Source organism: Corvus hawaiiensis, chromosome 1 (genome assembly GCF_020740725.1).
Source record: "Corvus hawaiiensis isolate bCorHaw1 chromosome 1, bCorHaw1.pri.cur, whole genome shotgun sequence".
Taxonomy (NCBI): Eukaryota; Metazoa; Chordata; class Aves; order Passeriformes; family Corvidae; genus Corvus; species Corvus hawaiiensis.
The window spans coordinates 72,209,835-72,281,316 of NC_063213.1; the positions used below are offsets into that span (position 1 = coordinate 72,209,835).

Consider the following 71,482-nt stretch of genomic DNA (forward strand, 5'->3'; position numbering starts at 1 on the left):
GCCCATCTTTCCCTAGGAAACCAGTTCTTAATGGGGAGAGCCATTTATGGTGCTGGCAAATGACTCAAATGAAGGATCATGGGCAGAGATGTCTCCAAAGGCCAGCTTCTGGCACCCTACCACTTGGGCAACAGGATGAACAGGAATCTGTATTTAAAGGCTTGGTCTGTGAATAAGAGACCCGGTTGCTCACATCACTGTTTTGTCTCATGACATCTCTGGGCACAGAAGAAGCAGTGTTTCTGTGACCCATGATCATGCCATAATTATCCCAGGTGTAAATGAAGAGCTGGAGCCACAGTCATTGAAATTGAGTCAGTGACAGCGAATTTCACCTGATGTTTCTGGCAATATTTTAGAACAGTGACCCAAATTGAAGCACACAAACTGCTATGTATTTATTGCATAAACATATATAAATTTTGGACAGCTGCAATACAGTGTGTACTCCTGCTGTTGTTTTGACAGTCTTAGCTCAGTGAAACTACTAATTGAACTTGCAGTGCTGAAAATAATACAGCCATATGTGTAACTGCAGTGTGTACTTCATAAATGAGATGGTGCCACCATAAACTGTGAAAATAATGCAGCTGTATAAAATTAGAGTGATGAATGTGCATTGGCCTGCTATTCTACTGTGCAAGCCAAAGCTGCTTCCAAACTGCTCCCTCAAAACCGCGGGCGTTTAAACAAGCTTTATAGGGCAGCAATTGCTTACTCTGCACTTTTATGTGTGGGATACAATGCTGGTATTTTTTTTTTCCCTTTCATCCAAATTTTTCTACTTTGGTGACATTTCTGTTATGGTGGTCGCCCACCAATGTAGGTGGGCTTTGCTTCAGTTTTGGAGAAAACCGCCCATTCCAGTGGGTGACCAGCTGCTGTGGGCCGGGAGCTCCCAGATGGAGGGAAGGTGAGAAATGGGACAAAGCAAATTATGGCAATGGGGGATTTTGTTTTTGCTGCATTGTCCTTCTAAGGACGGAGAAAATCCTCAGCTTAGCGGGTTGTTACCATCACAGGGCCCCCCTCCCACACGCAGCTCCTCTAAGAAAGGACAAGCTAGAACAGGGGACAAACAAAGACCTAAGCCATTAAGGGTTGAGAGCAGAAAGACAAAGAACATAAATACAGTCAAATGACACCCATGTAAAGAGACAAAGGCCCGGGAGTGAATCTTGATGACTTACAGAGGAGGGAGAGGATGAGGAGGCAAAGACCATGATTGCTATCAGCTCCTAGAGGGAACATCCCAGCCACATCCCAGGCTATCACACGGTGCCTGGAGGGAAGAAGCCAGGAGAGATGTTGAGGACTGAGTGAGTGAAACACCTCTTTGTGGTCACAGGCAAGCCTGGCTGAGACTGCTGGGACATTATCTGGAGAAGACAATGGTGACGAAACAGGGTAGGGGTTGTTGTGGTGTTTGGTTTGTTTTTTTTTTTAATAAAACAATCTGCAGCTGCTACAGTATTGCAACATGAAAGATGAAGGTTTAGCGCCAATTATATCTCTGGCCAGTGTGAGTACTCTGCTGGATGTTTCCTGAAAGAGGTACACTCGGGATAAGAGTAGTTAAGCCATCGGCAGATAAACAGAGATTTGTCAGCTTCCACATCCAGAGCAATCGCTGCAGGCGAGGGTGCGTCACTGGGGGGGTGACAGCCGCTGTTCATCCATCTTGATAAGTATGCAGAAACCTCTGTGGACAAGTAACAGCCATGGCTCTTATCACTAGGGCCGTAAACTGAGACTCTCTGATACTACTCCACAAAAAACCTCCAAACCCCTACATCCCAGAAGTGATTAGCAGCGTGTGAGAGATCTGTAGAAAATACCATATGCAGAGCCCAATGCCATAGCACACTTTTCTTGCCTAAGCTTACAGGTGGCAGAACGAAATGAGATTGTGCACTACATGTACTCAGCAGAAAAAGATCACACCTCACAGACAGTCAGAATAACTCTGCTCTGTAAATATTCACTATTTTAAATTTAACTTTTCAGGCTGTGGCAACACCATTGCACCCCCTCTGCCTTAAAACATCGCATTCACAAGAACCAACCCGCTGGTGAGGCTGTGACGGGGCTTCAGCTGCAGGCATGACTACATAGCATCAGCTCCAAAGAGAGGTTTGTCATGCTGCCATCAGCACTTTCTTGTTATACGGGATGTCTGGACAGGTAGGACTCTGGCATCAGGCTCTGGCAAGCAGCAACCTGCAACTGCAGCTTTTTCCAGAGCTCAAAAGTAATTCAATGCAAGGCAAAGATTGGCTGCACCGAGAGAAAGCAGGACCAAGGCACCAGAGGTGGGCTCCTCCTCACCTCAGATTTGTAGCTTGGTCCTCCTTGTCCAGTTGAGCACTACCCCCAAAAGCTACCTGGCAGTCTCCTGGAGCCACCATTGCACATCAGAGAAGTTTTCCTCATAAATTAGAGGATAGAGCAAGCTAGCTGGGGCTGGATCTGGATGGAGCAGGATGCTGTTATTTATAACACGGCAAGGATGAAGAAGGTGGTTAAGGAGTTCAGGCCGAAGAATACACTTCAGCGCAGCAGGGAAGGAATTAATGGGCCATGAGGTGGAAAGAATAAAATAAAATCCTAGCACTGAGAACTGTGCTTCTGATCTAACTTTGATAAGGCCACAGTGAACAAGATTGAAACTATCTGGGCCAATGAGGATCCTGTGGAGAGCAGCCCAATTTGCCTAAGGCAGCTATGATGGGTAGGCAAGGTGACATCCCAAGCTAGAGAAGAGTTTGCTGAAGCTGGTCTCTCTCACGATTCCTTTTAGGCATTGCCTAAAAGATGCTGATCCTGAGTTCAGAGCCTGCAGACCACTTGATTTTTCCACTTCTGATATAGTGCAGTAGATAATCTGTGTTCTGTCACCTGTCACTAGCACTGCTGGTATAAAACCACATTTTTATAAATGTGAAATAAGAAAGCAAAACACCTCTGACTTTAAGATGGAATTGGGCTCTGTCACACATAGGTGAATCTTTGTTAAAAGTTGGGAAGATGATGATGAAAGGAAGTATTAGCAGATAAAACAAATAAGACAGAAGAGGCTTGGAAGTCTGCAAATTATTGTGGAGTTATATCAGAATGGTTTTAAAAGAAGACTAAAAGAGAGAAATTAGTAGGAAATTAAGAAATGGAGGGGGAGAACTTGCAGGTAAGGAGAAAACAGCAGTTTAGGGTTTAAAGGAAGAGACAGGAAGAGAACAACCCATGAGAAAAACTAAAACCAGAAATGGTTGGAAGGGAATTACAATGTTAGAGGGAGAGCATGAAGAAAGCCATGTAATATTAGGACTAGCAAAGTGTATTTTATTTATTCATGGTTCTTCTGGATTATTTTTTGCTGGCAGCTGCTGAGGGTCCCATTGCTGCACATTCCCCTCCCTCCATGGAGGGCAGCCAAACACTTCTCTTTGAGGATGATGAATGTGCAAAACAGTTTTGAACACTTCAACTTAAAACAAAGCACTCTCCCAAGCTCCCTTCTGCCTTGGGCAGCCTCAAGCCCAAGCCTCCCTGGTGGAAACGTGGCAGCTTTGTTGGCTTCCATGAGCTCCTTTTGCAGGTTGGTCCACTATTAATGCTGAAATATAGACACTAGGATTGAAATAAGTGAGAGTCAGGCAAACTTTCCTTGCAAAAAGGAGAGATGTATCCCTCCTTGCATGTGCTGTGCTCACTCCTTGCAGACAGGTGGGCGGGGACATCAGCTCTCACAGATCTACAGCAGCTTCTGTATGGGACCCTCCAAAACCTGCTGTAGCCAATGGAAACTTCACCACTCACTTTAATGTGACTCGGTGTGGCCCTGCAAGACTCACAGCCCTGAAAATCACATCCACCTGCACACAGTGGCCTCTTCAGAGAATCTGAAAGGATTGGGAAAGTTGTGAAGTTGAAAAACAACCTAATCATTTTAATTCTTTTCCTGAGTAAGGGGAGGCCTTTTCCAAGCCTAAAAAAAGTATTGGAAAGAAAAGCCTTTCTCACAGGCAATTTTTATTCAGCCCAAACAGTGACACAGTAAATTCTTCAAAAGCTTTAAGGTTGTAAGTTCCATCTGATTTCAGAAATGAGACTTAGGCAGTTTTTTGCCCTTCAGCCACATCTCTAAGGAGGTCTGTAGTCCTTTAAGGAAGGTGTGAAAATAGGGTTCTGAACACCTCTTTTAAAATCAGAGTTATGTGTAAGAGCTGCCATGTCACAGGACTGACATTAGACATGGATTTAAGCAAGCCTTACAGCCCACAGGTCTGAACTGGGAACTCTGCACTCTGGCACCAATCTGACATGAGATACAAGCAGTCCTGTGCTAGAAAACATGAACACGCTTGACTGGAGCTCTAGAAGAGTGAGGACTAATGAGACTGGTCTGTGAACTTAATAAGAAGCTTATTCTCCCAGACCATAAGCAGGTTGTTTGGAAAAACACCTACTAACTGAGTGAGGCTGGGAAAAGACTGTTTCGAAGCTCTGCCACTGCAGAAATTCCCTCAGAATCATCTTGTATCCTGCAGGGCAGGAGGTGGAGAGCCCATGTGAACATTCAGCAGCAACTGTAGTCCCCCAGACTCTGGACGTGCTGACACGGGTTTGAATGTCCCTGCCTTGGCTGGTATGTCCTGAAGACATTTGCTTGCATAAATAAATTTCAAATTAGACACCACTGAAATTCCCCAAGCTTCTTCCAGGGCTGCAAGGACTGCAGAATGAAGCCCTGAATGAAAGACTGCTGTGCAAGGATATCATCAACCAGTGAAGTTTGACCAGGCACCTGTGGGTAGGGACAGCATTGTTTTTGATGTATTTCTTGGCTACCAGCAATGCCATCTCCTCTGTGAGGCATAGACAGGATGCTTTCATTTTCAGAAGTCCCAATTAAAAAAAAAAAAAAAATTACTTCATATATTCATGTACTTAACTAGCCATACTGTCTATCCCAGGAAATCCGTGGGACTTCCTAAAGAGCTCTGCTACTTAATCCATTGTAAATGGTGGGCAATCTGCAGCTGTAGTGTTAATTATAAATGATGTCATTTCAGGAAGTGTCAGGATGAAGCGCAGTCACTGCCATGCTAGCACCCAGCACATGTTTTTCCATGTGTGCTTCAGATCGGACTCTGGAATTCCAGGCCTTGGTTCTCATTCTGTTAACACTGTGTGAGTGAAGTTACCCTTCTCTGAAGCTGAGGATGCTTCAGAGTAGCTTGTCCTGCAGGTAAGAGCTAGGAAGATCAGCCAGTGGCTTGGAAATGTGTAGTGTAAACAAGCCATGAAAACAAGTTTGCATAAACATAGAGACTTGAAGAACTCACTTTATTTTCTCTGCTAAAGTACACGATGACAGACACGATGTCTTGATGATTGCTGGACTTTGTTGGATGTAACCATAGGGTTTATAACACCAATCACAGGGTGTAAAGCACCCTGACCCTGGTGACTATTTGGTCCTAATGAACTATACTGAGAGTGTTTACACAGTGATATTTCATCTTCTCAAGGCCTGTAATGTGAACTGTGGACTCTTGCTACCCTAAGGATAATATATCTGGTACTTCTGCTAGGCTAGAGAAAATAATCTTTCTTCTACTCAGTTTGCTTTAATTAATGTCAGAGTTGAGTTGCATCACTTCTTTTTTACATATTCTGTAACTTGTTGAAACCTTAATCTTTTGGGTGAACATTTTTCTGTGCCAGATGAATACCTCAGTCTGATTCTGGAGGGATGTTTCTGACTGTTCAGCTCTTTCTCTACATTCTTTCCTGGGAAAGACGTGACACCACTGAATGCATGAAACTAGATTTTCTACATAACATTAATTACTGCCTGGTTGTGGTTCTTCCAAAATGCAAGAGCAAAAAAAAAGTGGTGCAACTCAACTCTGGCTCCTGTGAAAAATACCCAGATTCAGCTAAATTATAAATCCTTGAAAAATCTCAGTTTGCACACACCTGGCAGAGGCTTCTAAGAGTGGCTGCTGATCTCTTTGATATTTCAGTCTGTGGAGACTTGTGCCCTGGTCTATCCATGGCTGCAGGGACGGAGTGGGAGGTTTCTGGCAATGCTCTTCTTGGTGTCTCCTGGTACAGCCATGCAGACTTGTGCTCTGTTTCAATGACCTCCTGGATCCCAAGTGATGAGGAGGAAGGAACCTGGCCTTTATTTGTGGAGCTGGCATAAACAGGTGGACTAAAGCAGCCTGCAGTGAAACACTGGAACTGGGGACTTGGAGTGGAGAAGATACTTGGGCCTCACTGTAAGAAACCTGGTCTGGGAGCTGGCATTGGAAACTGAGGCTGGGAACTGCTGGGACGAAATGTGGGCGACAGCTAGACAAGGAAAATGGGGGAGATGGTGCTGAAGAGTGAAAAGTGGCCTGTCAGGGCTGGAGACCAGGAACGAGGGAACAGGGAGCCTGGGACATGGAACTTGGGTGTGGCACAGGGGAAGATGACAGAAGAGGTTGGCAGTGGGGAGCAGAATGCTGGGGTTGTGCTTCTGAGATCCCACACAACCAAAGGGAAGCCCAGGATGCTGTGAAAAGCAGTATGCACTCATGTAATGGAAGCATGTGATTATGTCAGGAGGGACTTGCACAGTCAGGCTTAATTTGGGTGCTTTCTAATTTTCAATGCTTATGTTTGCAACCTCAATTTTCTTTTTAATGGAGCTTTTTGTCAGCGATAGGATTACCTGTATTTACTCTGTAGAGAGCTGGTGCCAAAGGGCTATCGTGGTGCTTTAGTATGCAGGTCCTGAACAGTGAAGTAGCTGTTGCACTTAGTAAATTATGATGAAATATATTCATGCCATTTATTTGTGGTGCCGTTTGTATTTGAGGACTGAAATTCTCTTAAAACTCATCTACTTCTAAGGAGAATGAATTAACATGGATGATTGAGGGGCTGTCTAGCTAATGGACTTTCGGTATAGTTAGTGCCCAACAATAAATTCAGTGGTGCTTTGGATTAACAGAAGAGTTTGGGTTTTTAAAATAATCTGGCTTTGGTAATTGAAATTCACTGATGTGAAAATATATTGCACATATATGTTTTCTCTTTTGTTTAATATACAGTGAACTATTAATTATTAAGAAGATAAAGGCATGACTCAGTACAATAAAAACCAAAGATTTGATTCATATAAGTGTATTTTTCCAAATATCACCTTGTGATGGGATAAGGGGACAGAAAAGTGCAGCTCTGGAGATAATTGCCAGAGCTTATAAACAATCCCTGCCTTTCATTTCATGACAGCTGCAGCAGCAGAGACAATATCCAGGACTGTACAGAGAGCAACTGCTGCGGTAGCACCCCTGGTGTGTTTATCCAGCTCTCTGTACTGGCAGTAAATGTTCAAAATGCAGCAGGAGACAGCCCTGAGTGCCTGGCTGATGCTGCCCCTGCTTTGAGCAGGGGGATGGACAGGAGGATCTGCAGAGGGCCCCTTCCACTGCAGCCGTGCTGTGCTGACACGGGTAACACATCTCAGGCACATCCGAACGTGCTGCCCAGAGGCAGGCGGTGACACAGTGCCACAGGTGGGACCCTGGCTGGTGGGATACAGGGTTTGTGGCTCTTCCAAGGTGACTCACTGAGACTAGTCTGGGCCACCACTTTGAAGGAAGCAAAGGGATGTGTCGGCAGATCCAGGTGGTTTCCAAGATTGGGAGCCTCAGGGGGCTCCCCCTATCTTATCTGGGGAGGGAGATTAGCCCAGGCAGAAAGAAGGTGACTCAGAGTATGGATTTCTGCTCCGAATCACCTCCAGGGACATCTCCCCTTTGAGTGTAAAGGCAGTCAGCTGGTACTGAACGAGCAACTTCCCTACATTTTGTACTTAAAGGTGTCAAATCACCTGACATGTCAATGCAGGATGAGAGAGTTGGGATTGTTCAGTCCGGAATAGAGAAGACTTTAGGATGACCTAGCCTTCCAGTACATGAAAGGAGCCTACAAGACAGAAGGAGAAGGGTTTTTACAAGATCATGTAGTGACAGGACAAGGGGGAGTTGATTCAAAGGAAAAAATAGTAGGTTTAGATTGGAAATTAGGAGAAAGTTCTTTGCTGTGAGGATGTTGAGGCACTGTGACAGGTTGCCCAGAGATCCTGTGGATACCCCGTCCCTGGAAGCATTCAAGGCCAGGCTGGATGGGGCTCTGAGAACCTGGTCTAGTGAAAGGTGTCCCAGCCCATGGCAGGTGGGGTTTGGACAAGATGAACTTTAAGGTCCCTCCAACCCAAACCATTCTATGGTTCTGTGATCCTATGATTCTATGGTTCATTATTAAGGCCATAATTAATAGATAAGCATTTACAAACTATTGCTATGAGGAGAAAATTATTGATCAAATTTCTGTACCCAACCCAGGGACAAAAAGTGGGCTGAATGGCACACAGTTGAACAGAGAATTTGTTGTTCTCCTAAGGTAGGCACATTGACCATCTTCTGCTTGAAGCCTTTAATGTTAACAAAGGGGTGAAGGCTCTCCTCTTAACTTTAGGGTGGAGTTTTTTTCTTTTTTGAGGGAGACTGGAGTTTCACAGCAATTTATTAAACGGAGTTACTGCAAATATGCATCCTTTTTACGTGCCTGTTTTCAGGTTAGTGACCTGTAAAAATACTCACTCTGCTGAATCTTTTAAAGCATGCAATAAAACAGAGTTTTATGAAAGAGAACAAGGGAATGTGTATGAGCCTGTCAGATTTCAATGAGCCAAAATGTTCATCGTAATTTTATCACAGGGTATCAATATGAGAAGTCACAATTACCTGTGATCAGCAGGGCTTGAAGCTGTTTCCACCAACAGATGCTTTTTTAATCACTATGGGCTGTACTTTTGTCTCACAGTTTCAGGCAACAGCCTTCTGCGAAGCTTTTGTGCAAGGCGTGAGATTTGACAGGCCGATTCAGTAGTGGTTTCAATGGCCAATGTAATTTTTCCTCCTTAGTCCCAGAGCTCTGAGACCATAGAAGTCTTCATTTTTTCCCACTGAAAGATGTTATGTGAGCAGGGGATATTACAAAGTTTAGTTAGATGCTCTAATATGTATGTATACTGCTGTCTCATGCAGGTGTGCTTGCTGGCTGCTGGACTGAAGAGAAAAGCGCTGAACTCTCCCTGCCTCTTGCTTGGGGAGGGTTCAAAGAAGCTTCTTGCCCCCATTCCCTCAAAGAAATTTCTTTAATGATTTAATAAACAACAACAACAAAAATTAGGGACATTACTGTCTCTGATTTCTCCTCCTCTGACAGCTTGGCCAACTGTTTCAAAAGCAGCTGAAAGAAAACAGGTAGATAGATCCACAGACAGTGAGATGATAGAAACTTTGTTTCTCTAGGAAACTGGGCTAAAAAGAATTTCTAGGCTTCTTAATAACAGAATAAACATTCAAAATATGATTTAAGCCTCCAGTGTTGACTCAGAAATGAAAAGGAATGGATCCCCCATGTGCTGATTATTTTTAAAATGCTCACAAGCTCCCATAAAACCATTCGGTTCTATGATTATTTGGTGACTTGTTCCTGGAACTGAAAGTTTGATACTGGGTCTTACATACATATTGTGTATTAGAGGTCTCTTAGGTGATCATAATGGAGAAACCATGAGTTAGTTACCTTTGTTATGGTATCCCAGTGCTGCCCCAGCATTTGTAGGGATTGCTCCTATTATTCCTTTGAATGATGGGTGTTCCCAGCTCCCCAGTACTGAGCATGCTTGAGTGAGTGTGTCTGATAGCAATTTGCTCTCATTGACTGTTACATATGATGCACTTATAAAAATAGTTAGAAAAATTCAGATGGGGGAAAAAAAGTCCCCATATCGAACCAGACTGGTGAGAGAATAGAGAATAGCAAAGGGCAGAAGAGCACAGCTGCCTTTGCAGGCAGAGCGCAGGGCCATCCTTTCCTCCATCTTTCCACGCCTCTGGCACTGGATGAACCCTTTTGATCCTTTTCATTCAGGTAGGAACTGAAAAGGGCAGTACCAAAGAACTTGCTGCCTTTTACAAATCCATCTCCTAGTGAAAAGTTTTATCGAAATAAACCATGTGAAGCAATCTGAAGATGAAATTTATTTATCCTTCTTTTTTTCCCCCAAGCCTATTGCTGGGAACTTTTCAAGGTTTCCTCCCCAGAGACTTACAGACTCTTGTCATAACAGGTGCAGCCTAGGGGACGATGGCAGCAATCCACAGATCCTCCTGGGAGTAATTACCTTTTCCAGTTTCCCTCATCTGCTGCATCTCTCTGGTAGCACTTCTGCCAGGAGCTGTGCGTGTAATCCATTCAGCAGAGGGAGTCAGATGCTAAAATCTGCGGTAGCCCCTCCAGACCAGGACCTTGTATTTGCATGCGGGATCTGAAACACGTGATTCTTTGCTGTCTGGTTAACCCGGGTGTCTGGGGTGTCCTGGTCTCAGCTGAGCTGGCTAAACTCTGCTGTAATGACACAATCACAGCAGCAACAACAGCAGTATCGAGGCATTGCGTAAATGCTCTTCAACACTGCGAGATCCATCTCAGCGAGCGTGGGATCTTTTCCTGCATCTGTGTAGCCCCCCTGCCTTACTGGTGGACATCATTTGCAGCAGTGCTGACCAGTGCAGAGTTGGAGAGACATCTGATTCCATTTTGTAATGAATTTTTCTCCCCTGAGACCATGGCGATCTGGTACCACAGCACTGCCTGTAGGTACCAGCTGCCACTTGTTTTCTGAGGAAGAAAGGGGAAAATGACCCAGGGAAGGGTATGGACTTGGTGCACAGAGGCATGTAAGGAACTGTGCCTCCCAAACTTGGTACGTCTCTTCAAAAACAGGATGTTACACAAATGCCTGATGTGAATTTGGTATAGGCATCTTCTTAAATTGTAAAAACAACTGTACAGCCCCCCTCTCCAGCATCTCAAAGGCTTTTTCTGAACAAAATCTGTAGAACCTTGAGTGGCCAGGGTGGGAAGGTGCGGGTCACAGCAGGTGCCATGGGCCACGGCCCATCCCCAAGAGCAGAGGGAAGGATGGCAGGAGGCTCCTGTCCCTTTAAGGGACACCTCAGAAGAAGCAATTCGGATGTTTGCTCTTCAGATTACTCAGCTGGGCACTGACGGACGGGGTGGGGGGGGAAGGGGAGAGCAGCAAAATATTTCACACAGTTGTTCCAGCTGATCAACAGAGAAGCGAAAGTCAGCTGCATGTGCTAAAATGATGTCTGTGGTGTAAAATACATTGTGAGAGGTCAGGGATGGTAGTGACTAATACTTCAGAGACCGACATGAAGGGGGAACCAGACTCAAACTGATGGCTGAAATTTGACGTATTTGACTTCTCCTGTGTTATCCCAATTATTTCATTACGAAGTTTTGAATCAAGAAACACCGTGGGATGCAAAAATCTGCTTCAAACGTTCATTGTGAGAATGGTAATTGAGTTTTAAATATTTATGGCAGAACCTGGAGTTGTACTAGTGAATGCATTATAGACTCTCCCTAGTGGTAAGCCTGGCTTGCTGGAGACCTTGCGCTGCAAATAGCCCCAGTGCAGCGAAGAGGGGGGAAAGGAATTTTATTTTGTGAAAATGATTTATTTAGCTGATTATAGAAGGCTTACTCCTTCACAGGCTACACTTTCAGTGTGGAGCTATAGGATACAAGGAGGAGACGGGTGTTCTAACCAAACCTGGCACTTGGATAACCTACAGGTCTGTTTTCACACCACTTGCAACTGTTTGCCCCCAAAAACCACTGGATCTGCAAAAAGATGAGGCAAATGAGGAGTGAAAGACTCCTGCCTACTGTTGCCATTTGTAGCTCTTGCCGCTTGGCATTAGTGATCCCATGTGAGACGCTAGGAGGTACATATGCATTTTTTCTTTTACTGCTGATGGAAATAAGATTGTTTTCTCCGCAGAGAGAGCAGAAACGAGTCTGTGGTCCTGTGCTTTGTTGCCAGCATAGGCCTTGGTGCAATGGATAAAAACGAGGCCTTATTCCCTCGCCCGGCCCTGGGTCTGGTGTGGTAAGACCACACGCCACACGTACATTTTACTTTAATGTGCACTCCTAATACAGCTCTGAGCCTCCAGCTGAGATTGGTGGTCCTCAAGGCACTTGAGGCAGAGAACCTGCCTTGCGCGGGGTGTCCGGGAGCCCGGCGTTCCCCGCGGGAGCAGCTCCGGTGGGTGCGCGGGGCAGGCGCCACTCTGTCGCGCCGGGAATGCGCTCAGGTGCAGCTGTCCCTCACCCTGGGCCAGGTGGCACAACGAGCTGCAGCTTAAAGCTGCAGAGCCCTTTCCCGGTACTGAGGAAGCCCTCGGCCGCTGTATCGTCCCTCTCCCCGCTGGCGGGGCCGGGTGCACCGTGCAGGGCACGGGGTGTCCGCCGCTACCGCTGCTGCGAGGCCGCCCCGCTCCGGCCCCCCGGGCAGCCTCGCCCGCGACGGAGCAGCGGCCGGCACCGGCTCCGGCTGGGGCGGGGTGGGGCACACCGGGGTCCGGGGCGGCTCCGGCGCTCCCCGGCGCCTCGGCCACGCCTCGCTCGGCCCCGCACCCCGGCGGGGCGGGGGGGACGGGGGGCGGCGCCGGCTGCCGGGGCGAAGGCGCCGGCTGCGGCGGCGGGCGCGGGGCTGCCATCCCGCGGGCAGGCTCGGCGGCGGCGGCGGCGGTGGTGGTGGTGGTGGATGGCGGCAAGGTCAGTGGGCGCCCGCTGCCCGCCGGCGGGGCTCCCCTGTCGGCCTCCCCCCGGGGCGGCGGGCGATGCTCGCGCGCGGTGGATCCAGCGGCGGGGGCGCCTCTCCCTCCTCCTCTTCCCGGCGGGGAGCGGGGCCGCCGCGGGCGCGGATGCCCCCCGCCACGCCTCCCTCCTTCCCTCCCGCCCGGGCGAGGGGCAGACGCGGGTTTCGTAAGCGCCTGCCCCGGCCGGCCCCGGCGCGCTCGGGTGGCCGCGGCAGAGCGGAGCCCCCCCGGGCGGTGCCGCGGCGCGATGCGCGGTGCAGGTGAGCGGCCGAGCAGCGCCCGCGGCCGCCGCCGCGTCCCGAGAGGGCGCCGAGGTTACTTCGAAACCCGGCGCCGAGGTTACTTCGAAACGCCTGCATCGCACCAGTGCTGTTCGGAGCGGAGGAGGCTTATCCGAGTGCTTTGCGAGCAAGTAAATTCAGATAACTTAGAGACGGGGTTTGGTGGGGTTCTTTGTTCCAGCGGGAGGTTCGGTGGTGGTTTTGCGTTGGTTTTTTTTTTTGGTTTTTTTTTTTTTTTTTTTTTTTTTTTTTTTTTTTGGGTTGATTTCCCTTCCCTTTCTTATGCCGGCAGTTAGCGGAGAAGATACGCCGTAACTCGGGTGCTGTCATTAAGTGCCAGACATCTCACCGGGGTTTTAGAAAAAGGCTTTAATTATTTTATTTAACCAGCCTGGAGGAGAGGCGTGAAGCCCCCTGCCCAGGTAGGATCCCCGCTCTACAGAGCGGCAGCACTCAGAGTTTCTTACGGCATTAGATGCCGTCTCCCAGCTGAGGTCGAGCTGCCAAAAATGTGATTTACGGACCCTGCCGATATCCGTCACCCAAGCGCTTTGTTCCGACACGCCGTCCGGTGGAGGGACTTCTCCGGGAGCAGCTCTGCCTCTCCTGAAATGTGGATACACTTAGGATATGTGCACCAGGGTGCCAGCCGGGGAGGCATTAAGAGTGGGTGTTTGTGTAATAGGTGTCTTAAAAAAAAAGGCAAAAAAAAAAAAAAACCAAAAAAGCAAACAGGCTTTTGATAAGGTCCCATTAATTGAACTGTAAACATAGTAATTTCTCTGCACTTGTTTGCTCACTGAAACTCTTCCTGCTTCTCATCGATACGGCCCGTGGTTTGTTTTTGCTTGCTTTTTATTTTTGTTTTCACCTAGTACGTTTTAGAGAGCTTTTGATACAGATTTACTTAGATTTTTTGGCTGATTTAGGCTGTTGGAAATTATTTGTAGTCTTTCAGCTTAGGATGAGTATGAAGGTCCTGTTCTCAGCCGTTCTGTACCACAGGCCTTTTTGAAATGCCCAGCGAGTCTGTAGAGCCTATGGGATGACAAGAGTAACAATTGTGGGAAAAACCCTTCTGCTGAAAACTCTGTTCTTGGCTATGTAACAGCGTGCGACTGGATTGTAGATTCTTACGAGCTTCATGAAAGGGGAAACGTAAAAGTAGTCCTGGCTGAGAAGTGCAAAGCTGGGATAGCCTTGTGCTGTTGCTGGCCGTGGCACTGGTGTGCCCATGGCTGTCGGGACGGAGTTCTGTGGAGAATTCCCGCTATGCACAAGCTGGCAGTACAGTTAAAAAGCCCAAGCCTCTGGCTCAAAGGTGTGAGGCCTCTCAGAGGGTTTGGACAGCTGGCCAGGTATGTGAAAACAAATGAAAACGATACCTGTTTCTTTGCTGCTTTTCTGGGGGGGGAAGAAAGTTGGTTGGACCACACCTGATGGAAGTTTTATATGCGTGTTGTGAAGTCGTCTTGGGAGTACTGGACAGTGCTGTGAGATACTCAGATTAGAAATGCCAGGAAGACAATAAATATTATTTTGGCCTTAATATAGTGTGTTTATATTATACATGCAACTGCAAGAACTCAGAATGAGCCTCTCATCCAAAGATCTGCTGGGGCTTAGCACAGTGCCCAGGGAATGAGCAGGTAGATGCTTCTGGGTGTTGGTCACCCTTCCCCAAGGGACTCACTTGATCCTTCAGTTTTGCCAAAATCCGTGGATATGTTTTTGTCATACTTGTTCCTGGCTCCAGTTTGGGGTTCTCACCTTGACCCTCGATGAACTAGATCAGGAACTCCATCAGCTGCAGTCCGATGGAGGCTTCAGCACAGTTTTAACTTCAGTCATGTGAGTTGCTGCAGTGAAATTAGAGGGGTACTTGGAAGCAAGCTTGCACATAAAGATTTTAAGCTCAGGGCTGCCTCTCATAAGCTTTCCAGGGTGTGAACGGCACATCGTTTTTCCTTGCATAGGGCTGAGAACACATGCCATACCGTGTTTGGGTTCCATCCAGAACAGCTGACCATACCCGGGACCAGTACTGGCAGAGTAGGAGCAGTGGTGCTTCTCTGCTGGAGTTTTATGGAGCATTAGTTTGTGCTTGGGGCTTGAAGTCTTGCTGGAAGCTAATGAAGCTTTTACTCCTAAATGCTCAAGTCATCCTTTCAAGCAGAATTTAGTTTTCTAACTCAGTGAAGTATTCTTCAGACTGTGACCCCAGTCAGTTGATGGGGCCTGGAGGATACAAATCTAGAGGTATGAATGGATCTAGATGATGCCCTGATCAGTTGATACGACTCTACCGAAGACTTGGTGGTTTGTGGTTCTGGTCACATGGCTGTTGACTTTGGGACCTGGCATAGGGATCCAGCCTTTCTAAGAAGAGTGTTCTTACACTGCCTTTTGTATACCTGTATTTATTTGTCAGCCAGTTCTGCAGCCCCCTTCCATACATCAAGTAGAAGATATTCAGGCAAGTAATGTCACTGACTTGAGTGTAGTTATTCAGCTGAGTAAATGGTGTGCAATCCGAGTTCAAAGCAGTAGATTTTAGGTGTGAGTGCTCTTTTTGTGCAAATGTGGGAAACTAATTTCCAGAGCCTGGGATCTTGCCATGCCTTAAATTTTCTCCTGTTCTTATTCTTTGCCTCTGTCCGGTGGGTGGGTGGGTGGGCTGGAAGTCAGATGGGAGGCTGGGCTTTCCTCCCCTTCACAGAAAGCAGCTCTTCAGAGAAATTCCACAGCTGTTTCTGAGTCTGTCTGGAGTTGCCTTCTTGCTTTGTCGCTGTTGTCTCCTCCTGCTGTGCTGTGCCCTGCGAGGGGAGCAGAGGAGCCCTTGGAACTGCTGTAGCTCTGTAGCATGATCTGTCACACCGAGCCGGGCTGGAGGAAAACCTCCCAGCCCTCATCAGTGCAGCCTCTCCCTGTGTCCGGGACTGTCCAGGGCTCAACATTTGCTGGTGTGACTGCAGCAGAGCTGCCCCCTGCCTCAAAGGCACCGATGGTGGCCAAGCACCAACAGCATGGGTTAAGGGGCGCAGGGGGTGTCAAGGAGAAGGATGCTAAAGTCTCTGGGATGAGTTCATTTCCAGGAGAAGGAGAGATGAGCCTCAGCTGCTTTCACACTGAGATCTGAGTAACAGTCCTTTAGCCCTGACAAAGCATTTCACCCCTTTCAGATGCAAATCCCCTTGCTCTGTCTGTTTTTCTGCTGCAGAAATTACCCCTTCAGAGCAACCCCCAGATGTAAATAAGTTTGAAATTTCCCCCTTCCTGCTCCAGATGTATAACATCTGGGTAGTTACAGAGCTGAACTGCACTGTGTGCTATGCAGCTCACAGGCTGGATTGGGCAAGGCTTTGTTTCCTGAGATGTAGCAGAACATGGAAACACCACTAATCAAACATCATAGTTTTCATCTGGTTTTATTTTACTTCATTTTAACTTAGTTTCCCCAGGAAATGAGTGCTGTTTGTCTTCTCTTTGGCCAGTTTCAACCAGATTGCACCAATGGTTGGCAGTCTGGAAGATCGCTAATTTCCCACTTGTGTTTGTTAAGAGTAGTGGGTGGCTAGGAAATCTTTGAAGCAATGCTCTCTGATGAAAACTAGACTGCTTACAGCTACTCTCTGTTCTGCCTGGTGGCAGCTGGCCAGCCAGGCATTGCATGTGTGGTGGTCAAACACGCAGCGCCTCTGTAGCCCTGGCCAATGTGCAGGGTATGTGTGGGATCCAGGGCAGGGGTGGGTGTGAGGTCGCATTGAAGGGAGCTGTGGGGGCAGGAGGGCAGAGGACACAGATGTTCCACAGATGTGTCCTCTTTGTTACTCTTCTTTGTGGCATGACTACCCTTTGGTTTGTCAAGATAAAGCCACTTGAGATTTAGGAAGGCTTGTGGGCTGACAGCCATAGCTTTCTTTGACCTCCAGGACACCTTGGGCTGAACTAAGGTGAGCATTGGAGCTGAGGGGAATGTGCCCCCTGGGCAGGACTTAGGCAGAGGTGTGTGTGCATGGGCAAACTTGCACATGTGCAATGGCAGTATGATAATCTGGGTGTTCACTGGTGCCATCCTGTTGAATTCAGTAATAATTTGACACTGATAACATTCAGTGCTGTATATTTCTCCCAGAGTAGCTTCTGTGAGTGAATCCAGTCTTGGATTCCCTCACATCTCTCCCTCTCCCCAGAATTACTTCAGGTAGGTGTGCACTTGGGCTGAGGTGGTGCTGTGAGATGTCAGGGACATGCTTGTGTGTTGCTAAGCATCCCAGTATAGATGCAGCTGGTCTGGCATGGGTGTCTTGAAGGGTCTGCCTCCAAAATCTGGACACTGGTGTACTAAGAAAAGCAACTTACCCTCACCCAGGCTGTGTCCATCCTAGACAGTATAGCTGTGCTGATATGGTGAGCACATTTCTTCCAGACTTGGACTGAAGGAAAAGACAAGCAGTGACAGTAGAAATAGGAGTGTCAGAGGTGCCGAGCATTTATGGGATGCACATGCAATTCCTCACCCAGTGCACATTTTGATGCCCTCTTTGTTGCTGCTGGTTGTCAGGCAGTGTATACCTGCTGTCCTGGGTCACAGAGCATGGCCCTGCTGAGATCACCAGTGTCAGGCTCTAATGTCAAAATACTATGTGACGCCTTAGAGGGCCAAAGTAAATCTCAAACACCCATATAGATGTAGGTAAAACCAGACACACCTGTCAAGGTGAGGTGAAGGGAGGAACTGTAGAGCTGGCTCCCTGTCGTGGTTTACCGAGGATGTGGAGCCCCAAGTCATGTCAGTGATGCAAAATGCTATTCCCTTTCGGCACACAAAATCTCTGCCTGGGCATCTCTGGCATCCAGCTGTAATTCTCTACACTATTAGGGATATGCCACTCAGTGAAGCAGAACATCTCTTGCTTCCCTTCCTTTCCCCTCCATGAGCACCATCTCTGGCCACCGGTAGCTTGGCATGGTAAAGAACTCTGGTAGGTAAGAATGGACTTGGGCTTGGACAAGGCATTGCAGGGCCCTCCTCTGAAGGTGCCAGTCACCCAAGCTTCTGTGTCAGAAATCCTGAAGCAGGCAGATGTGGGGTAAAACATTGCTGTGGTATCTTCTTTGCCTGTTCTCTTTAACTGTCTTGTGCTACCTGTATATGTTTAGGGATGGTGCAGTGCTTTCTCTCATAGCTTTTAAACTGAACTGAGCAGGTTGCATGCCAAGAGGGAAGGACTGCAATATTTCCATCACCACAGCGGATTTTCCATGGTGGAGCTCTTCCAAAAGATGTGCACTGAGAAGAGCTGGTATGACCCAAGTGCCTGGGACACTGCAGGCTCTGACTGCACCTCAGGGACTTGACAGCTCCAGGTTTTGCAAGCTCTGTTCTCTGAGGATGGGGAAAGATAGAAGTGAAACTTGCTTTGTTAGGTACAAGATCATGTAAAGCTTGTGGTAGTAGCTGCCAGCACCCCACAGACAAGGTGAAAATACTACTTAAAGAAAGAAATGGTGTGTGTTTGCAGCTGAGGACATACAAAGGCAAGTAAGACTTTTTTAAAAAGCATGAAGCATGTGTAGGGAGCATGCTGTCAGACAGCACTGCCTCTTGCCAGCTAATACCATCTGCAAATAAAACAAGTTAGGTTGTTGCTATTGCAGCTGCTTTCCCTCACAAAGCAGCCTGACCCAGACGCTGAGAAAGGTGTTGGCAATTGGCCTGAAGTTGGAGGTGTGCAGGGTAATTTACTTAAAAGACCCAATATAACAATTACCATGCCGGATGAATACATACAACTGTAATGTTTGCTTTCCAGTTGTATTTTATATGACACTCTCCCTGAAGTTGCTCATTGACTGCATCTACCAGCAAACACAGCCTGGACATGATGGGCTTCATCCCTGACCTGCAGTTAGGAGCAATAATTACACTTAAACAAGTTTTAATGTGGAGGTGGGAGGGATTCAGTGTCTAGGGCAGAAGGCTCTTAGTGGGGTCATTTGGGATACAGGCATTGGGAGCTTTCCTTCTGACCTTGTGGAAAGCACATCAGCTGCTCAGCACCTCTGTTCATAAAATCTGATTTGTGACAATCAGTTTCAGAGTAGTTGATTGATAATGGTCTTGGTTTCCTCCTCTGAAACAACCCCAAAATCCCCAAATGTTTGTGCATGGAATTGAAGTATAAAGACTCTCCCTTTACTCTCCCTGCCTCTTTACCTCAGATGAAGGTGGAAGAAAGGGAGTTGTTCACAGCCATCTGCTGGAGGCATCCATCATGTTGGGAGCACAGGCTGCCGGTTGTTCCACATGTTATTAATGATGAAAATTTATAAACATATGATCACATAATTGTGTTGCATTTAAAGTGCTTACAAAATAATGACATCAGGAGAACAGTGGCATTACAAAATCAGGTGTCCAAAAGCAATGAAGTTCCAGGACTAATGTTGCAGAACTCCCCTTTGCATCTGCATTATGATACAATCTTTAATTCTGTAATTGCATCATTTTTTCCCTTTCACAGAGTCCCTTTTTCACTGGATAGGTAATTGCTGCATAATTCATTTTTTCTTCCCACATTTACTTTCTGCATGTGTCTCTAAGTCTATTTATTTTACACCCTACCCAGACCTTGAGCTGGCTGAACAGTTGCTAATTCCTTCCTGGGGGGGTTTTTCTCAGGTGGGGAAGTTATTCTTGCAGCATCTCAGGTACAGGTACTGTCTTTGTTTTCATAGCTGAGGAATGAAGTCAAAGAGCAAATCAATCTCAGGTGATTTAAACACCTTCAATTTTGGCTGTGTCAAAGAGATACTTGGGTGTGATTTTATTTCCTACTCATCCTAGAGTACCTGGCATGATGTAGCAGTTCATCTGCTGGAAGCACAAGGACAGCTGACCTCAGCTGCTGGTGTCTGTAGATTAGCCCTAAATGCCTTGACTTGAGGGTGGAACCACCCCATTAGGGGTCACCTGAAGAGAAAACTAGTTTCAGAGACTTGGTGAGCATCTTAAAAGGTTGAGTGTGGAGCCAAGAAGGAGGTAGTTCCTGCCTGCAGGTGGTATGTCCAACTTCCTCAAGCAAGGTGATTGTCTCTCTTTCTTCCTGCATTGTTTTGTTCACAAATGTTTCTGATCCTCATTGAGTGAGGCAGGGTTTGAGGGACAGCTGTTGCTTTTATCACACAACCTTACTGTGTTTTTTTTGAAAGCAGGGCTCAAATGATTTGTGGTCATTGAATTGGAGAAAGAGACAGTGCAGATATATACAGAGGTTGGTCTTCATTATGATACTTCCTAATTTTGAAGTGATCAAGTTTGCAGTCTTTGTATTAAAAAAATAACATAGGTTTAAATGTAATTTTATAACTGTACAAAGGGAAAAGCAGGAGAGAAATAAAAATTAGGCATTGTCACATGAATCTGCAGTGGCCTGAGTCATCCAGAGAGCACATACCCTTGGGATGTAGCATTTATTTCTAACCCATGAGATAAGGGCCTGCTGGGGAAGCACTGGTTTGGCTATGGATGGTGGTCAGTGGCTAGAGTGGGATGACATGCTCAGCAGGTCATCTGGTGCTGTACTGGGGGGCTTTGCAGCCCAGAACTGAGATACCCTCAGATCCCAGGTAAGGATGGGGTAGGCAGAGTTGTGGTGCTTCCCAAGTCCTCTTTGACTTGGCTGTGTGTGTTCTGCTATTCACTATGTGGCAGCCTAGTCATCCCCTTAAACTCGCCCTCCGCAGTCCTCCCTCCTTTCCCTCTGTTTCTGTGCTTCCCTAACAAATACCATCTGCTTCTCTCCATGTTTTTGGGTAACATCACTTTAGCCTGTTGTTTCTGGTGGCACGTAACATTTTCCAGACGTCCCAGATAGCCTGGTAGGGTTATGTACAATCTTGATTCCAGTGTAGGTCTGTAATTTTTTGCTTGTTCAAACTATAGATGAAGGCCAGCCAGGAAAATACCTTTGAAGCATTTTAGAGGATTCATCTTCCTTACGTTTAGACCAGAGCCATTACTGTGGGATCGTTTGAGATCAAGCAATGGGGAAATGGCTGCTTTAGGCCAGCTCTGTTCATAGCTTATATCTAAAGAATATGTTGTGTTCTGCCCTGTTCCTCAGTGTTTTGTTGGCAGCAGTCTTGCTTGATCCCACCTACCTTCTATGGGGTTGAATATTACACTGAAATTGCATCAGTTCATAGTGAGGAACCCTGCTTGCTCATGCTTTTATTATTTTCTGGAAATTAATAGCAACATGATAGTACAAGAAAGAGTGTGCAGGTTCTGGAGGCTGAGTTTCCAGCTGAAATGCAAGTCGGTGAACTTGGCCACTTTCCAGAAGAGTGATGTCTGTAGTTCCAGCAAGTCATTAGATGTCTGCAAGTCTTCTGACCAATTTACAGTGGGTCTCTTCCTGCATCTCTACTCAGGGGATGGGGGGTAGTTAATACCAACCTCACACAGCAGCAAGAGAGGATGAAGCAGGCAATTTCTGATTGTGTTCAAATGAGCATAACAATAGGCTTTCTTTATGTACTTTAGGATTTTTTTGCCTCATCTAACTAGATGAAGAAAAGGGGATGTACCAGCAAGGAAAATGTGCTTGCCAACAAAATCAGGTCTTGGAACAGACCAGGCTGACCTGCAGTGAAATGGTTGGGATGATAATAATTTAAAAGTCAGACTTGTGTTCTTGGGAATTTGTGATGTAAATCATGGCCATGATCACTGTAATAAACCATGTCAAACTCGATTAATAAAATAATGTCAGAGTGTCTTAAAAGGTTTCAGATGACTCAAAGGATTGTACACCTTTACAAAATAATTAATAAGCCAGATGCTAAAAACGAGCACCAACTGATTTTTCTCCTTGCGTTGCCACGGTGTGTAAGTCCAAGAGTCAGTATTTGATTGCTGAACTTCATGTATTTGAGAAGGAAAGACAATTAAAAGGAACATGGGACTGGTCTTCATCTCTTATCTGGAAGTTCTTGGGGATCCAGGGACTTTGTCTAGCCTGTGGAAGGTTGCTGTGAGAAGTGGCTTGTATCAATGGAGACATCTACACATCTTTAAGAGGTGGGGGAAGGGGGGGGGTGGGATAAACAACAAAAACCACTGCACACCACTGGCCTAGGCATCTCCAGCCTGGAAGGTGGTGGTGAGCCTTGGATTTGGTCTGAGCTTGGATAGACTTCACTTAATCCCTGATAGAACCTTGTTCCCTCTATTTTGTGTGTGTGGCTTTCTTTTGGAGTAAAGCATGTTTAGGCAGACCTTCAGGCACTGTAAGTTGCCATAGCTCCCCTGGGAAAGAAGCAACTCCTCTGTGGGGTGACCCCCATGTTAGGTGTGCCCTGCTGGCCTCTCTCCACCCCTGGTTTGCCTCCCTCCTCTCCTCTTCCTCACAGCATCTGTGGTCAGATGCTGAGAGGCAGGGGACAGGGCTTGGAAAAAAGCTGGCTCAGCAGAGGAGGTGGAGAGCCAGCTGATGCCACTATTAATGTTCTTTCAAAATTGATGGATGAGATGATTACAGAATTGCAGAGGGAAGTGAAAGTTATCAGAATACATGTTTTAATTGTATTCTGCATTGTTTTCAGCAGCCAGCTTCTGAGGTGCAGGACAGATCAAGCATTTTTTTGAGGATGTTGATGTGGGCTGCACACTGCACTGTTTTTAAAGAAAGAAAAAGATTGGGCCAGTCTGTTTTCCACACTCTGCTGCTCTCAGTCTTCTTCACTTGTCCTGTGTGATAGTATGCTGTGTCTAGACAGTAAATCAGATCTGAAAGACTGTCCTAATGCAGCTAGAGGAAAAAGAGGCTCTTGCAAGCACCTGTGGTGTCAAGGTACTCAAACCTTTAAGGGATTCCTTGGTTCTGGACTTGTACTTTCCTTTGTGTGCCCTTCATCCCCATGGAAAGGAGTGAGGATGATGGAGCTGTCTGGCTTGTGGTGACCAGCAGTGTGGGTCCTCCATGCTGCATGTCAGCCTTTGGGCACTGACATCTGCTGGCCTTTAACCTGAGGGAGATCCTTTTTCAGCTGATGAAGCCCTCCTGCTCAGTCTGCAAGTAGCAGTTGTGTGCTGCATGAGGTTTTCTTCCGGACAGGCATTTTCCTTGAGTATGCTTCACCCAGGATTGGACCAAAACACTCTCTTCTAAGTTTTGTTTTTCTTCAGGCTTTAAATAAACCAATTTTCTTTGTAGTATTTTTCGTAGCTTTTCTTTCCTCTGTGACTGAGAACTTTTCCCCACAGGCTCCTTAATTCAAACATAACTTGCCATAATTCTGCATGTTTTGAAAAAGTACTTGCGTAGGTGGTTAAGAGAAGAAAGCATCAGCCTTGTTGCTTGCCGCCTCCTGCTTTCTCCCAAGTCAAAATCCAAGAATGGGACACCTTTCAGGAGTGAGCTCTTTAAATTAAAGTCCCAGTCTCAAAGTCCTGGCATCTTCATCAAACAAGCCTTCTTTTCCATCAGCTGCAGGTGAAGTTGCATAAGGGAAGGTATCCTTGGGGTCTTGGAGGGCTGCTCTGTTTCTGAAAATTAATAATTTGGGGCAGAGATGGTCTTCTGCCTCAATGCTTTAGCATGTATGTTTCCTCCATCTCTCTCATACCTTTGGAAGGATTTCTGGGATCCAGCTGGGCTGTGAGGAGCTCCCCCATATCTCCCTACTTACCTTCCTGGGACAGCAGCTGCAGTCCCAGTTGTGAGGTTTAGAAATTGGTTCTTCTTACTTCATTTCCTGCTCTGGAGCTGGTTGGTATTTTAATGTCTGTAAGCTAGCATTAGGGAGGGTAGCACACCAAGGAGCTGGACTGCTGTAAGAGGAAAAGTTCCTCCCATTCTCGCAGGCAGGAAAACAGGCTTGTGAGATGTGGTCGTGATCCCTGTGAGTTCCAGAGGCGCCTTAGCTGAGCAGGCGGTAAGTGGGGAAGATGAGCAGTGGATCACAGTGGCTTTCTGACATCCTAAAGGACACAAAATCTTTGCAGTGTTTACTCTGAAAATATTCTCTCTGCCTTTCCAGAAGTGCACTGTTTACACACGCACAAACACTGAGATTTTGCAGTGTACGTGCTCGCGCTTTTTGTGCTGTGGGCACAGCTGGTAATGCTGATAGGAGGGTTTCTGTTGTACAGACGCTTGCTGCTTAGAAAGTAGAAATTTGCTGAGAGTGGCAGTGGAAGCCCAGCAATTCTCCTTCCAGTGAGATAGGGAACTGCTGGTGGGGGCTGAGCTGTGCCACAGCAAGACCAGAGGTGCTGAAGTGCTGGCACTGTTTGGAATATTTAAATACTTAAATTCTTTAAACTTTTTTTTTTTTTTCTCTTAGCAATACTTTCCAAATCTATTTATTTAAAAGAAAACCTGAAATATGCTATTCTGCAGATGCTTGGGAGCCTGTTTTGTTCCTTTTGCCATGGTAGATCTGTTAACGTCAGTAACTACAGCTACAGGTTGCTTGTCCAGGTGAAGCTTGTCTTTGCTTTTGTGGTACCAAGCCCTGTTTGGTATGTTTTGATCTGATTCTTACAGAATTTCCTTTTGTTTGCTGCACTGTTCTGTATGGCAGTTTCCATGTAAATATTATGAGAACTGGCAGTATGGGCCTGATGCCAAGGGTAAGGGACTAATACAAATACATTTATTTTTATTTTGGAAGCTCTTGCAATTCACACTTCGCTGGCAGGGTGGTAATGATGTTTCACAGAAGAATGCCTTTCTTATCATTTTGATTTCAAAGTGCTCTAACAGGCTCCATCCACAGTCTCAGGCATGGCAAATGATGCACCAGGATCAGGGTCCATTCAGCAGCAGGAGATGGGGATGGAGATGGGCCTGGGGGCATAGGATGAGCCTGAGGTCCGTCCAGGATAACAGCACTGCTGTGGCATCCCCAGAGCATGGTGTGATGGCGCTGGGGGGGACTAAACAAGGTCATGTTTCCATATTTTAGTTGCCAGGCCAGTGCTGTGTTGCTTATTCAATGTTTTGTTTTAGGGGGACTGAAGATGTGTTGCTGTAGCTGAACAACGCCTCCTCGGTGAGATCCGAGATCCCTGCCTCTGCAGTACCTGGCTCTTCGGTGGGTGCAGAGCCAGGGATGGATGAGAGCCCTTATGGTAGCTGAGGGATTGCTTTGGCTCCCGATGCGTGGCTGTGCTCAGCTGGCCGTGTGAGGTACGGAGCGTTGTCGTGCCGAGGTTCTTTCAGTGGGACATGGCAGCTTTGGCACCCAGGGCTGTGCAGTCTGAGGGTACAGTGTTTAAGCTGGAGAGGCACTTGATGAGAGGTCAAGATGGTTATTTGCATTACTGACGAGATGATTAGTAGACGGTGTTCATGGCTCTCATTAGAGACCTGTGGAAGATTGGGATCAAACAGAAGGATAGCTGTGTGTGTGTAATTTATGAGGCCTGCTGCTCAAACCTTCATTCGAGCTCTTAATTATTCCACAGTGGCAGTGGGGAGGAGAAGCTGGAAAATGCTAATTGTGTCCTGTGCTCTCAAATGGGAACAAAGGCAGCCATGGCATGTGGCCCACAGAGGCTTAGATGCTCCTCCATTCTGTGGATCAGGAGCGCAGTGCAGGGGATCTGATTTTCCTATCTTCTGAAGTCTGTTTAGAACTGACGATTGGCTTTCTTTGTATAGAAATACCCATTCAAAAAAAAAGCTGAAATCAAAAGGCCAGGCTCTTTGGTCCAAAACTATTTGTTCCTGGTATTTGTCGCATGCTTAGTTGACTGAATTAATCAAATGGAAAATGCTTTTTCCCAAACCAGAAAACTTTCATGAAAAGAAATGTATTAGACCTATTTTTTAAATTTAAAAGCAAAATACAAAAAGATCCCTCTTCACTGCTTCCTTCTCTCACCCTCTTTGTTCTATGTTTTTCTTGGTGGCAAAATGAGAAAAGTAAAAGGTTGAAGAAAAAGTTTTGAATGTGCATTCACACATGTATGTATGGAGGAAAAACCCAAAATACATGGATGCTTTTGACTTACCAAAAATAGGCTAGTGAAAATCAGTGATTTATGTAAATTTACTTGTATTAAAAAGATGCATTTAGCAACTTGCAGCAACTTTGCAAGTTACTCCACTTTGTATTCTGGTGGTACATAAACATAGGCTTAATTTTCCACTTTCTTGCCCCTGCATATCCTTTTCTAACTTACAGCACAGTCGCTGTTCATTTAAAACTAGTCTAGGATATTGAATAGCCATGTCCAATTAATTTTCTTTCAGGTTATTGGCTTTTTTTTTTTTTTTTTTTGCTATTAATTAGTATTAGAGGTGGTGGCAACTCCTAGCTCTGAAGTGTGCAATACACTTCTTTGAGTGTCCTGACCTTCGTCACAGTTCGGGAGCCTCTCTTCTCCATTTCCTTCGTGACACGTGTCTGAGCAAAAGCCAGGGACTGCTTTAAGAGGGTCTGAAGTCATGGGTGTGATATGCTGCATACTTTTGAGATGTATCAGCTTCCCCCTTTTGTAAATCAAATCATACTGCGTAAGGTGCAGATCCTGTTATATTTCAGCTAGGCTTGCTTATTCTGTGGAAGGGATGCATGCAGTTGTCTAGGTGAATGAAACTGGTTTTGAGTGTTTCAGTAATGCCACACATGACAGAAATTCTGAGCTTCTTTATGTGAAATTCCTCTTCCTTTTCAAGAGAGGAAAATCCTTGACAGGACTTTTAAAACCTGTTGTGATATTGTGGGTTAAGTAATTACTCTAGGATCACATTAACATTTTCTTTTCTTGCCACTTTTCCAATTGTGTCAAGATTTGCAGGCAAGAAAAAAGAAAAGTAATGTAAGAGAGCAGTTAGTTTGTTTGGGGGGTTGTTTGTTTTACTTCTTTAGTACATCTTGTCTGCATCTGGTTCCTGGCAGCATTTTGTGACCTCCAGTGGATCTCATGAGTGTTTTCCATTGGGAGCCCCGAGCAGGCAGAAACCTACAAGCCAAAGCTCTGAAGGTACTGAACTGCCCAAAAGGAACAGCTTCTTGTATCAACTCTTCCTCTTTTCTCCTGTGTTGGTGAGCATTGAGGCAATTGTTTAAACCAGCTGAGCTTTACTGCTAAAGAAAAAAAGGAAAAAAACCACAAAACTGTCAACATTTGGAGATGAGTACAAAGAGGACTGACCACTCCTATTCCTCTTCCAGCCAATCCCAAATTTATTGCTGGCCTTATTTCAGTACATTTGAAGATCAGCTTCATCTGAAAACAGAATTGTGGTTTGGTTGTAGTGCACCTAGGAAGTGGGAGTTAGTCTTTTGTGTCAGGATACATGCGTTTAGACTCTAGAGCTTGAGTATTCTTGGAATATTCTCCAAGTGAGAACTGGGAGTCATCTAGGCTGAAGAAGAAAGGGTCTAAGCCACAAAAATCATAAACAGAAGAAATGTAAGTTGCAGTTCTTTAGTGCTGTATAAAAGGAAACTGCTAAACATGTTCATTTGGTAAGCAAACTGGTTTATGAACTGTATTGTACTGCTTTTTTTTTTTGTAAATTCCCCCAATTCATCAGCTCCTGTTCTGAGATAGATTGCTGGCACATTACCTTCTGTAGCCAAAAATCAAGAAGAAAGAGGTTTGTAGGAGTAGCAATTTCAGTGGACTACCTGGAATCTCAAACTGCTCATTAGGTTTCTTTGAATTATCAGGTGATGTATTTGGTAGCTGGTGTTGTGTATCAGAAGTACAATGTAAATAAATTTGATTAGAATAGTGCTCATACACTTTGTTAGTCTTTGGACTGGATTTTTCTAGCTTTGTAAAGCACAAAACTCCAGGTATTGGCAAAATGTCTTCCTGTGAATGCCTTTCCTGTAAAAAGCAGGTGCAGAGTAATTCTGTTCTATCAAAGGGAAAGACTAGTAAACGTGCTGCTCCTCCCAAAACCATACAGATCTCTGTGCTACTTTGAGGATGCATGTTGATGATTTAGCTCTTCCTTCATCACAGTTCAAGCGTCCCCCTTTCCCTGTGCCTTGGCTGCCGCTGCAAGGCCTCCTTACGGGTCTTGCAGCGGTAGAGGGAGGTGCCCCTGTCCTTACCTGTTGAGACAGGGTGCTCGGCATCTGGGAGACACAGATACCATATTGCAACCCTTCCCAGGAAAGCTGAGGTGAATTAGAAAGAAAAGAAGAGAAGGAGAAGCAGGGTCCTGCAATCCACACACTGTCTGCTTCCTAGGTCTTAGTACAGTGGCTTTTTGAAAGCAATGAAATTAGATGGCCATGTGCCCAGTGCAAGAAATTATTCACTCCAGTGTATTTATTTTTATAGTGAAATTGCATTTTCATATCTCCGTGAGAGAGACTGTAGCAGGATACAAACCCAGTGAAGCATTTCTTTTTGTGGACATAGCGAGTTTGGCGCAGCTGTGCTGAAGCCTGCTTCTCTCTTCATGAAAACAATTCTGAGCTGGATTTGCATCCTGCTGGTTTGCATCCTCTCCGAGGACATTTGGTGATGCAGTTGTAGTGGATGGAGATTGTATTTCGTCACACTCCAGATAGACGTGGCTGTGCAGGAAAAGATGTGCCAGACAGGCATAGCTTTAGTAAAGTTACGTGACCATGTTTTCATAGTGAAACATGGGATTAAGAACTACCCAGAAAATAATTTAATTTTACTTTCTAGTGACTCAGGAATGCAAACACTTTAGATTTGAGGCACATTTCTTAAAGGTGTTTCACATTTCAGTGCATTGAAATTATTATGCATGTAAAAGCTTGAGAGTATGAAGTCTGTGCTTGTGAATTGGGCAGTTAGTGGCTTGGCCTACCTGCGTTTTGTGTTTACATGCAAAGTAATTTACATTAGCAGTAGAGCATTCCATGTGCATACAGCATGTGTTACAGCTAATCCACACACAAACAAAGTAGTTCTGAGAAATGTAGGAGGCTGTGTTGTTAAGATGGGCTACTTTTTGGAGGTCACTAATTGTGTCTTGTCTTGAAAACAGAAGAGGGGGAAGAAAAAATTGAGGTGAGGTGGTAGGGGTTATGTGAATGTTGTAGTTAGGATCCAGTCCACTTTGAGAAATGCACTGTTGATCTTAAAGAATTACTCAGGGCTCTGTTTCAACTGGTCTCCAAAATGACTCAGTGTAAGAACGAAGGTCATGTGGATTTTTTTAAAAAGACCTATTGGACTAATTAGGTTATGTTATGTGGCTTAGTATTAGTTAAGCATGCCCAGAGTTCCTGGTAAGAGTTCAACCTTTAATTTTCTGCTGGAAGCAACTTCCCTTCAAAATCCAGAGATGTACAGCAGTTGTGATTAGAGATTGTAACATACAAACCCCAAAGCATTGTAGAAAATACAGGAAGCTGTAGAAACTGGAAGGGGGAGTTAATTGCATGACAAGGGATCCACTGAACAAGCAGATGGCTTAACACTGTTTCAGGGAGAAAATAGGTTGTATGAGTGTTAAGTAACTACTTTGACTGAGTCTGTTCATGTGCCTATAGTATGTAGAAAAAGATTTGTGGCTGCTGTGATTATGTATAATGGATTATTATGTAGTTGTTAGAACAAGGCAACAGAGAAGTAAGACTTCCAGATGTACTTCTTTTGCTCATTACAAACATTCAGTTCCTCTCTCTCCACCTCTGGACACTCCAGATGTTGCTTGCATGTTATCTGTTGCTTGCATGTTATCTGTTGCTTGCATGTTCCCCTTTGCTTCCTGCTCACTCTCCGTCCCTACCCACCTCCTGCCCCCGTCCTGACCTCCAGCTCCCACAGGGAGTCTGGTGTCTTTTCTCCTGCTGCATTCTCCAGCCTCTTCACACACTTCCTAAACTTCTGGCAGATTTTTAGTTTCCCCTTAATTTCTGTAGCATATGTAAGTTCAAAAGATTTTTTAAAAATTTAATAAAGGTCTTTGTCCAGTGTTTGTTTCCAGATACTGTAAACGATTGGTGAAGACCTTAGATTATTTTTATAAGGAAGCTTTTAGTATAAACTTTGCCAAATTCTACATAGCTGAAAAGAACAATCTCTTGACCCATAACTCCAGAGGGGTAATTTTACTGAGGTTCAGACACAGGTTTTGTATTGTAGGAAGTCTGTGTCCACTAAGGAAGAGCTTTCATCTCTCACATACTGTTTACTGTCTGGAGGCAAATTTCAAGTCTGGAAGTGTGAGGCCATGTGCCATTGGGAGGGTTCTCTCAAAATCGGGTCTTTGTATTGCCAGACCAGAGGACAATATGATCAGATGAGCCAGAACATGCAGTGGGGTGTTTGTAGTGATTTTCATCAATTGCGGGAAGACAGAGAGCTACCTGACTGTTCACAAGGCCTGCTGGGCAAATGCACTGAACCAGCAAAAAGAGACTGAAGCAATGCTGTGTTTTGTGCCTGTGGTATTCATGGATGAGTGTTGGGTGTGTCAAGACCATCTTTGCTTTTGTGTGACACGTTGACTTTTTGCTGGCAAAGGTTACAGGGTGGCATTGGGCGCCTGTTTGTCCCTGCATAATGTTCAGCATGGTGTGCTTCCTCCAGTACAAGATTGGCTTGTCTTTCTGGTTGGATTTTGATCCAGAAAAAGGAACCCCTGCCATCAGTGAACCAGAGTGGGTACAGCGTGGATGTTGTACACACTATGTCACTACTAGGCCTGCCCAGTTTAGTGGTGGCCAGCACTGAGTCCAGAGGAGTTCTTTCCTTTTCAGCTGTGCCTGGTGTTGGCACAGTGTAAGCTAAACTTAAGCTGCCTGAATACCAGCTTAGCTAACTTGTTATTCTTTGCTATTTGGTCTTTCCAGCACAGACAAACATAATTTCTCCTCTTCAAAGGCTGTTGTTACTCGGTGCTTTACTTGTTTCTTCCCCCCTCCCAGTGACACCTCCAGTAATGTTTCATTGCCATGCAAAAGGAGGAGAGCACTTTGTCAGCAGCCTACTTCAGACAGAGAAATTTATATCTTTGAGAAGCATATGTACAGAACAGCAATTACTCAGATCATCAATATTTATATAGCAGATAATAGACATCATGGACAAGATGAATATTGTCACAGGAGCAATAGCTGCTGAGGAGGAGGGGAATGAAAATGTAATTGCCAGATTTCTTTAAATGGGATAATTATTTAACTTTCAAGTGATTGGTGAAAATAGCTTAGAGTCTGAATTAACTATTGAGTGGGAGTTCATCTGCTTCTAGAAAGTGGAGGAAATGCCCCCTCCTGTCTACCCTCAGTTCGCACAGTGAAAGCTGCCTGGTATGTTGTCCCTTACATGTGGATTTAGCTGAAGGCAATAATGGTGCCACTCTCTGAATGAGGAATTATATAAAATAACAAAAAAGTAATCAAGCAGCTTGTTTTGAAAATTAATTTTTGTTGATGTCTGCTGTGGATGGACACGTGTGGTTGAGATGGAGACATGGTCGTCGTACATGCTTTGATTTTAAAAGCTGAGCCCCAGTGTTCAGGGAAAGGTGGCCATGGTAGGGCAGGCTTTTTACCAGAGCTTTGCAGCATCCTGCCTCCCAGCTGATGTGCTGCTGGCTGCCTTGGTACTGCCTGATTGGACAGGCAGCCCTATGAGTCCCTGTCTGGCCTCCTGGCCGGAGGGACAGCCCAGGTCATGGCTTCCTGTTTGCACAGGAGATGCAGCTCCTGATTTCTGCAAAGAGAATGCCTCCTCCCACCCACCCTTTTTAACCTTTTTATGGCAGTGTGATTATTTGTAGGGCTTTCATTCACTGGCAAGAAAATCTGCTAGCTTGTCCTGGTTTTGAGATGTATTAAGTCAAAAACTAACTGCATGTGGGCTGTTTGCTGCAGATAATTTATTTGCTTTTTTCTCCTGCTTGTGAAATGCCTCTGAATAGCTCCATTTTTTCTTTATACTGACTAACTTTTCACATGTGACTTCAGATGAGTATCTGAAACACTGCACCCTCCTGACTTCTTTCAGCTGAGGGGGAACAGTGGATGGGAAGGTACTTGATGTTCAGTGTTTACCTCAGTTGGGTTGGCTGTCATTTGTAATCACACGGTTTTCAAAACATTAAAGCAACTTGGGAACATTTGCAGCAGAGTTGATCCACAAAAGATTTAAAGTACTGCGATATCAAAGCTCTGGGGACTGTATTCTATGGGATGCATATAACAAGGCTTATTGTGCAATGCCCAGAGAAAAGTTGGCCCAGGAATGGGATTTGCAAAAACTGACATCCCAAATCAGGAGGCACATGAACTGGCTACAAGGGAGGATCAAGATGAGGACTTCTAAGTCGGTAGCCCTCTTTCTGTTGCATGAAAATCTGCTGAACTGCTCCTTTGTATTCCTTTCTGGAGTTAGGTACCTTCTGCTGAGTTGTAAGCAGTGGAAGAGCTAGGGCTTGCTCTCTCTGAGTTAGGTCTGATGCTCAGCCCAAAGAAGCTAAGGCTGAGTTCCCGCCTTTGTCTAGCAGCATTTGATCATGGATCCTTTTCATAGGTAAGCCTATTAGACTGCCTGGATTCTAGCCCTTTTTCAAATTAATTTTTAATACAAAATAATTAAACATTCATTGGAGCAGGGACAGGAACTTCCTTCCCCTCACACTCACTTTTCCTTTCTGACCTGGATATTGAATTATGCACTTCAAAGTGGAATGGGGTTGAAGAGGAGGCATTGGTGCAGCTCTCCTGAACTCCTGAAATTCCTGGTACTTGAAACTTTAATCTGGGAGAAGGGAAAGGAATATTATAACTTAGTCAGATTCACCCTTGGTGAAGAAAAGTTTCCTTCTGTGAGCCATACCCAGGTTCTTGTGTGGGTTCACCGAGTCTGCCACTGGCATGTGGCTTGGGGAAGTTCTGACCCTGTTGCGTGCAGTTTAATTTGAACTGAAGGCTTGTTTGAAGCTAAATTTAGGCCAGCTTAGATTTTGCTATTGCAGGTAAAGCTGAGATCTCCAATAACATCAATATTAAGAGTTCAGATGCTTGTTCCAGTGCCTAACTGTATTAATAAAGGTGCTTTCTAAATTGCAGATCACAGACCCAGTATTGCAACTATGCGTGCTTCAGCTTTTTCTTAAGCAGTACCCCTTCAGCTTTTAATGATGGCAGTGTACTCTTTGCTCAGAATTTAAACTAGTAGTCAACAGGCTTACTTTCTTAGTTACCTTCCTCAGGTCTCTTTGAGGCAGCCACTCTTGAGACTCTGTTGAAAGACTGTCTGCAAAAGGGTTAATTTAAACATTATCTTCTGTGTGAGGTTCTGCCTTGAGGAAGGTAAGCACTAGATACCCCTTGGAGAGATTATTGCAATTCTCAAGCCAGCACCTTACATAGGTGAGCCAGCCCCGTGACAGATGCATGCATGACACATTCATTGCTCCTCCAGGTGCATTGCAGCTTGGAATAGCTTTTTTTCAGAGTAAGGAGAAGAACAAGGGGCCATTGAAGAGAGCAGGTTATCAGCACTACTGATATGCTAGATTATTGGATTGTGTTGAAATAATGAGTTTTTTCATCAGGCTAGATTGTTTCGTGCCTAATTGTCTGAATAGTTTTTGCTTTTTTTTTTGTTTCTCTCTTTTTTTTTTTTTCATTGCAGTAACTTGCACAGGGATCCTGGAGACGATGAAAAGGATTGCTTTCCCCTCATGTTTAATGAGGTACTTGCTGTGTTTTGGTTGTCTTAGTGCATTGTAAGCCCTGATGTATTTATATTCTAGTTTGAGGATGAGGTGTTAGTGGCATGAGGAAATGGTGTGTTTGCAGCATCCAGAAGCCATGAGCCTCTCTTAATTCCGTTTCCCTTCAGTGTCAAGCACTGGGGCACCACCATGAAGACTATACATCAAGGTATTTCTGTCAGGCTGGTGCAAACTAGCTAAAGCCTTAAGGCGTTTTGTTGAGTTCAGTGTGTAAAGATCCAGTCCTGTGTAGTGGTTTTCTTTTAAGCTAAAAATGGGAAGAACTGTATGGTGCAGGAGGGAGTCAGGGATATATTGGTACAAAGATTCACGAATGTTCTTACAAAAATCCCTCTTCCTTAGCTTCTGAGCAGTACAATCTCAGTACAGTTTGCCTCTTCTGTGGTTTCAAGCTGGTTTGAAGATTTGTCCTGCATTGCCTTCTGGAAGAGTCTTTCTGCATCCTAATTTTGTCAAAGTTCATTGGTTTATTTTTTGGAGGGACACCCCCAACCCCAAGCAAATCTCCTTTCACTGAAAAACAGAACGGAAGGGTTAGGTTTAGGAATGCAATCACCATATCCCATGGGAATTGCAATTAGCATACTTTATTTTCCCATTCTTGCCTTGGGGTTTGGCTTTATGGCTGACGTCCATCTCTTCTTTAAAAGTTTATTTGCTGTTGTGGTTATGGGAGATGCAGTCTAGCTGGGAATCCCAGTCCCTGTTGGAGATTGGGAACAAGGGTCATCCTGTATGCAAGTACCTCGAGCTAGAGTAAGCAGCATTTCACAGTTCTGAAAATGGATTGCCGAATTTCCAGCATTTAGTAGAAAGGCACCACTTCCTTTAGTACAGGTGACATAGCTGTTCATTTCATATAATCCGTAAGGTCTTGAAACCCTACATTTTCATGAAAACTCACTTTTTTCTCTATTTTTAAGTCATCATCTTGGCTTAATTTGCAAGCACAAAATACCTTTTTTGGGCTTGTCCCACACTAATGAAGTGTGATACTAGGATACTGGAGTTAGTTGTAAGTTCAAAGTACAGCAAGTATACTGATATGATTTGCCTGAGGAGACCTCTTGTTTGGCATAAATATTTCTGACATGTGGAACAGAGCTAGACTGGGAACAGGAATAAACTACTCTTCAGACTTCAGATTTTACTTTCTGAAGTAGATAGATTCCCTTCTGAAAATAGAAATCAGCAGAAATGCTGGAATTGTGTTAATTGAACAGACTGATACATAGTCAATCTGTGGAGTAGGAGATGTCAGTGTATGAAATTTAAGGATGTCTAGAAGAGAGAAGCTGGTCAGCACTAGCAAATTAGTTAGAATTCAGTGAAGTTGTATTACTCACAAATTTGCTTTCAATAAGCAGTGAGCTATTTTTACAAGGACTGTTTACAACTGCTACTTTTATGGTTGGCTAATTAGCAACCCCCTTTGGAAAGAACAACGACCCTCCTGAAAGTCTTCAAGCGTACAGAAACTTGGATTTTTTTAATCCTCTCAGTTTCACGGTGTCTTCTGCCTTTCAGCTTGTGGTCTCTTGCAAGCTGCCACTCTCCCTGTTTGTGTGACTTCTACAGAAAATACAAGTAATAGTAGTTGAAAGGGAATTTTAAAATAGATCATGAAATGTAGGGTATGTCAGGATGATTTTGAGGTGGTCTTAAAAAATCCAGTGGTTGTCTTTTTTGAAAGCTTTTGCTGAATGTTTGAGATTTAGCCTTCCTCCTCTTTATCTAAAGGTTGGGAAGGTCTGTTCCTCTCAGACAGCGCATGTCACATGTGTTGGCATTTGGGAATTTGACCAGGACTGCTTCTCCACTGGAAGGATTCCTGGGCACGCCTGGCTCAAATCTGCTCTTTAGAGCAGTTACTGTGAAAGGAGCTTCACCCAGCTCAGTGGAACTGCTTCATATGGAATGGTCACTGGCAGAAAGAAATGCTGGCAGAACTGGACCCAGGCTGGTTTTCACAATTTTAAAGAAATTGTCTGTCCACCTAAAAAGTGTCTGTGATACATTTTTTTAAAGCTCATGTATAAATTTAAAGTTATTTTCATGTGTAAAATAAATTAATTCATGCTATCCTACTGGTGCTCCTGAACATCTTTGCAAAACGGCAAGGCAAACAAGTGAAAAGTGTTTTGGTAACAAAATGTGCACTTAAAGAGGGTATTTTGCGCTTGTTCAAAAGCAGTTTAGGGAAGAAACTCCCTCGCACCGACTTACCTCTTGGAGTCCTGATTTACTGTGCAGGTCGGTTCTGATGCAGCTGCATCCTGACACAAGAAGGTGTGAGCTACAGGGCTGCTTATGATAGTGAGGAGTTATTTGAAGAAAAGTTAGGAGTTAGCGTGACCCAAAGATAAGTGGCGGTGTTTGGTGAGGGGCAGTGGAAACATAATCGCACAACTACAGGAACTTTATGGTTGTAGCTCTTGGAGGAGCTACAGCGAAAAAACCCTTGGTATTTTGAGGAACCTGGCTCATTTTTTTCAGTGTTAAAGGTTTACATTCCTGCGCTGCTGCTTCCTCTGCCGGCTGAAACTCCTTTATGTGGTCTATTGGAGAAACTCTTTTATCATCTGTGTTAATGGGTGGTTATGAAATGAGAACAAAAAAAGTAAGATTATGCCCTGGTGATTTTTAAGAATCCACAAATTTGTCCTTTAATAAAATTATAATACTGTTGCTTTTTCAAATGAAGAGGGACACAGAGGTCCACAACCTGTACTTGTACATTTTAAAATCAGGATATAATGCTGAGTTGGAATTTTTCAGCTCACTTCTTTAGAGGTCTCATTTTCTAGCATTCATGCTGATTTCTTTTGTGTCATTTTAAACAATACACAATAGCATTTTTCCATCAGCAAAGGCCTGTGCATTTCAGTGACCTTTACTGCTTTCTTTTGAGGGGTTATGCAATCAACATACGAGAATTAAAATATTTAATGTTATTTTTTCTTAAAAAGAGGTCTTATGCCTTTATTCTCATGGTTGTACATCCCACACCTGTGTCTTGCACCTGCAGTCTTTATTTCGAGGAGCCTGAAAGTCTGTTTGCAAAATCTGAGCTCATTTGCAAAAATCAAGCTAAAAAAAAAGAACATAGGTGGATAAAACTATTGTCTTTAAAGCAAGACATTCTAATGTTCCTCCTCTGGTCCCCCTCCTCAATTAAATATATGATATTTTATTCCAAATTTAAATTCAGAACTTACAAAGGGATTGACCCTTTTCATATCTATTGGCTAGTCAATGCCAGAGAATTTTGTGTGCCTTTCTGAACCCACTTACAATGCACTTGCCTACTTTTTGCTGCTTGGCAACATTAAAGCTCCTGAGAGTCCACACTAAGTGCAATCTCCTCACTAGAGCAAGGTTGCTCATTAGAGATGGAGGTTTATTGCACTTAATAGCAAGGAGAATACTGAAGCCTCACCACCTTTTAGTTGTGCTTCCCGATCAGGTGGGTGGAATATCAAGCAGAGCATCCATGCATCTGTTTGGGGACATCCATGGAAACAGGAGATCCACGTAAGTTCTTAGAGCAACAGCTGTGTGACTTGCGAACTTGGAAGTACTTCTGGTGCTTCATGGTAATAACCAGACGGTTACACACTTCATTGCTGCTCAGAGTATGGGTTACAGTTATGCTTCGTGATTTGTTTTTCCGCAGGTGAATATTTTATGGTCCAAATCCACAGTAGGATAGCAGCTAGGAAGGTGGAGTAAGCATGAACAGTTGTCTCATTCTTCTTTCCATGCTGTCAGCCCATCTTTGTGTATTAAAAGATACTTAATCTAAAAACATGTTTGGAGCAAACTTATGTGCAGCGCATATAGTACGTAAACCTTGAGCTGAATTGTGCCTCTTTCAGTGGGTGATACTAGTGAACCATCAAGAAAAAAGGTGTTTATAGCTTGTGAGGAAGTGAGTTTGGAATTCTAGATACAAAGGAGTTTCCTAAACACAGGGATGTCATGGCATTGATCATGGCCCCTGTTCTGCAAGAAGGACACATTACTTTGGTTTTAGTTGTTGCTCGTATCCACAGATATGACCTTAAACTTTTCCAGTTTTGTGTCTATTTATATTTGGGATCAGTTTGGAGGGAGGGAGCAGGGAAATGCCAGTGATCCACTGACATATACAGGAGAGGAAAGGAAATTACTTTATGACAGATCTTTTCTGCTATTTCCACATGAGCAGATGGATCCTATGGTACAGGTTTGCCTTTAAGGAGAGTTTAAGCAGTAAATACTTCACTTTTTTTAAGAGGGCTGGTTATTTTCCATGCTTGTATAGCTTTTAGGTAATTCATAAAGACTTCTGATAAAAATGCAGGGTGGTTTTTTTTTTTTTTCTCACCCAGTTGTATGACCTTCAGTACTTTTAAACTGTAAATTTTTCCAGGGTAGAACGGTGTGAAAATCACATCGTTGTCAAGCAATTCATTATCTCTCTAAATCTTGACTGCTGTGCTGGATGCCTAGAGTTGGACAAAACAACTGTCCTTCACCGTTTTTCTTTAAAGTTTCTTTTTCTAAGAGAATGGCACAATCCTTCTGGGTTTAAGGATACCTCCTTCTATCTCCCTCAAGTTGCACAGTGTTTTAAAGGGTCTAATTTTGAGCATTGAAGGATTGGGGGTGTTTTCAGCAGGAGCAGAACAAGGAGTTGCTGTTAATGAGAGATGCAAAGACCAGGTGGGCCACAGCTCTTTGAAGTGGATTTATTTCTTCTGGTTGCTGAGACATCTCAATAGAGGCTTTACTGACAGTCACTGGTCGAGTGGAAGAAGTGCTGGTGGGACTGACTTTGCTGTGGGAGGAGTGCAAGTGTGGGGCAAGGCAGAAGGCTCAGAGCAGGGTGAGTGTCTTCATTGTGCCCTGAGGAACCATCTATAGTGATGCTTCCTAACCATGCAGGTGAGCACTGTAGCTGTTATGTGTGTATAGGGCATAGCTAAACATATACACAAAGGAACTGGTTTCCTAATTGCTGGCGTCTGTTTTTTGTTGGTGGTGCTGTCTTAAAGCAGTAAAAGCCAGCATTACTTCAGCTCTGTCCTGTGTTTGGAGGAGTGTAGGAGAGTGGTGGGAGGCAGTAAGATGCTGCCACCTCTCCATGCACGAGGTGAGAAAGCAACTCTCCCTGCCCTGTGGGAGCTCTCCCCTCAGTCAGGGGGCGAGTAATGAGCTCAGTGCTTTGGGTGTGCTGGCACCCCTTCCTTGCTTCTGGAAAGGACCCATAAGGTGCATATCAGCTTGCTGGTGCATCCCATCCAGCACCAAGGTAAAAGCTGGGATTGGCAGCATTTTTCTCTGCCGTTTGGAAGAGGGAAGGAAGGTGGAGACTATCATCCTAAACCAAACCTCCTGAAGGAGGCTGAAGGGGTAGTGGGACAGCCAAGCAGAACTAGCTTCCTTGGTCCTGTGAGCTCTGGTGCTTCATGGTTTATATTCTGGAGTGCCACCTGCTGGCACTTCTCTCTTCACTTGCTTTTTTCTAGAGGCAGCTGCTCCAGATGATGAGAACTCAGAGCAAAGAAGCATGAATGTTACTAATAAGAGTAACAGTACTAATTATTTGTATTGATCTTTACATTATTTTTTAAATCATCATGGCACTTAAGGATCCTGTTCATTGGCAAAGAGCGCACTCTGGCAGGTGTTCTGCAAACTTGGCGTGAAAGAAACTGGCAGAGGCTTCACTGCTTAGAAAATAGCACAGTGTGAAGGAATGGTTTAAAAAATAGAAAATTATTTTTCCAATCTATGCTGTTATTTGGCAAAATATAAAGCATTTTTTAAAATTTATGGCTTGCTTTAGTAAAATGTTTGGATTATTTCTGTAGTTGGCAAAAAAACCTCCAAAGCAGTAATCATTTCACTGAAAGACACCTGACAGAGAAGACACTTAGGCAAAAGTTAAGAAAACACTGAGTCAACTCTAAAAAGTAAAAATTATGTCAGTAAAGTAATTCTGAAAACCTTTTGGCTGGAAAGCAAGGGATGTTGTAGTTTGTGTCACAAAGGAGATATGGATCCAGAGCTGAAATTTTTTTCATCCTAGCCAAGAACTTGTTTTGGCAGTATAAAAGAGGCAGTTTTTGATTCTGTTTTTTAACACTGATTTAATTCCATCTGTGGGTCAAAGCCTAAATGGGCGTTAAGTCAGTGAGGTGCCTTTGGCATCAGTTTGGTTGTGTGCATTGGCATTGCCCATGTTCAGTGTGCCACTGTAAGACACAGATACAGTACTATAACAGAAATAAAATAAAGAGTTCAACTGAGTGGAACATGGTCAGATCTTGCAGAGATGCATAAAGCTGTGTGTATTCACACTGTGACTTAGATAATCGCATCCAGTGCAACACTCTCTAGACTTTCCGCCTTTTCTGCCTTCCTTGCTGAGGCGTCCCTAAAGCACCTCTTTGGTTCCTAACTGCTGTTCTGTGTGATGTTGCATGGAATAGAATCACAGAATTCTTTAGATTGGAAGAAGCCTTTAAGATCATTGAGTCCAACCATTAACTCAGCATTGCCATGTTCACCACTAAACCGTGTCCCAGGGGCCAGATTTCCACATCTTTTAAATACCTCCAGGCATAATGATTCCACCGCTTCCCTGGGCAGCTGTTTCAATGCTTGACCATCCTTTCTGTGAATAAATTTTTTTCTAACATCTAATCTAAGCCTCTCCTGGTGCAACTTGTGGCCATTTCCTCTTGTTTTGTCACTTGTTATTTGGGACAAGAGACCAACCCCCACCTCACCACAAGCCTTCTTTCAGGCAATTTTAGAGAGTGATAAGGTCTCCCCTGAACCTCCTTTTCTCCAGGCTAAAGGCCCCCAGCTCCTTCAGCTGCTCCTCATCAGACTTGTGCTCCAGACCCTTCACCAGCTCCATTGCCCTTCTTCAAGCATGCTTCAGCACCTCAATGTTCCTCTTGTAGTGAGGGGATCAGAACTAAACACAGAATTCAAGGTGAAATACATGTTGGAAATAAGTGGTGAGGCTTGTCTGATGTAAGGCTTCAAAAGTAATTAATGATTTTGGGATGTATGCTGGAGAGCACTGGGATGAGTGTGACCTTTTTTTTTTTTTAATAAATCCTTTAACCACCTGTCTTTTCCCTGTAAAATCATTCAGATCTTTTTCAAGAAATACTTGTAAAAACCAGCAGTCCTATTGACCACATAGTCCAATTCAGCTTCAGTCACATCATGAAATGTAACTTGTTTGTTGAAAATGCCCCATGTTGTGATTTTATTTTTAAGCCAACAACCAAAGAAAGCTGAATAACAGTTACTGAAAGCACACTTCTGCAAAACTACAGCTGATAGTTGGAGTGTATCTCATTTGCCCTTGTTAGATTAGGAAAGGAAAAAAGTAAAACATGGTGTAGCACTAGACTTAAGCATTCCACCCACATTCAACAGCAGAGCAGTGTGAGAGACGCTTCTGGCTTATGCAGTGGCTGACCATATCAGAAGAAAAATTATTCCAGAGTCAGTACAAAAAGCTTTCTTTGCCCTTTACATTACCTTTTTATAAATTTCTTCTGAACGAAAACAGATTGAAATGGAAGTTGAAACGAGCTGATGTGTTAATGGAAATTTCCATTTTTGCCAAAGGAGAAAGTATTTGCATAATTTGATATGAAAACTGCCAATGAATTTGTTCACCTCAAAACTTGATTTCTTTAGTTAGCTCTAACTCTCATGCAGAAATCACGAGACTGGCCTGCAGATCAGAGACTGAAGTTTAAGGGTCCTACCTAACTGGGATCTGAAGTTCATGTTTTCAGGCTTTTCTTCGGATAAATGGGACTAGCAGCCTTCTTTTTACTGAATATTGACGTGATTGTCCATAATCCTGTGAGCCTAGGACTCACTGTGGCCATAGACGGTCAGAATTGTGATGATGTGTTGAGCATTAGCAGTATTATGCTAGTTTCCTTGTCTGTTTTGCTGTTACATTGCAAGGACTGCAGATCCAAGCACAAAATTAAGAGGTGTGAAGCAGTTTGCTTCACTTTGATTATTTTGCTCTAATGTGGCGTAACACAGCCCTTTCTGAGCATTTGCACTCCTTCATACAGCAAAATTGCTGTAAACTGTTAGTTTAAGTGCTGCCAAATGGAGGGTATTTTCACACTAGGATGTTTCAAAAGCAGATTTTGACTGGCAGAAGTATGATGGGCGATGTCTGGCCCAAACTTTCAAACTCGCTGTAAAGAATGAAATTTAACTTGACAAAGCTTGGCAGGTCTGATAAACTTCATGCAGCTACAGCAGTGGCTCTTGGAATAGAGTACCATCTCTGTGAAGGAAAGCAAACAGTAGGTTTCACATAATGTGGGCAGGAATAGTTCATCTTCCCATGCATGAGCATTTGAGCAGCCAATTGCCAGTCTCCACCACAGCCTGTCTGTCATAGCAGAAGGGGTAGCAGCTCTGAGCTCAGTGTCCCAGATCTGTAATTTATCTCAGCCCACTGGAGAGAGTTGTGGTAGTGCTAACCTGAGTTACGATCATCTCTCTTGAGAGAGAGCACTGCTTTGCTTAGCTGCAAGACTGCTGCTGGCTGAAAACAGTGCTGGTTCATGTGATGGGGACACTTGGTGCAAATCCCCTCACTGTTCTAGGCTTCGTTCTAGATGTCCATCCTTGGGAGTCTTGTTTCTGTCATGGGCATGCCCATGGGCATGGAGAGAGCCAGGAGCCTTTCCTGGTGTTAGTTTCTTGTCTCACCACTAATCTGCAATTTCACCTGGTGATGCTGGGGCTTTGTGTGACAATGTGGAGTTGGTTGGGATAGTTGATGTGCAACCAGTTTGTTAGTTGCAGCTGTTTTGGGAAGGTTGTATTGTGTTTCAGGGTGGTGCAGGGGAAGCAAAGGTGTCAGCACTTGGAGATTACCTTGATCTGCCTGTGGCTTCTGGCACCAGGTTCTGTATTGGTGGTGTTGATGGATCATGTGTTAAGTATGTAAATGCTACTGACCTCAAGAGCACGTGCCATCCCATTAACTTCCCTGGCTAAGGTCATGTCACGTGCTCCATAACTGGTCGAACTGAAGCTTGTGGAGTGTTTGTAGTCACAGGTAGAAACACATGGTTTAGAAAAGTATTGGAAGCAATTACTTATCCAATATAGCCTGCTACATCTCTTCAGAGGATTTTACTGGTGTAAAGACAGAGAGATAAATCATGAAATGGGAAATCATCAATATTATGCAGTTCAGGCTTGATCTAACTCTGCTTCTGATCCATATTTGCAGTGAGAGCTGGACTGTTCCCAAAATCCAGGAAGTGAGGGTGGTATTAATATTACTAGCTGACAGAATGTTACAGGGTGAATGATTAGTTTCCAATAAGAAAGGAGCTTTTGGATCAATTCCAGTTCCTTTTGGTGTAATCTGCAAACCAGAATGACCAGTGCCGTGACCCGGAGTAGCTGTAGCGCTTATCAGAGGCCAAAACTTCATGAAGATCATGATTTGTCTGCATTATGAAGTGACAGAGCCGTTGACCTTGAGGAGGCAGATTAGTTGGCTATCTTCCACTCTCTTGTGAAGATAAACTCTTTGAAGTGGCGGCTTGGCATTGGCACCGCTGTTACACATTCTCTGTTGATAAACAGGGGGCTATACTCCTTTGTGCTGCCCACTTAGCAGATTGCAGGAGAAAGGTAGAAAGATGGAAAAAGTTCCTTGTGCCCTTCTAATCCCTTTAAGACCTTATTCTACTAATTATGATGTATGAAAGAATTTCCTTACCTATTGTTGTGGGGCTTTTAATAAAATATTTTCCAATTTCTTAATTCCATCTCTTTGAAGGTAAAAGGATGTATTACTCTGACTCCCCTAGGTCCGTTGTGCTTTTCTCTCCACTTTTTCTGAAGCTAAAAAAAAATGACACAACCCCTTCCTGTACTTGAAGAAAAGAAACCCCAGGCCATCCCAGGCCTTGAGAGCAGCCACGTGAAGGTGGGTCACATAGTCACGTCTTCGGGAAGCTGTGTTGGATGAGTGCAGAGAGCAGAAACCATGTTAAGTGGGTGGGAGTCGGGGTGGGTACGAGGTGGGGCACAGAGCAGTCACAGCAGTTAAAACTCATTTGAAGGGCTTTTGTTTCCTGAGGTAAGTGTGAAGTTGAGTTTCCAGTTTTTGCATTGTTTAGGCAGTGTATGAACATGTGAGTATTGATTCCTTTCCTCACTGTTTGGGCCCATAGGCAGGAAGATTTTGTCCTAGTTTATCAAAATCCACTCAATGACCTTGGAGAGCTGTAGCACTCTCTCCTGTAATTATAGACCAGTGTCTTAATAGACTCAGTCACCCACTGACCTGTAACAGTGAGAAAAGTCTGCATTTGAGCTTTATTTAAATTTGATTTTTTTTGATGGTGGATTTTTTAAGTCTAATACCAGATCCTCAGGGGAGGGAGGGAAGAATCTTTTAATTAAGTTTCTATTTAGGTATCAGGCAAATCCTATCAATGGCAGATGAAGCATAAAGCTCTCATGGGAGAGTAAAATTTGTAATTTGAGTGATCAGGTGCTTCATGCCTCCCTCAGTAGTTTGAATGCCACAGTATTATATTGCCTTAAGTGAAAATCTCTTAGAAAGAGGATGTTACATTGCATTTGAAAGCTGTTACTGAGTGTGAGTTTAGCACCAGTAGCTCCTCCCATATGTTGTGGGATTTTGGCCTCAGTGACTTAACTTGTGACCTCACTTTAAGTTCGGGAAGCAGCTTCTAAGTCTGTCTTTGCCAACTACCTAACCCCTTGCCCCTTTGTCCTGGTCATAAATAGCTACTAGTGCTGCTTTTGTTCAGGGCTGAGAGGTAGATTTCTTTTTACACCACACCTTCCACCACTATTCATCATGATGGTGGTTTGAATGGCAAATGGATCTCTCACATGGTGGTGGAAAAACCTGGCTTTTGATTCCTCTCATCCTGGGGTTTAGAAGTGAGTCAGGCACAATTAAGAGCAGCCAATAAAAAGTGAGGAAGTGCTAATGGCCTTGCAAGCATTGTGCTCAGAGTGGGCTGTAGAAATGAGCATCATCCCTCGGGATGCTTTGAATGCTGGAGATTCTGTTTATTCGCAAAATTCGAGGAACCTTTTTATATCCTGCACTGGGAAATTTTCTGATGTGGTATGTCTTAGGACCACAGTCAGGTCTTTCATCCTGCTAGTGCAGCCCTCATGGAGAGAAGGGAAACTTAGAGCAGCCAGAATGGTGAGTAGTGCCATCACACTCCTTTTAGCAGGGCAGAGCTGCACCTGGAGGTGCTCTGCCAGGATGGAGGGGGACTAGGAGATGTAGGGAATCACAGCTGTGGGACAGCTTTGCAATTGACCTTGTCAAAAGCATGCAGACTTATCAGAGTTGGGCTGGTGAGGAGCAGATCATGCTCCCACCACCCGGCCTCTAGGATCACCTGCACAGAGGGCTCCTGAGAGGCTGTGTGGGCAGGAAAGCTGTCAGCTCTCTGTCTCTGCTAGTCTGAAATGGGCATATTTCTGTGGAATATTTTAATTTCAGATAATGGTTTTTACTTGTAAAGTGCCTCATGTGAAACTGTCTGATGAGCATATAGCTGTACTGTTCTGTCTCAGCACGATGAAATGTTTGCTGACCTGGCACATTGCAGGTGATTAGTAGTGTTTGCTGTTGGAACAAAGTGCAGCTTATCCTGGTCGTATTTGACCAAAATAAGGTCTTTGGAGGCAGGGAATGTGGACGTGTCAAAGTTTGCAGATAAAAGGAGGGAGCAGCACAGCTGGTTGTGTGAGATGGAACACGAAGCAGCATGTGAGTCTCTCTCTGTTTTCTCTAAATGCCAAAGTCTAGTGTTTTCACCTGATCCGTTTTTGCTCCAAACCCATAAACGTCTACATGTCGTTATATTCCTGTAGGTGACCTTTCTGCCTCTGGCTCCTCTTCCTAGGGCTGACTGGTGACAATTTCTAAGGTAAATGCTGTGGGATGATACCTTGCAACTAGGTTCCTTCTTTGTGATCCACCACTGATTTCTCAGCTGCCTGAGAGGCAGGACAGACTGGCATTCTGTCAGATGTGTACCGTCGGGATCACCCACAGCAGGTTCTCTTGCCATCAGCATGGATCCCCTGGTGCTGGTTCATAGGATATTACAGACTCAAGTATCACAGTTTCACTCAGCTTTATTCTTTGTGGCTTTATGCACCCAGGACTGTGTAGACCAAGATGCTCATCTTGGCAAGGGCTGGACTAAAGCTAAAGGAGCAGTGACAGCTTGCACTGGCTGAGGCTTTGGCTAGATTAAAACACTACATCTTCAATATTTGTGTGCAATTGTGAATAATTAAGTGGAAAGGATGGTGAGTGTAGGCTGCCTGGCTTACAGGAAGGTTCCTGGAAAACACGTAATTCTGAAGAGAACAATGGATTTACTTTGTTGTTTTATTGTTAGCTTTATGTCCCTCAAAATGCATGTAGCCTCTCAGTTGTAATGTGCATGGTGGATGAACTATGCCCGTGGAGATACTTACCTTCTGGAGCACAGGCTCTCGTGTCTTTTTCATAATCTGTGAAAAAGCTGCTATGTTTAATGAAAGCCCCCCCCGAAATCCCGGGCATACCATGGGGATTCTGCCAGCTGTAAGCAGTGGGGAAAAATGTGTAGGTTTCTGAGCTTTGTTGCAGAAAAGAATCTGTTACCTCTGGCCTGTGGCTCATGGGGTGAAAAGTAGAGTTGTGATGAAATTGTACAGGAACTTTTGAGGCGATCTGGGTGGTCCGTGACCTTGGACCAACTGCTTTGTCTCTCAGCACTTTTCTTAGATGATGAAAGAATACAATGATGATAATACTTGTCTCTTCACATGGGTGTTGTGATGAATAAATTAATTGTTCGTTGTGCTGTTCTCAGTTACTATGGTAATTAGTGCTACAGAACAGCCTAAAAATAAGTAAGATCATTTAGTGAAGGATATTCAGGGGAAATCAGGGAGTACGTCCTGGGCATTTGCAGTAGCCCGAGTATGTTTTGTGCAAACGTGAATTTATGAAAAACATTCACCGATGCTGAATTTTTGTAGCAGAAATGCTTCCAAATATTAAATATGTTCCTTCCTCCTCATTATCTGTTTGAAGTGACTCTAGCACACATTTCCTTCCGTATCTGTGGGCACATGATTCTTGGTATTAGTTCTCCTATTGAGAACAGCACTCGCTCCTCACCCCATCTCCTTTACAGCCTAAGGGCACCTGAAATGAATGATTCTTTCTTCTTCATGAATCATACATACTCACTACTACTGCCAAAGAATTGTTAATGTGTTTGGGGAGTTTACATAATGAACCTTCCTCGGGAAAGGTGAAGTACTGTCAATGCACCGCCCTGCTGAAATTCTGTTATAACCTTGCTGTACAGCAAGTAGACTGCCTGAATCCATGTGTAAGTCTATGCAAAGTTTTTGAGGCTTTCTCTCAGTGATCAGTTAACTACATCAGCATGCCTCAGAGCCAGTCTTTTAAAATGTTATATGATGTTTAATCATCTGTGAATTGTATTGGATTCCACAGGCATCAATGAAGTGTATTTTTTGGGTTTTCAAGTTAGTATAGTTTTGGGCCCTAGTAAGTTAGGAAGTATGTGTTTAGGTAGTTCTGAGTTCTTCAGTGAAGGTGGCACCCCTTCAAGGCTGTGGTTTCCATTGCTTAATATCACAGGGGCTACCCTTACATGGGAAAAATACCATGTTGCTGGGCAAGGATTTGCCATTAATTACTGTGTTCTCTGACTTTATGTACAGCTCTGGGCATGGATGTTCAGTGTCTTCCTTTGCTGGGTTCCAAAAGTAGCTGTCTTTTGTGACCTGGCCAGTTGGGGACCAGTTTGTAGTTAGTATTTGTGCAGAGCAAACCTGTGCTTTCTTCCTCTCACTGTCACAGCTGCAGCAACCTTCATCTGTTGACCTCCCACAGCACCCCCCCACATTGTGCTGGGAAGCTGTCAATAGTAAGAGCAACAAATGCCACTTCTGCTTCTTGGGGAGTAGGAAGCTGATGCCTTGGCATTCCTGGCCTCCTGCTCACCCAAAGAGAGCTTGGGTCATTGCTGTGGTCTCCAACAAGATGCTGGCAGAACAGATAGCAGGACTGACAGACAGCTGAAGTTCTTCAGAGCTTTACTGCTCTTGAGTCATACAATTTGAAAAACTCATGGCTTGTGCAGAGGGCAGCCCAGATCTGCAAGGAGGACCTTTGTGCCATGCTCTCAGCCACCTGGCTGCTGCAGGGGTCATCAGCTTTGCAGGTTTCCCCCTGGGTCTCTGTAACTGCTTGTGAATTCCTCTCCTTGCCGGCCAGTGGCAACTTTGTGGATGTAGAGCAGATGTACAGAAAAGGAAAGAGTGTAGGGCAGGCAGAGAGCTTTCCTGATACTTCTTTGCACAGTCTGTCTCTTCTTGCTTCCTTTGCTTCTGCTGCACCTTTCTGACACATGAGTTTTGGACCTTGTGGATTTTAATTTCCAGTTAGTTATTATTTGTGTTAAAAGTTAGATCTCAGCCCTGAAGAGCTTCCAGTTGCTGTCAGGTTTGTGCCAGGCAGTCACTGCTTGTCAGCTGGGGTTGTGTCTGTGTGTGTGGTTTCACTGTCATAGTCCCCAGCCCCCCATTCCACTTGTGTGCCCCTATCCATCCATGCCATCACTTTTGCAGAGACCTGTGGGTATCCCTGACAGTGTTTTCTGCTTTTGTTCCCCCGCCTGTTTTCCTGTCATCAGTCCCTTGCCCACCTTGGGTGTCACAGTGTGACGAGAGCAAATGACACAACAGTGGTTTTGGCTGATACTTGATGTCAGCTGTGTCCTCATGTACAGTCCTGGCTGCCTCTCCATCTTTGTGCTTGAGCTGCAGAGAAGAGTCCAGTGTGAGTAAGCTTTGAATGAGCTGTTCACCTGTGACAGCTCAGTACCTTCAGCTGGTGTGAGGGCAAACTAGAGCTCAGTCCCCTGTCCAAGAGGACATCTACTCCTCTTGGCACAGTTATTAAAGTGAAGTGGTAGAAGAGTACTGGGAGCTCCCATGGATTTTTCCTTCTTAGCTACGTAGAGAAAATTTTTTTCAAATTGGTTCTTACTGTAGATGATGGCTTGACTTTCTTTTATCCTGAAATCGAGCTGTGGCAGAGTGCAAGAGGGTTGTATGGTTGGAGATAAAATTGCATTGCACCTGTGAAGCTACATGTCTAACCTTTGAACGAGGCAATGCCAGCAAAGGCCACGGGGTTAGATGGCTGTGGCTACTCTTTAACTTGTCTTTAGTTCTGAAGGAATCATACTAACCTCTCTGCTTACTGGTCATTACTGATGATCCACACCTCTGATTATTATTTGAGCTGTTTTGGGAAAGTATGAACAGTTCATGTCATGTAGGTGGTAAGCCCTGTCTTAACCTTGCAGAGGTACTGATGTACATCTGCAGAAGGAGTACCCTCCACTCTGTCCTTGGGCAGAGTAGTCTTGGGACTAGGGGAAATGGTTTCAAACTGAGAGTAGGTTTAGGTTAGATATTAGGAAAAAAATTCTTTACTGTGAGGATGGTGAGGCACTGAACAGGTTGCCCAGAGTAGTTGTGGGTGCCCCATTCCTGGAAGTGTTCAAGACCAGGCTGGATGGAGCTCTGGCAACCTGGTCTAGTGGAAGGTGTCGCTGCCCACAGCAAGGGGGTTGGAATGAGATGATCTTTGAGGCCCTCCTATGATTCTATGATAAGCCTTAATTTCTGAATTTCTAGGTGTTAGGAATTTTTCTTGCACTAATACTGCAGTATTACTATATTTTGTTCCCCCACCTCTGTTGTCCTTGCCCACCTTGAGTGTCACTGTGTGACGAGGGCAAATGACACAACAATGGTTTTGGCTGATACTTGATTTTTTTGATAGATTTGCAGATAAAGCAGGTAGGAGCTCAACTTTAACTTGGATGGTGCATAAGTGCAGACTTTGTATGGATACTTCTGTTTAAAATGCAAATCTGCTAGGTTGCTTGTGGCTGAAAACTGGATCTGGTGGATTCAGTGATTCCTTCCTGAGTTTCTAAAACTAATTTCTATTCTGGCCTTTGTCTCTTAATATGTTTTTTTCAGCCAGAAATTGCCCAGCATCATGGATATCTCTCTTTCATTTTTCTCTCTCAGCTGCATGCTAGTCTATTATCATGTCAGCTCCTTTCTTGATAGTCTTCCTTTGTGTGTGCCTGTACCATAGGGATATGGAGATAGTAATAGATAAGGAAATAACGAAGATAAAACCTCTCCTCATTTTCTTTCACTTTCCCTTGGTATGGCCTGCACACAGGCAGCAGATGTGTAGCCCCTTCTGCTGCAGCAGTGTTCAGCTCCACGGAGTATCTGTTGATGCCTTTGTGTAGCATGGCACTGGTGTGGAGCAGGTGTCCCATGGGCTTCATGGTGGTGGGGGTCTCTCTCAGCAGTGGCCTCTGTGCCACACTGAGATAAAGCATCCCAAAAGTGCTGGTGGACAGTGTATGCCAGTTCCTTCTGCAGGCACTGTACGTGTTTCAGAAGCTTCTGCCTTCTTAACTGCAACCCTCACTCCCTCCTGAGTCAGGATTATCACTGCATATTTGTTGAAGCCTCTTGTGAGCCAAAATCCACTGCTGTTACAAAATCAGCAGCAGGGCCAGTTCTGCCAATGTCGGTGATACCAGTCACCAGCATCTGAAGAGATGACGTGAATTTTGTTTTCCCTATTTAAATACTGCTGAAGCAGGATACAGGACAGTGAGGTCCAGAGCACTGTCCTGCATTGCAAACCCCGCGTCCATGCCTGACTTCTCTTCTTAAGCTACAATATTTGTTTTACTGACATCAGCCATTGATTAGTATGTTGCAACCTAGTTGCTATAATCTAGAGAGAAGAGCAAGAAATTATTGTATAGAAAGGAGGATGTCCTCTGAAAGCTGTGGTCCTTGGGTTCTAACTCTAGTTTGGCAATAACGTTGCAATAAGAGAAGATCAAAGGTCACCCTGCAAATATTTTGGATTTTCTTTATTCTCTGGATGCAAATGCAGGCTGATACTTTTTCAAACACAGGAAGGAAGTAAGGGTAAAATGTTGTAAAACTGTCACCCCCCTCATATTAATTGTGTTGGGAGTGACCAAAATCAAACAAAGCTAAACTACGCACTGTTCAAGTAAACACAGATGCCTTTTTTTTTGGCAAAGATGTAAGTAATAAGTGGGAAAATGCGAATTGTAAAGGGAATCCCTTTGTAAGGAATAATTTAGAGCAAGATTAGTAACAATTTGCTTTTAATTCAGTGCATTATCTTTCTTTGTTATTTTTCTGTTTTATTTCTGTTCTTCATGGTGTTCAGTGGTCCTCGGTCTAAACAGAGCCTTTTGTCACAGGTGAGGTTTTCTTTAGTGAGAAGGTTGTTTCAGAGGGCTGTGTTCAACAAGCTGCTTGTGTAACTGGGCAAACAGTTAATTTGACTGAAAACGATACCGTTCTTTTTCATTATGTGCAAATGTAGGTGTTGCAGTTCATTTGTGCACAGGCACAAGTTCAGGAGCCTGTGGAAAAGCTTCCATTTAAACATGCTTTTTCTTTCCCTCACCTTTCATACAGACTTAGCGGTTGAGCCAAATAGCTAAAAGTCCTCAGGGATTTAAAGGATTAAATGAGAACAATTGTTTTGGCACAGGAAGGGCTGAAAAGTCCTGGAAATATGACAGGAGGTAGTTGCTGTGGGACCCGGCTAGTGAACTATACAGCCATTCCTGTTTATGGGCATAAATGGAACTGTGAGTGGTGGACTGATGGGGTGATGGGGGTTTGATTGCTGGGAAAATTGGGGAGGGAAAAAAAAAAAGAAAGGAAACCTGGTGATAGTACTAATGACTGACCTGAAGCTTTGCCACTGGGCTGTTAGCTGAAGCTGGTGGGAAGATGCTTTCCAGTGAAGGATCGCTAATTTGTTTCTCCCACCAGATAACAAAGCCAATGTTAGTTTTCATTCCCTCTTGGCTGGACTGTTATGTTCCCACTGGTTCCTGTGAGTAACCTGTTCCTTCACGTTTTTCTGTTTGTCTCAGGTACTGAAAGTTTCAGGCCGGAGGTTTTCCTGTGCTCTCCGTAGCTGCTGCCCAGTGCTGCCCTGAGGAGAAGCAGTGTTGTGAAGGTGGGTGCTGCCCTGAGGAGAAGCAGTGGGAAGGCTGCTGCTCCTTGCCTACGGGGTGTCAGGGCCAGGCTCATCACAAGGCCTGCTGGGCTTCCCTGCACCGGCCACCATGGAGACCTTATCCCAGGACTCTCTGCTGGAGTGCCAGATTTGCTTCAACTACTACAGCCCCCGCCGGCGGCCCAAGCTGCTGGACTGCAAGCACACCTGCTGCTCCGTGTGCCTGCAGCAGATGAGGACCAGCCAGAAGGACCTGCGCTGCCCCTGGTGCCGTGGGATCACCAAGCTGCCTCCGGGGTACTCTGTGTCACAGCTGCCTGATGACCCCGAGGTGATCGCTGTCATCGCCATCCCCCACACCTCAGAGCACACCCCCGTCTTCATCAAACTCCCCAGCAATGGGTGCTACATGCTGCCCTTGCCCCTCTCCAAGGAGAGGGCGCTGCTGCCGGGAGACATTGGCTGCCGCCTCCTGCCCGGCAGCCAGCAGAAGTCCCTGACGGTGGTGACGATCCCCGCAGAGCAGCAGCCGCTGCAGGGCGGCCTTCCCGCCGAGGCGGGAGCGGAGGAGCCGGACCGTAGGGGCGCTGTGAAAAGCTCCACCTGGTCGGGGGTGTGCACTGTGATCCTGGTGGCCTGCGTCCTGGTCTTCCTCCTGGGCATCGTCCTCCACAACATGTCGTGCATTTCCAAGCGCTTCACGGTGATCTCCTGCGGCTGAGGCGGCAGGGGCTGTGCTCCCCTGGGGGTCGGGTTGGGTTGGGTCGGTGGTGATGGTATTGAGCGAGACAATTCTGTGCAGCTTTCCCCAGTGACTGCAGGACGCCATGCACCAGGGCAGTGGTGCCTGCCTGGCTGTGGCCCCTGGAGGGGTGGCATCAGGCCTCTCGGCAGCCTGCGGGGAAAATCACGTCCCGTGTCTGGCAGCAATGACACTGAGGAGGACTGCATGTGTCACCGTAACCATTTATCAAAGGGACTGCAACTTCACAGTGATCTTTTTTTATTGTGTTACAAGATTAAAGACCTCTGTGTAGCTGGTTATACTGTGAAGTATACAGTACGGGCTCTTCTTTAAACACAGTATATTAAAATCAAAACTGCTCCACAGAGAATGAAATGAGAACTGGCGCACAACTGTACGAGGTGTTCAATACCAGTCCACACACACATTATTTGTTAATGAGGGGAGAGAGGGAGACTCATGAAACAGAGAAATCATTTAGCTGGTAAAGCGTTTTATATGTTTTAAACGGCGCATTAATTAAACCAAGTTAGGGAGTTGTACAATAGTTTTTAAAAGGAGGCATTTTACAAGCAATCATTTCTTTCCTTGGTGTCTGTTTTTTGCTTCTGTTTTTCCCCATATTTCCCCATTTCTTTCAACTACAGGGAAGTGGTATTTCCAGCATCTTTTATGTGAAGGAGCTTGCAAGAAGGGAAGCAAAAGTGGGCTAGAAGGAAAACCTAAAAATGCAGTCAAAACAGTTCTACCTAACTGGCTTTATGGAAAGGATGGCTTTGCATGGTAAACATTGGACATGCTGTTTTGCCTCTAGTCTGGCTGCAGACTTCCTGATGACCTGGCCTTCATAGCCATTAGTGAAGAAATGGGTCATGAGAAGTCCTAGAACTCCTGTGAGGATGTGATAACATATTGCTCTTAATTTTCTGCAGGTTAGGTTTACTTAATTGTTTTTGAAGAATTTAGACCCATTTTACCTTCCTCTTTCCTGGGAGTTGCAACTGTGCACCCATGGCTGGTGTGACAGAGATGTTGTTCTAAGAAAGCTTCACCATCGAAACTGAGACCAAGGACTCTTGTATACCATCATCTAGTAAGAGGCAGTGGCATATCTTGGAAAAGAATCCAGGCCAGCCTAACCTTTTACTGGGTGGGCCACTCCTCCTAAACTGCTGTGGCTGTCCTGGTATCAGAATGTCTGGGCGAGCATAACAGAACCTCTTCCCATGTTTCAGTCTTACTAATGTTGATGTTCATAAGGACAGATTTGAAAAACAAATACAGGAAGTGTCTCCCTCTACCTGTGACTGTCATGAAACCCCAGTCATTTGCAGGTGACTTCTTGGGAAGAGCCAAATTCCTGAATGTTCACTGCAGTAGCGCCTTGCTCTAAGCAGTCCCACTAGCTTTAGTAGTACTGCTTATAAGTAAAATAGAGGCCAGTGTGAATTTGGGTATTTGGCAAGTCTGAAAGCTGAAACTTAGGTGAGATTTAGGGATTGGATCAAGGGGCACATGACAGACCTTTAATAAGACAGAAGAATCTGTTAATTTGCACTGCTGCTTCTTGTGGGAAGAAGGCATAACCTCCCTGAAGCGAGAGTCCTCTTGTTGTCTGCCAACTGCTCTTTCTAGTACTTGGAGATTGCCGAATGCCATATTATAACATAGTTTTGACTATGCAGTGCCCAAGTTGGCCCCTTAATCGTCCTTGGTTTTCTGGTTGTGTCACAAAATCCAGTTGCTGGTTCACAATAAATATTCTCAGCTCTGACTTCTGTCTGGAGCATACCTCTGACTTCATGCTGGATTTCTTTCCTTCCCTTTTCCTAAACCACCATTTTCTTCCTTGATTCCCATTAACTGAAGAATAGAATATAGGGTGCTTAGTTGTGATGATGTGTATTTGGTCACACATGGAGAGGAACCATTGTGCTGATTTTTATCTACTGTCATATGTATGCATAGCACAGCAAAAAAAAAAAAAGTCTTTAGATAAGACACTCAATGCCTTTTTTGTGCGAGGCCCATGTGCAGTATGCCTTGATCCTGGTTTGCAAATGTTGTAATTACATGGACACCTCTCCGCAGCATGTTTCATTCGGTTGCAGTAGGGAACACCAGGTAGTCCCAAATGTGTCTTGTGAACGTGCTCGTCTCTTGTTGCCAGTAGGTAGCCAGATTTCTACTGACATCCATGCTACTTATTGCTGCTTATAACTATAAAAGATCCTGCCTTTTATAAGACTCTTGAGGAACTGACCAGACACAGGACTTGACCCTCTACTGCCTTATCCTGTAGCAATTGCTGGGTGTGCCAGAAGCTTATGGCATAGGTGAAGGATGCTCTGAGAGCAGCGCTGGTGTGTTTTGCCCCAGCTTCTGCATTTGTTTATCTGAGTCATCAGTGAATGCACAAAACCAGCCGAGAGGCAGTGAAGGAGCAGGTCCTGGTGACACAGGTAATATTACCTCCTTCCAGCCATACCTGCCTGATGGAAGCTCTTGAGGCCGAGGATTCTCTGGCATTGCAAAGAAAGGCCCTCTTCATCTCCATAAGGAGAGTGCAGAATAAAAGAGGAATCAGAAATTAGGTTAAAATACCACACTGCATAACACATTATACAACAGGCAGCCCTGGAGTTTATCCGGAATTAATGATGTGTTATATTAGCAGAATGCCATCCTGTGCTACGTAACACAGTACATTGTTTCGTTAATATGAATTTCCTGTACTTTTGTGCCTGCTGAAGTGCATGTTTGACCTAATTTCTGATCCAGACATTTGCCTGCTCACAGCCTTGTGTAAGAGCAATAAGTAAAACCTCAAGATTTTTTCCTGCGTGTATGCGCATGGTGTGTATGTTCATTCCTTTTTATAAATAGGAGTTCTTGAAAAGTTTTTGTTCTGGCTTTAGACTGTGACTAGAATTTTAAATTTACAGCTGTCATATATGTTAGATCACCTAGCTTTTTTGCTGACTTGTGTAGAAATGAACTAAATAGTTTGTTGTAATGTACAGTGTTAAAATGTTTCTCAAGTATGTCAATAGTCATACTACTTTAAAAATGCAGTGCAGTCTGTCTCATTCCTTGGTTCAGTACCTGGCATTAAAAAGTGATACTGCTAATATTTTTTTAATTATTATTTTAAAAAACAGCCTTGTCTTTGTAATTTTTCCTCTGTGGAGAAACACGTTTGGGCTTGTGCCAAAATCATCAGGTTCTGGGTTAGCTTTTGTTCTCTGGTGTCCAATAAGAAGTCACTGCCCAGTTCCACGAAAAAGAAAGACAGAAACTTACTGTGACACAGTACTGTTAGAGAAACCAAAACTTCTGCTAAAATGTGTGGGTAATTATTCAAGCACCTGCATTTTTAGAGCACATTACTTTGTATGAATGTGTATTTATTTGCTTGTTTAATAGGAAGGATGTGTGTGTTGGGGTCCAGCTTCAGTTTTTCTCCTGGATGGTCCCAACTTCCATTGTTGGCTTGTGCTTTGCTGGCAAACAGACTTTAGGGTTCACTCTGTGAAATTTTGTTTAGTGAATTTTAAAAATTCAAAATATGCAATTTTGGTATGCAGGATTTTTTTAGGAAATTGTGTGTTCAGTGATTGTTCATGCTTAGCCAAGGTGTAAAGGAGCCTGTATGTTTTGTAAACATGGAGCAGTCATGAGTCCAAAGTTTCATCTTTATTAATGAAGCTCATTCTGAATAAAATGTTAGCAGGAAAAGAATGATAGCAAGTGAATTATGGTTCCTCTGTTATTTTGCCATCAAATGAAGAGCATGGGAGGGAATTTGGCAGAATTGCTCCATATTTTTTGGGAGGGTGGCTGAAATTCATCACTCAGCATTTTAAGGCAATGTGTAAAGTATGGGTTGTGGTAAATAGTAAAAGGGCATTCATGTTTTAATTGGTGTGGAATACAGAATTATAGCTGGTGACTACTAAGCCACAAAACTTTTTATCTGTTTTAATCAAATTAAAAATTTTAAGTAAGTGTTTTGCTTATGGAAGCGAGGGATTGTTGGCCTTCACTTAAGCTTGCATTGTACAGACCGATGCACTGGTTCCCTGTTCCCTTGAGCCCCCCTTCCCAGTCACATGACTGCTGCAGCCATGGGCAGCCAGCGTTTTTTGATAGTGCAAGTGCTTTTCTGGAGTAGACATGGTCAATATTGCACACTGGTTTTGTTACATTCACAGCAGGACTGAACCAAACCCATACAATTAATACATGGTTTGAACTCTTCTGTAGGTGTCCCAGAATCAAAAGCTCCAGGAACCAGTGTATTGCATAAATTGAGCCAAGCCTGTGTTCTCTGGATCTTTTCACAACAATGCCAGGGAGCAGAGGATGTTGCTTCCTCACACTCATGAGAATGGATCTGTACCCGCCATCTGCAGCTAAACTAGCCCCAGGGAATGGGGCCTATTGGCATGAGACACTTGCATGAGTACTGCAGGAGATTATACATATCGAGTGAACGAACACCTCTCTAGTAGATGCTGGGGTTGAAATGCTTCCTTATCCCAATTGCACAGAAAGCGTGGCTTGAGGTTTGTTTTTTCCAGACTTTTTCTGTGTGTGGATGGAGGGGGGATGGAGGGAAGAAGCAATTAATTAAAAAAAAAAAAATTGTAGGAAATTAACCCCAGCAGCATCTGGGAGGCTGTTGAAAGATCTGCTGGCCCTGAAGGCAAAGTTTTTAAGCAAGAGCTTCAGTAGGACAAGAATGCCTGGAAATGCAGTAGATTTAGAAGATTTAGATGCTGGTGACCTTTCTGGTGCTGTACAGTGTTTGTAGGCTTGTCAGATGGGCTTGTTGTGTTCTCTCTTTGTCTCTTTACCTCTTGCATGCTTGTGTCAACAAGCAAAGCTTCTTGCTTCAGCCTCAGGTCGAACAATTTTCAAGACATTTCTTAAGTTGCTCTGAGCAACTCTAATGAAAAACAATTAACTTTCCAAGCTCAGTGAAATTTAATGCTTAATGAATGTTCAGAAAATGCATTTTTCAAGCATTTCCTTGTGCTTCAATATATTTTTATTGTAGTTCTAAATCCTGTGATTTTTTTGTGCTAATCATGTTCCTGAATATCAATTCAAGGGATTAGTTAAGATCCACAGGCAGAGGAAAACATTTCCCATGCATCCCACAGTCCCCCTTCAGATCTACATGAGTCTGTTTTCACTCTCCTTGTCCATTTCACACTGGAGCACAAAGGCTTGGAGATGAAATGGGAGTTCATGGGCATGCACGGAGCACCTACACATACGAGCACAGGGAGGCATTCCCGTGCTGGGGGAGGGCATGCACACAGCACATGCTCATGTATAGTCAACAGGGGTCAAGAGGGCTGGTAAAAGAGCCTCAGGCTCTTCTGTGTCAGGAAGGCCATGTACTTTATGGTGCTGGGATAGTTCGGTAACATGAAGCTTTGTTACGGCTGTGTGGATTTCCTGTGGGATTGAGTTGCCACCCCCTCTGAGCTGTCTCCTGCAAACCGACTCCTACTGCTGTTGGATGGAACTCTCTGCTCCATGGCTGACGCCTCTTCTGGAGTTCAGGTGAGGAACCACACATTCCTCTGTCCCTTTAGGCTGGAATAGCCACCCAAAAGGGAACAACCAGATGCCTGGTCTTTTAGTTTATAAGGAGTTTGTAAGACCAGCTGAAGTTCTTCTGAAACAGAACTGCATAGAGCACTCTTAAAAGCTAGAAGGCAACATACAGACTTGGCGTAACTGGCTTGAAAGAGTGAAGACTGGGTGGAGAAAGAAAGGACACCTGAAAATGAGCACACAGACACTAGCCTGGAAATTCAGATCTGTATGTGCAAAAACATCCACTGGGCATGTTTTGCAGTGGCCTGCTTATGTCATTTCTGTCAAATTGTATCTCAAGAATGTCACTGAAACTCCAGATCTCGCTTTTCCTTCAACACCTTTAATCTGGGAAGCAGCCTATTTCAAAAGTGCAGTTTTCTACCTCACTGAAACACTTAATGGATGTACAGAAATTTTTTAGGGTGCTGAATCATCACTGAAGCTCAGGACTTGGACTAAAGTTGAACAGGAATTCAGTGCGGGAGAACTGGGATAAAAATGCAAAGTCTTTAATTCTCAGTGTGTGCAGTTGAGTCACATTGTTTAAAATAAAAACTTTGCATGCATGTCTCCCACGACAAATAATGAAGTTGGCAATGCTGATAATGCCAAACATCTGAAGACAGGTCTTAATGAACCTAGTAGATCTGAGAAGCTGAAGACAAAAGAAGTCACTGTTTGGTACAGTTACTGCACTCAAAAGAAATAGGTTAGGGGTCTGTAGCTTTCTGGCTTGGTTTTCAAGATTAAGTAAAAAAAAACCCTGAACTGAGAAACCTGAGTGGTTTCAGGCTGAAGGTTATTTACATTTCTATCTTGAGAGTTATGAAAAGATGATGTGTTGTCACTGCACTCATCAGTTTGGGAAGCATTGCCCCATAGGTGCCTGCATGCCCTGACTGGGTCTGAATCTGCTTGAGAAAAATCTGGATGTGCCTCAAGATCTGAAAAAAAACCAAATACAAAAAAACAAGAAAAATAATCTTCTGCAAGATGGTTTGAATTCAGGTGTCATTGTAAAGTGTGTGATCTCACTGAAGAATTTAAAAATGGTGGTGAATCTTGCAAGGCTGTCGAAGCAGTCTGTCGTGGTAGACACATGGAGCTGGCTGGCTACAAGCATAACAGGGAGATCAGTTCCCAAGTAGGGCCAATTTGCTGATTGAATTGCAAATTAATAATTTCTCGCCTAAATTTTTTTGAATAATGGTTGCAGATGTTTCTCGAAGATTGGGTAAGGAATGTATTTAAGTACTTGGGACATGATTCAGAAAATATGCTGAGAAAGCCCTAAAGTATTAAATCTGAGGAAGCCAAAGGGATTCAGTCACAGATGATTAAATGCTTTCTTGAACAGAGGTGGACTTTACATTCAAGTGTTTGTTTCTTGATGCTTGGCTAGTCTGCACAATTCTTAAGGAACATTTGAAGTAAAAAGCTGTGCTTTGGGGAAGGCTTTATTTTGAAATTTGAAAGTATATTGACTAGGAGAGGCTCTTTAATACCCCAAGGCAGCTGTTTTCAATCATTTGAGTCTAAAAACTTGTATTTCTGTAGCTCCTGTTTTTAATTGCTTATTACGACATAGCTGTGAATTCTTAATTTATAGTGGAAAACCCCACAACCTTGCAGTTCAAACCCGCACCAAAACCCACCTTAAAAAACTTGGGAGAAATAAACTGAATTCTGATCACTTTTTTTCTGCTATGCTGAAATGTTGAGGGATTTGCTAAACCTACAGGTTGATAAAACTGAATCTCTGCTTAATGGTATTTGCTAAACCAGCTAACAGCAATGGATATATAGTGTGTTCTTTCTTTTTGACCTCCCCTGGTTTAGAGAAGACAAGATTTGGACAGTTGTAGCTGGATTGAACAGCGTGATAAGAGTTGTAAAATGTTACCAGCAAGGAGTGTGGTTTTGTGATAAACAAAGGATTGCAACACTGAATGTCTTTTGGCAGCCATCCAGGCGGAACAAGCATGCAGCAACTCCAGCAAACAACCCCTGGGATCGAGAGAAATGTCAGGAGTAGTGCATAAACAAGGTTATTTTTAATACCATAGATACTGTCTGTTATTGTTGATACTTGACATCTTTGAGTTGGGGTTCTTTCTTTTGTCCGTTGTAACAAGCAGCCTAAAAATCACTTTGTGCTGCTTCCTTAGGAGCGTGCGGTCTCCTGATTCCTCTTCTTCAGCCCTTTGTTTGGGCCGTGCTGTTTCCCTACAGATTTGCAAAGAGAAACTTACCTTTGTATGTGTGAGTAACTGCAAATTTCTACTGCATTTTCAGTGATGAAAATGGTAACAAAGTCTTCACAGAAACAGGAATTTCTCCAGGGCTCGAAAGTCCTATTTGCAATACCTCATTACCTGCTATTATCATAGGTCCTCTCTAAATCAGTATTTTGGATTATTGTTTCTTTAATATAGGCCAAATATTTTTGAAAAAAGCAATAGCAGAACAAGATAAAGCAACTTGGAGACTAGAAATTATTTGCACAAGCTGATTTTTAAGATAGGATCATTAACATGAATGGATTTTTTTGTTTGTTTGCTTGTCTTCTCAGTGGTTTTCTTTTTTTTTGTTTTGTTTTCTTCAGTGTATCAGTTACATTAATTTTGAGATTCCACTTCCTTTGGTGAGGGAGGGAGATGAGGAAAAAGAAAATCCATGTTCATGGCTCGGATTAGATCTGCTGAGTTCCAAAATGTGTGTATGTGCTTCTGCTTTGTAAAACCTCATGAACCTCCTAACAGCTGAAAACTGCTGTAGCACCAAAATCTTAACGAAATGTCACGTGCTGCCTAGTAAGTTTAAAATGCCTGCTGAAATGTGCAGAGCCTGGACTTTCTGGCTGTCAAGTACAGAGAGCACTGTATGTGGAATTACTTGTGACTGTCAGTTCTCTGAGACCCAACTTGAGTCTTATGCCTCATTTAGAGCCGTTAGCACACTTGGGCTCTGAGGCTCTGTCACATGTCCTAGATGCAGTGGCAGCCCTAACTTTAGAGATCTAAAGCAAGCAGCCTTTGGTAAGGAGACATTTACTAATTTTGCAGGCAAATTATCCACCTCCTTAAGAGATTTTTAAATCCTTGATTTGGTCAGTGACTCACCTTTTGCCAAAGGAAATGGAAATTTGGTTAAATCGTCCAGGTTCTGTCCTACCCTGCTGTTCTTGCTTGGTGGCCCAGAGAAAGGAGGTGTCCTGGGAGGGGTGTTGAACCAGGTGATGGGATGTGACCCACCACAAATCTCTGTTGAGACAATGGCCCCATAAGTACATACCTCAGATAATGCTCCTTGCTGGAATGGCCCAACTTGACATCTCTGGTAAGAGCATAGGGTTCCTCTGCTGTAGGTAGGACTTTTAAGCTTTAAAGGAAACGGTAAAATTCTGCAAGATTCCTTCAGCTGTCTAAGTTGACAGAAATGTAAAGATCTTCTGGCCGTCAGGTGTTCTGCAAACTGGAGGACCTGCCCTTCTAGTCAGCTTCATGTGAGGAAAGTCCCAAAGTAACCTGCCTCGTGGCAGGGCTCTGTGGCTGATGCTGCCCTGAGAGTTAACGCGCTGCTCAAATGCTGTTTTGTGTAGCCTCTAAAAAGTATTTCTCATCCTTCCCCTCCTCCCCCACTCTCTTTTTGCTTAATATTGTTATGGAAAAAACAAAAACAGACACTAAGAAAAACAAAAAGAAGAGTAAAGCTGTTATTCATTCAGGCCACGTTTATACCATCTGTTCTGTATCTATTTAAACTCTGTTGGGAGAAAGCAGAGGTGCCCCTGAATTTCAGCTGTGCTCCAAATGAATCCCCATGGGCTTCCTGTTTTGGAGACTAAACCTTGCTAAGCAGAGGATCTCTGAGAAGAAAATTTTTTTTTAAGTCCCAGGAGTGAGCAGATGCGGTTGGTGGTTGCTGGAAAGGGCAGAGGGAGCAGTGTCAGTCCTTGCAGGGAGGCATTCTCCCTGTGCTTCGAGACCAGCAGGCTGGTGCAGCACAGGGCAGCAGCGGGAGGGCAGGACTGGCTGCACACACACAAGTATTCTCTCGGGGTGCTGCTTGACAGCTTCCCTATGTGTATTTTGAGCTGCTTGCAGTTGGTATCCGTTTAAATTACTTCAGCTACTGTATCTCTGATTGCTCCAAAGACAATGCAAGTGAGCTGTAATCTAAAGCAGACATGAAAAGCTCATCCCACAGGGCCTGTCTGCACTATCCCCATTAGCAAAGGTTTCTGTAGTACTAGGGGAGATAGGGAGGAGTGAGGATGGTTGGATGGTTGGGGTTTGTTTTCTTTTTTTGGTGAAGGTAAATAACCTTTGACAGGTGTTAAAACAAAAAGGCAAAGGAAAAATACTGAACAATCTTTATGTCAGCTGAAGTGTCCTCAGCACAGCTTTGAAGTGAGACCTAGTTTTCTATCTCGGTGCCAACTTTGAAGATGTGTGTATTGATTCACATAGTTAGTGTGTTAATTAAAACAAGAGCTGAATGAAGGCTTGTCTCTTATTTTAAGAATAGTTGCACCAGAAGCTGGAAGGTTGAGTCTACCCTCGGGCATGCGGGTATTACATGGCTCTCCTAGAGCTCTACCACTGTCTCTGCTCCTTGTTTTACACTCTGTTTTACATGGTCCCTTGCCTTCCCCAGGCTCCCTCCCCGGTCCTCATTAATTATATTCTAGCTAAATAAGCAGGCTGGCAGTGTTCAGTGGCTGTGAGCTGAAGTCCTTGATGTTTCAGAAGCAAGAACAAGTATCACTGGTTTAAGGTAACTTTCCCCTTCTTTTCTTGTGAAGGGCCAAGCAGCCATTATAGATACAGGACCTGCTGGGCCACCATGTCAAAACCTTGCCAAATATTTACTTTATAAGTGTGAAATCAAAGTTTTGGATAAATCAGAATGTCTGGAGAAGCATTCTTTGCTTGCTATGTCTGCCCTAGTAGGTGTCTCAAATACTGCTCACTTTCTAACCACCCCCTTCTCCCTGCCTCTCTTTTAATACATGGTACTTTTGTAGGTCAATCTCTGTAGTCTTGTCTTTTGTATAGGTGGGAATGCCTCTTTAATGAGAGCAGTTCAGACACATTGGCTATGATTAAAATTCTTAAAAACTATTTTCAACAGACTAGTGTGTGCTTTTTTTAAAATACAAGAAGTAAAATTGGCTGGAACATTCACTCATTGGTTCCACTGAGAGCTTTAATAGAGTTGCACAGTAATTAAGAAAGACTGAGATCCTCAGCCAAGTTTCAGAGGAGTGGAGGTGACATTCAAGTGGTCCATCAGAAAGCCACTGTTGCAAGCTTGTGAGAGAGAGGGAGAAAAATGAATGGCTTGCACTTCCCTTCTTTCCCTGGCCAGCTCTACTTCTACAAGTTTGATACAACTTTGGTCTTGGCTTAGGTACAAATCTCTGTCCTTTGGGACAGGACCTGTTGTGACATTTCATTGTGAATGCTCTGTGATGCCTGAGTGCTCATGCACACTCATGTCTATGCTCATGTGTGTAGATGCTCTCTTACCTCCTTAACTTACATACATCCTTACAAATATGGAACTAATGGGCTACTGGTATTAATGAATGTAAATCCAGTGACTTCAGAGCACCTCTGAGGAATTACAACACCCAGAGAGAAGACCAATAGAGATAGATAACATTTTATATTCACCAATCTCTGAAGTTTAAAGTCAGTGTATTATTCTGAGCAGAAGTGCAGCTTATTTTCTTTGTAAATATTCCATTTTTTTAAGCCTGATTTCCTATGGAAATGAGACATGCTCACGCATACTCTGCATCTGTATATCCCTTTCCACTGACCTTTCAAACCAGATTTAACAGTGATAGCTATCCAAAAGATAATTAAATTTCTGTTTTGATTATGTGTAGGTAGAAGAGTAGAGGGAAGAGAGAGACAGATCCTGTTAGTCCCAAATATTTGATAAAGCTGCTGTGTGTACTTGAGTCTCATTATAAAGACCATGTGGGAGATGACCCCCAATAAAAGACTCAAGCAGAAGAAAAACTCAAAGTGAAACTTGCAGTGAACAGTAAGACAGTACAGGAAATTAGATTTTATTTTTGCTTCTTTTCATGCAATTCCTTTTCTTTTGAAATGCAGCCTCTTCTAGCATTTTATACATATATTTTAGTCTTGAGTGATGAATTTAAAGTGGCACTGGTTGGCAATATACAGCCCAAGGCAAATGGAGTTTTTTTGTGACCAGAAGCTGAATCTCTTCATTAGTAGAGTCATAACATAGCTTTCATGGCATCACTTTAAACAACTAAGCAATTTCACTGAGATGGGGACAGATACCAACTGGTAGAACTGTAGAGGCACATCATCAAAGGGAAATGCCTGGTAATGATGCGTCTGACTGGGTTTTATTAACAAAAGCAAGGAAAAACCATACAGTGCTCTGTCATTTATGATAGCATAGCAAATACGGTTGGTTTAGCTGGGATGAACTAGGAGTGTAAAATAAATTAGGTGAGGTAACATGTTTTACTACTTGAAGCAATAGACAGAAAACTAATGAATTATTGTGCCCACAAGCTCCCCTTCTTCAAGGCTGCAATAAGAGTAGCCAACATCAAAACTAGATACAGGTGATTTAGTTATGCCGCTTACTCAGAGTACTGAGAGAGTAAGAGAGATACGATCTATGGAGGAGAGGAAATTTTGTTGAAGGCCAGGAGAGTTTTTAGCCAAACAGAACAGGTAGAGAGTGCAAGAGACAATTTCACTAGTGAAAAATTGAAGTGGTTAAGGGAGAAAAGGCCTGAGGGAGGCTTATAATTTGGCATGAAATACAGATATTCAGTAGGTCGCAGATGAAGAAATTTCAGCATCCAGTACAGCTGTTAATTCCAAAGCCAGATGGAAATATTCTCAAATAGCAATGTATTTTTTCCACTGTGCCATCAACAGGCAGGCATAGTGGACATTTCCAGTGTCTCTAAACCAAGTAATACCAAATAGGGCTTCTGAGTAAAGCTTGATATAAGGGCATTTGGTATTTTCAGTTGTGTAAGTCTCATATAAGGCAGATTTGTTCAAAGACTTGATACATTGCTTCAGTGAATAAAAGCCTTTCGTATGTCTTCGAGTTATCTAGAATAGCTTAAAGAGTGCAAAGCAGTGAAAACACATCTGGGGAGCAGAAATTGTGTGTCAGCAGTTACTGCTTCAGACAGATGGAGAATGATTAAGAGAAAGAACGAAAAAGACTGAACTGGGCTTACCTAGGGGTTGAATAACCATTAGGAGATGCAGACTCCCCTGAACCCTGTGCTCCTGTCTGTCCCAGACTGCAATGTTGGAATCAAGGGCTGCATCTCCAGTGTGAGAGTTACACATGCAATGTATGTAAGCATCTGGCAGACATAACTTGCTCCGTGTTGGTGTAACAGGCAGGTTTACTCTGCTGAGCTCATCTTTTGGTGGGATGTTTCTCTACTTCTCTGAGTAAAAAAGGAAAGCAAAATAGGGCCAGTTGTAGTGATTCTGCTGCTGGGCTTCCTCTCCATTGCCAGTGCAGGAAGCTGGGAGGAGGCTCCCCACAAGAAATGGAGTGAGGCAACAGCTGCACACAAAGGTATGAAAAATGTTGTTTCATCAAAACCACCCCCTTCCTACCAGCTGAAGTCATTATAAAAGATTGCTGGTAGCTGAAGTCTTACACAGGAAGACAGGTTAAATTATCACAGTGTTCTTCATGGCCTCCCAGGCAATGAATCAGTGAAGCAGTGAAGTGGGTTGTTGCTTTCACCATGGAGGAATTCATCACGGTAGCCAAATTAATGACTGCTTTTCAGAAGTTTCTCCTGGTATCTGAAGGACTGATTTGCTGTCTGCTGTTTGTTATCTGTGGCAGTTTTAAGTTTCACCTAGGTGAGTATATTGCTTTGTGTGTTTAATGCCTGAATCCAGCCTTCCTAACCTTGATGGTGTTCACTGCTTTGCTTTCTTCCTTCGCTGGGCTTGGTGATGATATCACAACCATTTACCCAGCTAAGAGCCAGTTCCTCATTTTGCCTTGTGGCTACATTAGAGTGATTGCCTCTGCCCCTTCGAATGGGCACGCTTGCAAGTTGACCTTGGGGTAGGAGCAGTAAGGCTGTAGTGTTTCACTGGTATTTTAGATGCTGTGTTTGAAGATGTAGCACAGGGCTCTCGGTGGCACTAGAGAAGGGGAACAAAGCGAACAGGTTGGAGGAATGGATGCAGATGAGCTTGTGAAGCCCTGACTGGAAGGCACAGCACTGACTGGCTGATTTGCACACATCCTGAGCTGGGCTTAGATTATTGCCAGCACTATCCTGGCCTGGGGCTCTCACTTGCAATTTTTTTCTCTCTATGCTGCTATCACCTGCCACAAGCTGAGACCTGTGGGGCTGCAGTTGAAGGCTGCCAGGACAGGGGCTGCCTGCAAAATGCAGTGGGTCAAATTAATCCTTCAGGAAACCTTACTGAGAAGAAGGGTGTTGGTTGTGTTCCCTGGCATGGCTGAAAAATATATTAGCAGAATAAATACAGTGGCAAGGCTGACAAAGTATATTCAGCAGTTTTCACTCTGACACTATTTTTTAGCTAAATATCAAGTCTCCTAACTCATACAAAATAATTTGAATCTTTCATCAGCTTTACATACAGCTTTTGCTGCTGAGGCATCTGGATGAAGGGACTTGTCTCCAAGTCTGCTGTGTCCAGGACAAACGAGAATCCCTAGACTTCAACAATGAGGTGTCTCCTTCACTCAGTGACCCCCAGCTCTCCATCCTACTGTGCCGGTTTGGACAAATTTGGAGGAAAATATCTTCTGATAGAAGGCAGGTTACAACCATCCTCCTCCACCAGGTTTGGGAAAAAAGAAATTTTTTTCGGAGGAAAGTGAAAGAGATAAAAAAAATCTATTTAACAAATAGAAAACACAGGAAAAGGATAATAATGCTATATAATAAAACCTCTCGCTGGGGAGAGAAACCTGGGAAGATTTCAGAGTCCTTCTGTAGGTGTGGTCTCTCTCCTCCTCGGAGCTGGGTCGGTGTGGGCCCACTTTCAGGGCCTCGGTGGAAAATTCTCCTGGTGTGTTCTGATGCTGTTGAGACAGTCCAGAAGAGAAGGGAAAAACTGAAGTCCCAGGAAAACAAAGTTCAATTCTCCGTCTCCCTCCAGAGAAGAGGAGCCAAAAGCTGGCTGAAAAGCAAGAAGGGTGTTTCCTCTGCTCTTGGTGCTGCAGAAGCAGAGGAATGTATATCTGTGTCCTTGAACAACTGCTTTGAAAAGTTCTCTCGGTTTTTTCCTCTCCCCCTCTCAGGCTCAGTTTAAAGGCACAGAAAGATACAGAATTAATTTCTGGGCATAGGGCAGCGATAGGGGATACACATCATAAAGTCACCCCAAGACACCTACCTGTATCTGAGAAGATACAAAACAAAACTAACCCAAACAACCCAACCAAAAATGTGGAGGCTGTAATATAGAACATATTCAGGGGAATCAAGTGACACAAATAAGTAAACAAATCAGCGTTTTCATCCACTTCTGACCTGGTTAGAAAGCCAGGACAATTGTCTGTGGCATGCAAGTAGCTCCCAAGATGTTGTTCAGCTCAACAGCCTAATTAATGTGTCTCCAACCTAATTGGTTGGTCAGAGGTGTAGATGAGCACTTTATTTGCACCAATGTATCATCACTTTTGACGAATCCCAGTCATGCCTACACAAGGAGAACAATGCAACTTGTGCAGATTTTTGTGGCGGCTGCACAAGGAAGGTGGATAAATCATGGAGGCCTCATTCTGCCACCCCTGTGCTCACAGAGCGAGATGCCATGTCAGGAGAGGGATTTGGAACACTGGGGCTAACAGTGAGTGAAATACTCTCAGCATGGGTGAGTGTTCCTGAACAGCAGATTAGCACACCGAGCCAAGTGCTTATCTAAAATTAAGCCTTTTCCTCTACTTACACCCTGACATTCTTGTCTCCAATTATGTTTGTTTTGTTTGCTTTTCCTTTTTTCTCTGTGTATGCAAATGCTGATGAGAGAAGTCTACACAGAGACCAAGGAATGGGTAAGGTCTGAGTAGCACACTAAAATAAAAGCTTGGGTGGAGTTCAGTTGTTAAATACATATACTTTAAATATTATTGTCTCCAGCTGGGTTTGAAGTACTAATGTACCTAGGCAAGAAAACAAATTTATAATGGCTTACTTAGAAGTTCCTTCTCCAGGAAGATCTAGAATAAGCAGAACACAGCTTGAAACAAGGCCAGATTCCCTTGGAACTTATTGAAAGGGATCTTGTTGAAATCAAAACAGTTGTGTTCTAATAAATTAATGCAGATCCCATTTGGCATGGGGCTGCTGAAGGCAGCCCACAGGCAGACACCCAGTCCCAAAACTGCATTGCAGAGGTCCACAGTGCTGGCACCCCAGCAGGACCAAATTCACTCGTGTGATCACTGGTTTTGTGGGGGCAGCAGCTGCTGACATGGCACCTCTACGTTGGTCTCCTGCCACACCATCCAAGCAGGGCTCTTCTTTATCGGACTTCCCAGAACTGGGAAATCCTGTGTCTGCTGGGAGTGTGGTTGGACAAAAGGAGCAGGGCTGGAGTGTTGGGGTGCTACAACTGAAGCAAAGGGAGCGTGCAGACAACTGCTGGTGCAGTAGCCCCTATGTCAGGGTCCCTCTTCACCCTCTAGCTCCACAGCAGCTGGATTGGTTTACCAGGAGTCCAGTAGAAGCAAAGTAGGAAATTAGGCTGTAGGTGTTTTCCTGTGGTTGACAATCTGTTGCACTAAAAGAATTATTATTTGCCTATGTTAAAAGCCAGTTTTGAGGGGAGTGGTAAGATTTCAGCTTTCTCTGCTGGCATGTTTGGAGGAGGGGCGGTGACTTCGTTAGCATATGTGGGCACCTGAATGCTGCAGAGGAGCTAAGGGCAGCACTGCTTCTTGGCCTTGCTGATAAGCATGTGGCATTTTTGGTAGGCACAAAATTGAATGGAGCAGCTCGCTGCTGGCACTGAGCTTTCTCTGAGATGCCTGATAACCATGCCCTGCTCACATGCTTCTGGCAATGATAACCAATAATGCTAAGGGCAGCAAAAATATTTCCCTCAAAGGTTAGATGGGTGTTGGTGTTCTGTCTCTTTATGGGCAGAGAGGTTCAGCTGCTGGGGTCACATGTCTGCCAAACAGGATCAGACACTGGAGAGCTGCCAGGTGAAGATGATGCATTCCTCCATCTTGTTTTCCATGAGTGCCCCATACTTTTCCTTTTGAAGCAGCAAGGCATACCTGTAGCATCAGGATATTTGGATGAAACTGAGAATCAGGCTAGACGGTCTAATTATCCCTGCTACCTTCTATAAGGCTCTATAATGCTGCATTTTAAGATGTAGCATAGGCTACTTGTTCAAACCTGAAAGAAAAACCCACCACTACCAACCCTCCGTATGGCACCTCCTGAAGACCTTGTGCAACAACTATCTTAAAATACCTTTTTAAAAATATGTTCAGGTGTTGTTTTAAATGAAGTCTCTGACCTTGATCACTTGAGAATATATAGCTGAATTAAAAATGAACTGCTAAAAACTTGTTTTAAACATTATCCTGCATTTCAGAATATGGCTTCTATGAAAACTGCATATATATTCAAAACTGAATTGTACATTAATGTATCAACATCAACCCTGTATATTAATGTAACTAAAACAACCCTTCAATTGCTTTGGAAATTATTTAACAGTTGACAAGTTCAAGGCGAAAGAAAGTAAAAATTTCAGACAAACATGGTTTTGTCCTTTACTTTGGTAATGTAGTTATCAGTGTTAGTAAATTGTTCCTCTTGTATGCCTGTATGGTTTTAGTCAAACAGGAAGTATGATGGAGGTATCATGTCAGAATTGGGTAAATTTGCTAATAACATGTATTCCTTGAAAGTTTGTGAAATAATAATAATAATAATAATAATAATAATAATAATGCTGCCACAATTAGATGTTCTTTCATGTTTATCCAAAATCTATGTGTAAGTTCAGATATAGTGCAAGCTGAAGCATATTTTATAAATGTCCATGTGTATAAACAGACATTGATATATGTGCATGTGCATATATACATGTGTGTTTATTTTTAATGCTACATATATTGAACAATATCACATAGCATTGCTTGAGAAGCCTCTGCAATGCAGAATATTTTCTGTAAGGTTATAAAAGACTCATAGGGAAAAGCTTGCAAAATCCTTTCATCTAAAATAATCACAGAATCATCATAGATTCACAGAATAGTTTGGGTTGGGAGGAACCTTAAAGATCATCTTGTTCCAACCCCCTGCTGTGGGCTGGGACACCTCCCACTAGACCCAGTTGATCAGAGCCCATCTAAGGTTGGAGATTTTACTCTTCAGTGCATCTCACCTCAACATGGAACTTTTCAGTTTTGCAAGGAGCATTCTCTCTCTGCTCCTTCATTCCTTCATGCATGCACACATATGGATGGATATACCTTCTGATAGGACGTGACTCCAAATTACTGGATAGCTGTACTCCAATGTTAAAAGAGCATCTCCTCATCCCTTTCATCTTGGAAATAATTTCATGTGAATGTCCTGTGAAAATTGATCTATATAATACACCGATGTAATATATGCACGTGAAAATCTGGTGGAATGCTTCGTAACAAAGCTGGATGAACATTACTGTAGACCATGTACTGCCTGTGAGTACCCCACTGTATTTTCAACCATCCTTTTTTTGCTCAGCAGGAAATTATTCAGAGGTATCTCAAAGCCAAAAGTGTGGTAAGCTGTGGCTCAATAGAAATTCATATTGATCATATGAATCTCTATTGAGAGATCATATGGATACGGTTTCTTTTTTGTGATCAATTATTTTTTTTTAAATTAAAAAAATGCATTTGTTGGTACTGCACTCTTAAGATGATTGTTTTTGCTTCTATTCCTTTGACTAAATATTTGAGGGAAGCAAGCACAAATAGATACTCCTGAACTCATTACGTATTTAAGAGAGTGTCCTGGTTTGGGAGGACAGGGTTAATTTTTGCAATGGCCAAGAGGGGCCATGGCTAGGATCCAGAGGTTGTTCTGTATCACCTCAGGTCAT

At 44.0% G+C, this 71,482-nt stretch overlaps 1 protein-coding gene across 4 annotated transcripts; it reads left to right on the plus strand.

The window, feature by feature from the left end:
- The first annotated feature begins 13,006 nt into the window (after positions 1-13,006).
- Positions 13,007-56,473, plus strand: RNF152 (ring finger protein 152). Of its 4 annotated transcripts, none has more exons than XM_048310929.1 (2): positions 13,007-13,176; positions 51,888-56,473. In XM_048310929.1, the coding sequence occupies exon 2, from the start codon at positions 52,083-52,085 to the stop codon at positions 52,692-52,694; it is 612 nt and encodes a 203-aa protein (XP_048166886.1). In that variant the 5' UTR covers positions 13,007-13,176; positions 51,888-52,082; the 3' UTR covers positions 52,695-56,473. The 4 variants fall into 4 exon arrangements, with proteins under 4 accessions (XP_048166886.1, XP_048166910.1, XP_048166894.1 ...); XM_048310953.1 differs by lacking the exon at positions 13,007-13,176 and adding an exon at positions 43,726-43,750; XM_048310937.1 differs by lacking the exon at positions 13,007-13,176 and adding an exon at positions 45,509-45,589.
- Positions 56,474-71,482: the final 15,009 nt, after the last annotated feature.

Bases quoted from the DNA above. Each gene is read 5' to 3' on its own strand.
- RNF152 (XM_048310929.1), top strand. From the start codon at position 52,083: ATGGAGACCTTATCCCAGGACTCTCTGCTGGAGTGCCAGATTTGCTTC.